The 72,089-nt window shown below is 31.7% G+C and overlaps 2 protein-coding genes and 2 long non-coding RNA genes across 7 annotated transcripts; 1 reads left to right on the top strand and 3 right to left on the bottom strand.

Moving 5' to 3' along the window:
• Positions 1 to 34,075: 34,075 nt before the first annotated feature.
• On the bottom strand, positions 34,076 to 34,900 carry LOC128292886 (uncharacterized). The gene is made up of 2 exons (XR_008282856.1): positions 34,649 to 34,900; positions 34,076 to 34,334 (listed from the first exon to the last, which is right to left on the bottom strand). It is a non-coding gene; the product is annotated as an uncharacterized LOC128292886 (long non-coding RNA).
• Positions 34,901 to 42,640: 7,740 nt separating this feature from the next.
• LOC108450451 (protein LNK3) lies at positions 42,641 to 45,978 on the bottom strand. 3 transcript variants are annotated; one of them, XM_017748081.2, is made up of 6 exons: positions 45,730 to 45,978; positions 44,848 to 45,191; positions 44,373 to 44,481; positions 43,645 to 43,761; positions 43,405 to 43,553; positions 42,641 to 43,206 (listed from the first exon to the last, which is right to left on the bottom strand). In XM_017748081.2, exons 2-6 carry the CDS (start codon positions 45,180 to 45,182, stop codon positions 43,080 to 43,082), a joined length of 837 nt encoding a protein of 278 aa, XP_017603570.1. In that variant the 5' UTR covers positions 45,183 to 45,191; positions 45,730 to 45,978; the 3' UTR covers positions 42,641 to 43,079. The 3 variants fall into 3 exon arrangements, with proteins under 3 accessions (XP_017603570.1, XP_017603571.1, XP_052883853.1); XM_017748082.2 differs by having other exon boundaries at positions 43,645 to 43,725; XM_053027893.1 differs by having other exon boundaries at positions 44,743 to 45,191; positions 45,730 to 45,974.
• A 6,301-nt stretch (positions 45,979 to 52,279) lies between these two features.
• Positions 52,280 to 59,516, top strand: LOC108453842 (retinoblastoma-related protein). 2 transcript variants are annotated; one of them, XM_017752178.2, is made up of 19 exons: positions 52,282 to 52,711; positions 52,967 to 53,072; positions 53,153 to 53,254; positions 53,347 to 53,489; positions 53,587 to 53,683; positions 53,809 to 53,855; positions 54,550 to 54,748; positions 55,257 to 55,323; positions 55,535 to 55,714; positions 55,801 to 55,994; positions 56,090 to 56,984; positions 57,175 to 57,325; positions 57,419 to 57,491; positions 57,742 to 57,918; positions 58,006 to 58,125; positions 58,203 to 58,347; positions 58,460 to 58,572; positions 58,834 to 58,949; positions 59,035 to 59,516. In XM_017752178.2, exons 2-19 carry the CDS (start codon positions 52,989 to 52,991, stop codon positions 59,189 to 59,191), a joined length of 3,060 nt encoding a protein of 1,019 aa, XP_017607667.1. In that variant the 5' UTR covers positions 52,282 to 52,711; positions 52,967 to 52,988; the 3' UTR covers positions 59,192 to 59,516. The 2 variants fall into 2 exon arrangements, 1 of the variants encoding a protein (XP_017607667.1); XR_001866647.2 differs by lacking the exon at positions 59,035 to 59,516 and having other exon boundaries at positions 52,280 to 52,711; positions 58,456 to 58,572.
• A 5,367-nt stretch (positions 59,517 to 64,883) lies between these two features.
• On the bottom strand, positions 64,884 to 67,091 carry LOC128293334 (uncharacterized). The gene is made up of 3 exons (XR_008283510.1): positions 66,961 to 67,091; positions 66,443 to 66,521; positions 64,884 to 65,058 (listed from the first exon to the last, which is right to left on the bottom strand). It is a non-coding gene; the product is annotated as an uncharacterized LOC128293334 (long non-coding RNA).
• Positions 67,092 to 72,089: the final 4,998 nt, after the last annotated feature.

Raw genomic sequence — 72,089 nt, 5'->3', positions numbered from 1 at the left:
CCAATGGGAAAATCCTTCAAAAGCCGACCAGAATATGAGGGGCAAAATTCACTTCCTTTGATATTTGTTTAATTTCCACGTTCTATTCCTTTTTTCAAAGTTCTTGCATTCTTAAAATCAAATCTATGTTTGATTTTCCTTTGACGCCTTCTTTAATCTTTTTAATTGCTAGAGCACAATCAGTCTCAATTAGAACTTTATTCCATTTAGCATCCCAAGCCTCTCGAAGTTCATCATAGATAACTCATAATTCTGCTTGCTCTAAACTACATCTTCCAATGTTATGTCCCATCCCCCACAACTATTTGCCATGCTCGTCTCTTGCTACTGTTGCCAAAAAAGTTAAACTAGAATTCAGATTGCGAGCTCCATTAGTATTCAACTTAAAAGAACCAGAAGGTGTTGGACTCCATGTTTGAACTTCATACTCATCTCTTGTTACTTTTTCCTCAACCGCATCTTCTTCCTCATCTGCGCCTTCATTGTCACATCCACCCTAGTGTTTGATGTACCCTCACCGAACCCGATCCAAAGAAGTAAGTCATTGGTTCTTCTATAACCCATGTGCCCACCAAAATTTGCATCGGATTGGTGGCCAGTATAAGTCAATGCCCCCTGGTATAAGTGCTTTCGCCCCAGGATATTGATCTACCAAAGTTGAAAACGAACGCACTGATTGAATATCAAGCCTGAGTGTTGAGGTTCAAGTTATGCTCAAACTCCAGTTGGTAGTGGCCACTGAAGTTTAAATCCGTGCTAAAAACTAATGAATGTCTACCCATAGATGTTTCAAGGATAATGTAGTAGAAGCTTTGTAACAAGCCAGTGAACCCACAGCACAATCATGTAGTGGGATTTTCTGCTTCAGTTTTAGCTCCAACATTAGCCGCAATAGTGGCCAAAGATGGGCCAGATCCATTAACCTCGGCAAACTCGACATATAATTCCATTACATCATTTTCGCTTGAGCAGCGTAATGATATGATCACCTCAAACTCGAGCTCGTCTTTCACATAAAATAGCTCATACCTATAAGGGTTAACAGAAGCAAGATATCTACATTGCAATCTCGAAATTCTTCCCCGGGTCGAACCCCCAACTTTTCCTCCTAATTCTAGTCCATAGCTTACGCAATTGAATGGCACAATTGAACATCAATTCCGTGGATTAGACTCCTACAAATACCACCCAGACTTTTGTATTACAGATTTGACCATCGTAGTAAATAACAAATTTCACTCATCAACTCATTTCAATATCGGTTACGAATTGAATGAACAGAAGCAAAAAAAATAGTAGACGGTTGTCCAAAGAAATGCACATGATGTTGGCAACTCAATTGTTTGATGTTTGATATGAATTTGTTGCGTGCCTAAGTTATGAAAATTATGTTACTTTAATAGGAAAATAGAACAAGGAGAGAGGGAATGCGTGCTTCAAAATCCATTTCTAAATATGCACTTTCGTCGAACAATGAAGATGAAATACAAAGAATTACTCGAAAACGCATTTCAAAATTCATATATAATTTTATCATAAACATGCTTATCGGGGTATTCATTGCCTCATAACATGCTTCAAATATGCAGAAAGATTCTTGGGATTTTAAATATATTCGTCAAAGACACTAGTCTTGCGGCATGTTTTCGACCACTAGAATTTTCTATTTTGCAATCCCACCATTCCCCAATGCCTATAAAAAGGATTTCCCACTCCATACTTCATCATCCCCCAAACATCTTCTCCCCCAACCTCTCCATCCCTCCACTATACAACATTTTTTAGTGTTAAAAAATTTGGTTGCTAATAAATTTTGGATCATTCGAAGTATTCTTGAGTCATCGGCAGTGCAATATCGCTTCGAGACGCACACATTTCATATATCATACCGAGATGGGACCATTACCTCTGAAACCTATCCTGGGACAATTAGGTTTGGGGCTGATTTTACTTTGTATGCTCACGGATGGAAGTCTACGTAGAGGTCTCAATCAACGACCGTTATGCGGTGGATCAAAGTATAACAGGAGAGCCAGTTGACGGTCGTTACACGCCACGAGCTCAAACTTTTTGAATACCCGAAAATGTTGTCTTATAAATATCATACAAAAGTTTGAGGGCTTAATCATATGGAAAAATTGTGGGGCTTCTCATTATAATCGGCATAATTTTTTTCTCCATTTCCAGGCAATCAATACCTTTAACCTTCCTTCTTATCCAAAGGTCAACACCGTCGTGGACGCAGGAAGACTCTCAGGTGGGGAGCGACTGTTGTGGTGTAATAAAGGTGATGCTCCTTTTAGGGAGACAGCGATTGTCGTTATTAAACAACTCATTAATAATTACAACCGTTGTCGTGCTAACCTGAGTTTGACCTCTACTGTGCAGGAACATCTGCTCTCTACCTGAAAGCCCTCTTGTGTCCACCTTGGTGTCACCCTTCAGATAAGAATGAAAGGTTAAAGATACCAGTTGCTTTGAAACCTAAGCAAATATTTGAAATTTCATGAATAGTAAGTGTTATGGACAATTCTACATGTATGTGTATTTCTGGTTCCTATTCTTTATAATGTTCTTATGAACTTTCTTTAAAAGGCTAAGTAAATATATAAATATATATTAGATTTATTTTAGAAAACATAAAAGTGCATCATAATATTATTAAAATAATACAGGGAAGAAAGGTAGGTGATAACGTGCTTAATTTACATGTTTTTATGATTTATTTTAGTTAATTTTGTTATTTCAATGGCAAAGCCTGAACAATAAACGCGATTAATGCGGCTCGAACCAAGGACACACCTGGGGTGGTAATCACCCTTGACCATCAAACCATCACATGGGGCTCATTAGTTTTTAGTTTTAAGTTATATATATAAATAGAGTTAATATAATTTTTTGCCTTGAATTTGGTAATTAGATTTATTTTGGTATTATATTTTTTTTTGTCTACTTTAGCACTTGAACTTAACAATTAGGTTCATTTTAATCCGTGAGCTTGAAAAATATAAAAGTTTGATAATGTAATATACTATGCAACATCATCACTTGAAAATAAAAAATTAATATAATTTTTTCAAGGGATGAAGTGGCACAATCTAATAGTGTGACATTCAGTATTTTAATAATCGGATTGGTCGTTAACTAAGTCAGACCATTAGTTCTCAATTCAACCAGTTTGATTGGTTTGAATATAGGACCAACAATAATTAAATAAATAATTAAAAATCTTCAAAGTCTAAAAATATTTAAAAATAAAAAAACTTATTAAATTGATTCAACCTATTTAACTATCAACTTTTATTTCGATTTTTATTTTTGATCAATTTCAAGTAGGTTCTAAGTCAATCCATTCAACCCTTTTGTTCAGACCATTATGTTGATCAGTTCTTAGCCCGTCCGAACCGGTCCTATTCCATTAACAATGGTCACATTGTCAAACCTTGATAGAATTCAAGTTTAGAGACCAAAGTGGATCTAACTGCCAAGTTCAAGAACCAAGGTAGATCAGAAAAAATAAATACCAAAATAAACCTATTTGCTAAGCTTAGGGACAAAAAATTATATTATTCTATATAGATATTACGGGAAGGGAGGGGGTCAGCCATTGTTAGAGAATTTTAAAGTTTTAACATGTTTATTTCTTTTATTTTCAATAAAATTTCCTTCCAATAATTGCTTTCATTTGATTATAAGTAGCTAAATTCTAATTTAGCCAAAAGTAGATAAAAGTTAGATATTGAATTGTGAGATCTGAAACAACACTTTATTTCTTTTTCACTTTAATATTCGTTTATTCTCCAATTTCAAGATAAATAGGATTGTCTTATAGTATGATTCTTGTCATCATTTCGAGAAGGATCCTTTGTTTGATATTTAGAATAATCAAGGTTGGTAAAAAGAATTCAATTCGTAGTTATCATCTTAGTTACGAAAGAACATGTTGAAAACTAAAAAAACTGGCAATTTGGTACCAGAGGGAGTGTCCACTTCCTTGCCCACCAAACTATGTGGAGACAATTTCCATATTTAGGAATCAACAATTTATTTAACCTCATATTTGAGGTTTGTTGATTACATGGTGAATATCTAGCCTATTATAGAATATCATTCTTCTTGGGAATACAAATATTAATAATTAATTTGGATCGAAATTTTCCAAAAGCAGCCCCTTGGATTATGGACTTTAGATTGGATCGTGATTTTGTTGGTGAGCTATCATAGAGTCCATATTTACTTCATATGTTATTATTATATTGTATTATTCTTATGTTATTACTATTTTATTGGGATTGTGTTAGATCTTCTTTTGTAAACAAGTCTCGAAATTAATGTTTAAAGACTTGCCTAGGAAAATGTATTGAGTGTTGGGCACTTAATTTGTTCTTAAAAGAATACTTTTGTAAAAGTGTTATTTTTATAGTGAAACCTATTGTTGTGTTTTTACTTGCTATAACCACATGGGTGATCATAGTGGTGAGAATGTTGGATCTTTGAAGTACAAGAACGAGGGAAACGATCACAGTGTGTTGGATTAAGTATGTTCACTTTGTAATTGTTGAAAAGAGTGCATATTTCTCACTAGCTAGGCTCCACAGACGTAAGGACACCGAACTGCGTAATTATCTCCTTGAGTCTTGTGTGTTTATTGTTCTTCATTTAGTGCTTGAAGGAGTGCCCACCAACTCAGGTACAAATCTAGTTGTACAGTTTCTGCTCTTAGCAATGCCCTTTTTGCTCACAAAACAAATTAGTATGGTACGATTGGGTGACGTCATGAGATTAAGCAATCTAATTTAAATGGTCCACAGGTTGAGATCATTAATTAGAATTGGGTTCTTCTCGTTCGCAAGGTTATCAAGAACTTAAGTCGTAAGAGCTACTATTAAGGTTGTTCAATTGACAAGGGTTATTTGTTAGGTTGTTCCCATAGTTAATTTACAACTAAAGAATGATTCATGGTTTAAGGTTATTCATCGATCACTTTAACCAACTTATAATTGACTGAGAAAGTATCCATAGTCTTTGATCAATTCTAAAACCAAAACTAACATCATATCTGAGGCTGGAGGTTTTATTAATTTGATTTATTCTACTTAATTTTAAAATTACTGTTTATAATGTGTTTCATTGTTGTTTCAATTTTATATATTTATTTTTGTTATATTTCAAACTCCATATTGTTTATTCTTACAGGTTCGAACAAGTATTGGGCAAGACTTTGTCCATGATAAATTTTGGTTGCAAGATATTTTAAAATTAATTAGACAAATTTTCGTGTGATCGACCCTACTTCCTTATCTACTCATTTTTATCTACTTTTAGGGGTAAGAAATTTAATTTTGGTGAATTAAGCACACATCAGTAGGAATGAGAGGCAAAAAAGGTTTAATTATGTTCTTAGTCACTATCTTCTTCACCCAATTGAAATTTAGTATCTCTGCTTTTAATTTTAGAAATTTAGTCACTCTACTTTTAATTCCAAAAATTTTATCTTATACTCTTTTAAGTTTATAATTAAAATCCAATAGATAACTTTATCAAAAGACTTCTGTTAAATTGGATTGTATTGCATTTTAAAAAATGATGCTTACGAGTTTAAATTAAAGTTGTGTAGAATCCATGTAAATAAAAAAAAATGGTGACTTTTTCTTTTGTTTCTTTGAATAGTACTAAGAACCTTATCACTCCAAAATTAGAATTGAAAACCTTATAACCCTAGATTCAACATTTTTATTTGCTTATTTGACCTTCAATGTATGTAATATTGACCACATGTGTAAAAAATTTATTTTAAAATAGTACATAATCCAATTTATTAAATGTCTTCTAGAAGTGTTATAAATTGAATTTTAATTATTAAATCAAAAGAGCAGAGGGACGAAATTATTGGGATTAAAAGTAAGGGGACTAAATTTAAAAGTTTAAAGAGTTAGGGATTGAGAGCAGAATTACACAAAAAAAGAGAGGGAAATGGGAAAAAAAATTAAAAGTTAAAATTTTTTGTATACTTTGGTTTTTATGTTTAATTTTTGTAGGTGTACTTTTTTTCCTCATTCAAAGGAAAAAGAACATAAAAGAGTCTAACACTATAAGAACAATAAAAGAACCAAAATGGGAACCCAAATTACACCCAAGCAACAAAAAATTCCTCATCAGTTGAGTTGACATATACTCAAGTGGTTTTGATTTTTTTTTTGTCAGCCAAAATAATTTTATTATTATAGCCTTTCAAGGGTGAAGCTAACAAAGAGGTTAGGGGAAAACAATCCATAACACACAGCAAATCTAAGAACACACCTACCCAAAAAGTATAACAAATAGTCACCAAAAAACACAAACCCCTACAAATGCCTTGAAAGAAAATAAGCACAGCAACAATAGAATACTTTAGAATCATCATTGGAGAACCCAAGTAATGGAAATCTAATCTCCAGTAAAGCTTCAATCTCACAAAATCACCATCCTCTTAAAAAATCATATTTAACAAAGAGAAATTTGATGGACCATAAGAACTTTGTAAAGTCTTCTTCATCAAAGCAAATACAATTTAAAACCACTTCCAAGAATAAAATAAATAAGCAACAAAGCCCACCCTTTCAACGCAAAAAAAAATCAGAAACCATGAAATAAATCAATAAACTTGGGTAAAAAATCATTTATAAACAATAAGCATAAAGAGAAATCCAAAGACAATCTATGTTATTTTCTAATTATTTTTTTCAAGGATTAAATATAAAATTAGTATCAAACTTGTCCACTTCTCCTAAATTGGTATTTATGATTTTTTTTGTCCCAAATTGGTAACCGAACTTTTTTTTCGTTAACTAAATCGGTACTTGAGTCTAATGCCGTTAAATTTAGGACACGTGGCATATATGATTTCATGGTGACATCATAATTTTAAAAAAAAAAAGACTTTTTTTTCTTTTGATTTTTGCCTATTTTTCTATCGTTTCTTCTTATTCTTCTCAAAGAGCAACATATAGAAGCGCTAAAAGCAACATATGGAGACGATGACTCATCGAACTTCAACTCCAACCACTCCCCCGTAATGTCTCTTTCTGCCAATTTCAAACCCTAAATGGAGGAGATGTTGTCGTCCCCTCTCCCTCCGCCTCTTGTTTCTCTCCTTCACCCTCCCAGTTCCCTTAGTAATTCAAACTACAACAAATTTCCCATAATTTTCTTTTACTAAAATATTTTACTTTTTTTCCTCGTCAACTATTTCTTTTTCTTGATAATGAAAAAGGGATATTTGGATTACTTACAAACTAGTTAGCCCAATAGAGTGAGAAGCTTCCCTCACATCGAAGGCAACTATGCTTTGCACGTTTTCATTCCAGGTATGTTTCTTGAATGGCCACATTTCTTTATCGATAATATTGAATTGAATGAATGCCTTTTTTTATTTACTTTGTTGATTATTTCAATTTTTATACCGTCTATATCAAAGAAAGAGATAAGTCAGTTTTTGAAGAGAGTTTCATCCTTGGTTACCAATCTCCATGTTGTGGATATTGTAACAATGCTTCACTAGAAACTTCAATTTCAAAAGCGATTTGATGTTATTCTTTACTATTATTATGCTTAGTTCCATTGTTAAAAAAAGAATCGAATCTTTGGGTCTTCTTTCTTATGATTTAAGGATATGGTTTTGATATTTGTTCTTATAACACAGTACCTTCATTAATATACTTATAATAACTACAAATCATAAACATTTTAACATTAGGAAAAGAGAAAAATTCCAACCACAACGATTTGTACATTGTTCTGGGTTTTTTATTACATTAAAAAAATATTGAAACTCAATCTATCCACCAAAAAATACTAAAAAATCAAGAAGAAACTTGGGTTGAAGGAAGAAGAAACCATAGAAAAATGAGAGGGAAGTCAAAAGAATTTTTTTTTTAGATTATGATGTTACCATGATGTCATTTATGCCACGTTTCACAATCTTATTCTGTCACGTGCCCTAACGGTGTTAGATTCAGGTACCAATTTAGTTGACAGAAAAAAGTTTGAGTACCAATCTCAAACAAAAAAAACCATAAGTACCAATCTGGGAGAAGTGGACAAGTTTGGGTACGAATTTTATATTTAACCCTTTTTTCAATTATATCATATTGCTCATATATAATTTATCATTTCATTCAATCTATAAAATGAATGACCATGTCATGTTGTGTTGGTATTGTGTATTAATTCATAACATATTTTTATTATACAAATTTAATTTAATAAATATTTATATATTTGTACCCATGTTCAAGTTGTGCTTGTGCTTTTTAATATTAATTTTAGCACTTAACAATTCTTATAGTCTTCACTATAACAGTTTACAAGATAACATTTGAAGTGCCATTGGAAACTAGAGCTTTGTTTTTCATCTTGTTCTTTCGAATAATAAAATTGATCAAGACATATTAGAAATCTTGCAAAGTTTGTTTAGATGTTGTTTAGATTGCTTAAAGTCGATGACTATATAGATAATCAACTTTCTGGTCATTTACAATAAACTAAAAGTCTTATCACATCGGGAAAATGGTCCCGATAACAATCTTCGTTCATAATATTCCAGAGACTATGCACTAGAAGGGTCTTTGGGCATTGTTTCAGTATAATGGAGATGTTAATAACGCGTTCATTCTGATGAAAAAAAGCAAGAGTGGAAAAAGATTTGGCTTTGTGAGATATAGCAATATGATGGATTTTAGAATGACCATAAGTCGATTAAATGACTACGTGATTTTAGGGAATAGATTATTGGTAGACTTCGCCAAGTTTAAGGGGAGAAGACAGATATGGAAAAAAGTTTTAGTGGAAGGAAATTCGGAACAAAGAAAGACTGAAAAAAATGAAAAGGATGAGTATGAAAAGTTGCAAAAAAATAGCAGAATGGATGCAAGAGAAAACTCTTTGAGATATAGCAACAACCTAGATAAGACTGAAAAGGGGGATTGTAAAATGAAGAATATCAGCATAAGGGTTCAGGGCATGTTGAAGAAAAGCAACTTTGGAAACTTCAAATATGTAACACCCCAAACTTGGCCTAGACGTTATGACCGAATCTGGTGAAGTCACATGATAACATTTTTTTGAAAACACGTTGATACCTTAAAAACCGTTCCAGTTAATATCTAGCTTTCAGTTTGAGGAACAAGTACAAATTGATTTACTTAAACCCATATCTTATACACGGAAGCTTTCTAAACCAAATTATTTTTTAAACCGTTCTCTTTTACAAAAAATCTTAGTTTATTTTAGAAAACTGTACTTTGTTGTGTTGCCGTTTATGAATCCATTAAAGCAATTCAAAAATCCCAAATTAAATAAAAAATCTATAATGGCCTTAATACATCAAAACCTTTCCAAATAAAAATTAAAACCATGATAAGTCCTAAAATTGTAAATTAACGTAAACAGAAATAGTGGTCACCGTCGAGTCCTCCTCTGCACCGATCCGGCTACTGCTGGGAATTACCTGAACAGATAAACAAATAAAGGGTGAGTTTTCGCAAAATCAGTGTGTACATCCCCACAGTTCAGCATGCATATAATCAGATAACAGGATACAATCATAATTTGGGCCTGAACCCTTTACAGAATCGGTGTGGGCCTTAGCCCATTCAGAAACAGAATCAAATACAACTTAGGGTCTTAGCCCATCTCAGATATAACATGCATAACAGATTAGAATAATAGAGCATGCCCACCAACCCTGCACACCAACTCCGTCCAACCCAACATACCATGTGGGGATAAAATCGACCCACCCATCCCTGTACACCAAATATGGGGATCAAATCGACCCATCTAACCCTACACACCATAAAGTACCGTAATGTAGCACATGTCATAAATATACAGCTTAGCTGCTAGATAATAGGCTTTAAAGGCCTTTTAGATACTTTTTTCAACTTCATCAAACTCACCCCAATGCAATGCATCATACAAGAATGGCATGCTATAAAGCAGATTAACAGACATATTTTCATATCCAGAACAGACAGATATACATGCTAAGTGTAACATGGAAGTACATACATCGCAATATCAGATCACAGAATCAAGGGTCTAAGTAACGCTTACCGACCCTACGACAGGTTACAGTCGACTTGGGCGACCCGTGCAACCTTACGGAGCATTTCAGAAAAATGGGCTCACTCGCCCATGTGGTCTGCCCATACACGACCCAAATTAGCCTTGGCCGTGTGATGGCCCAGAATTCCACACGCTCGTGTGGCCCACACAGCCTAATTGGCCGAGCCCGTGTCTTGTACACAGCCTCGCAATTATCACACGACCGTGTCCATCACGCCCGTGTCACGGGCGCACATCCTGATTAGTCGACCACACACCTGTGTACTGCCACACGGCCTACCATACGGGCGACCATACGCCCGTGTGGCGCCGACAGAATATTTTTCAGCTTTCGCCGACCATCGTTTTCTGTGCAATCAGAGTACACACCTGGTTTCATTTAAAACTAAACTAAACCCTGAGCCCTCCAGAACCTAAAAAATCCATAATCCAAACCCACTTTAGTGATCCCAACGACAGTTAAACAAACTTATTACGAGGTATTCAACTTTTCCAACAAAACCTTACCCTTGAGCGAGAACAAGAAATCCATACACTTAAAACGTCGTTGAATAATCTTCAACCCTATTATCTCCTAACACCAATCGAAACTCAGTAAACAATGATTCATCATTCCAAACGAAATATATAATACTCTAACGTACTTACCAAATCGCATAAAGAATATCGAAACTATGGACTGTCGAAACTTCCAGTAAAACAACGACGATAGCAAGGAAGGGAAGGAGGAAGAGAAACGGCAGCAAAAAAGGTAGGAAATTTTGGCAAAAGCTAAAAAGAACGAAAGGGGAAAACGGAGGAGAGATGAACAGTTTTTTCTACAGAGAGAATTTGGGAAACTGATCACCCAAATCCCACTACCTACTCTATCTCAACCACCCACGACTCAGATTTCCAGTACAACTCAAACTCTAAGCCACATCATTGAGCAAAATATTCCTACGCTCATCCAGAGATTTGAACCCAGAACTTCTAGCAGACTGACACTCTGCTTAACCACTAGACTAGCAGGCCCATTCTAGTATGGTTTTACCACAATTAAACATAAGCCTATTGAACCAGATTAAGGCTTTATTCGGAAAAACATCAAAATTAGCAGAATGTAAGGCTTGAACTTGGGACCTCTCACACACACCCAGAATACTTAACCACTAAAGTAGATATACAATTATGTCATATTCCAACAGAATTAGAAATATAAATTTTGGGGCATTACAAAATATGCTTGGTGGGTACAACAGCAACATGTTGTGATTCAAAGAGTTTATTTAAAATAATAGTTAGGAATGGATTAAGGGAAATTAAAATTAAAATAATCCAAGGAAGGCACTTTTTTATTGAAATACCATAAGTGGAACTGTTCAATGTATTGAAACAGAATGATTGGGCATACTTGAGAGAATTCTTTATCAAAATTGAGCCTTGGTTAAAGAAAACAATGGTGGAGGAAAAAGTGCCGTGGATTAGAGCGTGTGCATCCCCCTGCACTATTGGAACTATACTTCCTTCAAAAGGATAGTTGGTGTATGGGGAGAGTTAATATCTCTTGTGAGAATTCAACATTGGTTAAAATTTGCGATAAAATGTCAATGTCGGTATCTATCAATCAGTCGGAAAGAACTATACTTCCTTCAAAAGGATAGTTGGTGTATAGGCAGAGTTAATCTCTCTTGGTAAGAATTCAACATTGGTTAAAAGTTACGATAAAATGTCAATGTTGGTATCTATCAATCAGCTGGAAAGAATAGACGAGGTAACCTATTTAGAGGAGGGGAAGATAAAATTTCCTATAAGAGTTGTTGAAATGGGTTTATGGAAACAATAAAATATACACTTTTTTTTTGCCCTTTTTAACTCAAATTCATGCAGTTTTGGTAAAATTCTTGTCGAAAATAAATAATAATTATAAAATAAATTTATTGTACTTAAATTATTAACATGTTGAATTTTAATTAATTTTATAATAAATTTTGATTATTTTTTATTATTTTGGACATATTTGCACAAAGAACGAAAAACGGCTTGCAGACATTGCTAGAAGCACAAAACCAAGAAGCAATTTTGAAGCATCAAGTTGAAATAAATTTTAAGCCTAAGATGGTCCAAATTATGTTTACTAATTTTAATTTTAATCCAATTTTATTTGGGTTAAATAATTATTATTAATTAATTATAAAAAGGGGCCCAGTTAAGTTGAACTAAGAAAATCGATCCAACCGAGCACTGGGTGTAATGGCCTAAATTCAAAGTTATCGGAACAGTGGTTTCGTAACCAAAAATCCGATTTAAAGAGAAATTTATTTCAATATTTTTGCATGAAAATTGATATGATAGGAAAATCGTATGAAAATATTGATAGAAAAATTTTACCGATTTAGTGGTTAGTTAGAAAAAGAAATTATTGAAGAAATTGGGTAAAAACAAGGTATCGAGACTTCTATCTCATAAAACCGAGTCAAAAATAATTTTATAAATATTTATGAAATGTTATTAATGTGGTATTAAAATTTTGTTAGAAAATTTTAATGTTTGGGTAGTCAATTAAATGAAAAGGACTAAATTGTAATAGGTGTAAAAGTTGCCAGAATGATTAAATAGCTTAAGAGTCTAATGAGAAAGGATTTATAAGGCAATTAGACCCAAAAGGTATTTGAGCTGGACGGAAAGGGTATGAAATCAGCAGAAAAATTAATAAATTAAGGGTAAAATTGGAATATTGTAAAATTAACTAAATAAAGCTAGGACTAAATAGGAAATATCTAGATTTCTCTTCATTTCTCTTCAATTCCAGCAGCTAAAAACGCCATAGGAGGGTTCTCTAAGCTGGTATTTCATACTTTTTGCACCAAGTGAGTTAATCCTTTCCTTTTTCTTGTAATTTTTGTGTTTCTAAGACTTTTACAACTAGGTCCTACTACTAAATTCATTAGTTTTTGATTTCATGGATGAAATTGAAAGTCACCATGGTTTAGTGCTGTAATTTTATGATGAAATAGAATGAAATTAAAGCTTTAATTTGTTTATGAGATGATTTTATTAGGTAATTTCAATAGAAATTGATTTTTAGGACCTAATTGTGAAAATGCTTGGAATTAAAGTCTATTGCTGAAATTATGATTCCTAAAGGTTGTAAACTAGTTTAAAGTGATAGAATAAAATGTTAATTGAGAAAAATCAGCTCAATTGAGAGGCTAGTTGAGTAGGGACGAAATTATCATTTATTAAAAGCTTAGGGGAAAAATGGTAATAAACAGCTTGCACAAAAACAGTTTGGACAGCAGCAATAGACTAACTTTGAAAAAATCACCATAAATTGTATAAATCGAATTAGAAGATGAAAAAAATATGGAATTAAAGCTTATTGAGTCTAGTTTCTCATATAAGAAATAGTGTAAGCAATAGATTTGTAAATTTTGAGATATAATGAATTTTGTGAGATAATATCAGAATGAATTCGGGTTCCCCTATTCTGACTTTGAAAATCATAAAAAATTGAATAAAAACAATTAGGGGCTTAAATTTATATGTATAGAATACTTAATGAGTCTATTTTTAATAGAAATAAACGATAACATCATTTGAATTCTGTATGAATATATAATTAATTTTAAGTGAGGAAGGGTCAGAACTGTCGATAACAGAACAGGGGTGACTTTAAAGAATAAACTGTACTGATTGGCTAAACCAAAAATTCTGAAAATTTTGTGATAACAAGATATATGAGTCTAGTTTCAGGGAAAATTATCAGATCCTAATTTGGAGTTCTGTAGCTCAAGATAAGAATAATTTAGTGACTATGACTCAAGTAGACAGTTTTGAATGAACTATAAATAATAGCTGAATTATAGAGAATGTTGCATATGAACATGAAATGTATTAAATTGATAATTAAATTTATTTATTTAGATCCAGAAGATTCAAATACGAAGCTAGATCGAGGAAAGGAAAAGGTTCAGGATTAGTATATTTTTTTTACAAACAAGTATCAAGGTAAGTTCGTGTAACTTGAATTATATTCTAAAATTGCTTGAGATTGTATGTTATTGATGTGAATATGATTTGAATGTTCATTGTATGAAAATTAATGAAACATTGATATATTTGATAAAATGGGAAGAAATCCCGTTTGAATGAAAGGAAAATTCGATGGATCTCTGAAAAGGAATTGACGGTAAAAAGGATCTAGCCCGGATGGGTGATCCTATCCTGATATAGCCCTCCCGAAGAATATGTGTAAAATGGATTTAGCCCGAACGGGTAATTCGAATTAGGGTTTGAATTTAGCCTGGACTGGTAATTCAGATCCAAGCTCATTAGAGTAATTGTCGTTGCAGGGGATTTAGCCTGGACTGGTAATCCTGCTGTAAGGATGAGGTTCGCGGGAGTGTGCTCTCTAAAATGGAAATGTGCGCACATGAATATGAATTGATGGACCCGGAATTGTACACTAAAAGTGTACATCTGAAAATCCATCGAAATTCCGATAAATTCAACGGGATAAATATGGAAAATAATAAGGGAATGAAAATCATGGTATTGATGAGTATATCAATCATGGTATATAATATTGGTACATGGAAATTATTGTACTAACTTGAATGTTGATTTTGTGCATATTAGGGTAATAATGCATTGAATGGATATAGGAATGTTTATTGTATTGTATTGAAAATATTAGGTAAGTACAATTCTTGTTACATGAGCTTACGAAGCACAAAGTGCTTACCCCGTTTCTTTTTCCTCTGTTTTGTAGTGTTAAGAGCTCGGAGGTCGGATTTGGTCGGAGACACATCACACTATCAACCTCAGGACTTCGGTATATAAAGAAACTTTATTTTGGAAATTAATGGCATATATAAGCTAATAAAGTAAATGATTCTATGAAATGGATGTAAGGTCAGCCAATGGTATGGCTAACAAATCTTGGTTTTGTTATGTGATGAGGTTATCTTATAAAGATGCATGAATCTATCTTGAAAATATATTGAATTGGATTGGTTGATTTGGATTGGTCTCGATATAATATTGCAGGGAAGGTTAGATATCTGTAAAGGGATTATATTGAGTTTTCCTAAAAAAAAAATTAATTCGTAAACTCCGGTAATACCTCGTACCTTATTCCGGCAATGAATACGGGTAGGGGATATTACATTTATTGGTATCAGAGCTACAATTTAGCCGGTTCTAGGACCGATGTAGCACATACGGGATTAGTTATACATGCCATTTAAATTATTATTGATAGTGTGATATCTCCTGACCATTTAAAATGTGTTTTTCTTATAGTAAATGTCTACAGACCGAGCTCAATCTGATGAAGCTGGGAGTCATGCTCTGGCTTCAGCACAAAGAGAAGAAACTAGCAGTAGAAGGCCCGAGACAGAAGGTCGAGGGGAGGAGGCAAAAACAACCTTCTTTCAAATGATGAATGAATGGTTTAGTCAATACTTAAGAACTAACCTTGTAGTGCAGCAAGTTCAAGCTCCCCCTCCTGCTCCTCCACCGGTTCCCGAAATCCCATAGGAATGTGTAATCTTGAATCTGTCAGAAAAGGGAAAGCTCCAGTAGATAAAATTCGAAAATATAAGGCCGAAGAATTTCGAGCAGCAGTTGATGATGATTCTGAACGGGCTGAATTTGGTTAGAAAACACTACTCGGGTTTTGGAGGAATTATCTTGTACACCAGAAGAATGTTTGAAATGTACCGTCTCACTGCTAAAAGACACAGCTTATCATTGGTGGAATACTAAAAGCTTCAGTTCTTCCGAAATAAGAAATTACATGGGAATTCTTTCAGACCAAGTTCAGAAAGAAATATATCAGTCAGAGTTTTCTCGATCAAAAGAGAAAAGAATTTCTTGAGCTGAAACAGGGTAACAAATCAGTATCTGAGTATGAAAGAGAATTTGTTCGATTGAGTAAATATGCTCGAGAATGGGTACAGTCAGAAGCTGAAATGTGCAAACGATTCGAAGAAGGGTTGAATGAAGACATTAAGCTACTGATCGGAATTCTTGAAATTTGAGAGTTTGCTACATTGGCAGAGAGAGCTTATAAAGCAGAAGAATTGAGCAAAGAAAAGAAACAGGCTGAGAGGGAAGCTCAAATTTTTAGTAAAAGACTGATGGGAAAATCCCAGTTTTCTGCTTCAAAGAAATTGAAGAAGTATCAGGATCGTTCTACCTCAGCCATTGGGTATTCGGGTAGAGAGCGAGGTTCTCAACGCACTAATCCAAGGCCTTCTACTCTATCAGTGACCAGTGTTGGCACTCCTAAACCGAGATGCCAGTACTGTAATAAAGCTCATTTTGGTGAATGTCGATTAAAAAGTGGGGCTTGTTACCGATGTGGTTCTTTTGACCATTTCCTCAGAGATTGTCCAGAAAGGGGTGAAAAAGAAGCTGAACAGATATCGAAGCTGAGTAATCCAGTTTCGAGAGGTAGACCACCTCGACCATCCAGTAATGTCAGTGGTAGTCGAGGAGATACAAAAGATACTGCAAATAGGCCTGAGGCACGAGCACCTGCTAGGATATATGCCATTCATGCCAGAGAAGATGCCTCAGCACCCGATGTTATTACTGGTGCATTTTCTTTACTTAATACTAATATTACTGCATTGATTGATCCTGGTTCTACGCATTCATATGTATGTGTTAAACTTGCAATTATTAAAAATTTATCTATTGAACCTACTGAATTTGTGGTTAAAGTCTCGAACCCCCTAGGCCAGTCTGTGTTGGTGGATAAAATTTGTAAAAATTGTCCACTGATGGTAAGAGGTTATTGTTTCCCGGCTGATTTGATGTTACTACCATTTGATGAATTTGACGTGATATTGGGCATGGATTGGTTAACCCAGCATGATGCGGTAGTAAATTGTAGACAAAAATATATTGTACTAAAATGTCAGAATGATGAGTTGCTCCGGGTTAAATCGATCGAGACGGAGGGTTATCGATATGATTTCGATAATGGCGACAGCAGGTATGTCAAAAAAGGGTATGATGCTTACTTGGCTTATGTACTTGACACCAAAGTATCTGAGTCAAAAATGCACGCAGTTCCAGTGGTATGTGAATCTTCCGATGTGTTTTCAAAGGAATTATCAGGATTGCCACCAGAAAGAGAAGTGGAATTTTCTATAGATTTGATTCCGGGAATTACTCCGATCTCCATAGCTCCGTACTGGATGGCTTCTACAGAATTAAAGGAGTTAAAGACACAATTGCAAGAGCTTGTTGATAGGGTTTTATTCGACCGAGTCATTCACCTTAGGGTGCTCCAGTTCTGTTTATGAAAAAGAAAGACGGGTCCTTGATATTATGTATCGACTACCAGCAGCTTAATAAAGTAACCATAAAGAATAAGTACACGTTACCCCGGATTGATGATTTATTTGATCAGCTGAAAGGTGCTAATGTGTTTTCAAAGATTGATCTTCGATCAGGTTATTATCAGTTATGGGTAAAAGAGTCAGACGTACTAAAAACAGCCTTTAAAACGAGTATTATGAGTTTCTATTATGCCGTTTGGGTTAACTAATGCACCTGCAGTATTCATGGATTTAATGAATCGGATATTCAGACCGTACTTAGACAGATTTGTGGTAGTATTCATTGATGATATTTTGGTTTATTCTCAGGATAAAGAAGAACATGTAGAACATTTGAGAATTGTGTTGCAAATTCTGTGAGAGAAGCAGTTATATGCTAAATTCAGTAAATGTGAATTTTGGCTTCGAGAAGTGGGTTTTCTAAGACATATTGTATCTGCTGAAGGCATCAGGGTAGATCCAAATAAAATCTCAGCTATTGTTAATTGGAATCCACCGAAGAATGTATCTGAAGTTAGAAGTTTTTTGGGTTTAGCTGGTTATTATCGGATATTTGTACAGGGATTCTCTATGATAGCTTCTCCAATGACTCGATTATTGCAGAAAGATGTAAAGTTCGAGTGGACTGATGAATGTCAACAAAGTTTCAACCGATTGAAAGACCTATTAACGAAAACACCTGTATGAGTGCAACTGAACCGGTAAGGAATTTGTTATTTACTGATGATGCCTCATTAAATGGTTTAGGTTGTGTTTTGATGCAAGAAGGTAAAGTAATAGCCTATGCTTCAAGACAACTTAAACCACATGAAAGAAATTACCCAGTAAATGATCTTGAATTAGCTGCTATTGTATTTGCACTGAAGATATGGCGGCATTACTTGTATGGTGAGTAATGTCATATTTATACTGATCATAAAAGCTTAAAATATTTGATAACACAGAAAGATTTAAATTTGAGACATCGTAGGTGGCTTGAACTGATAAAGGACTATGATTTGATTATTGATTACCATCCGGGTAAAGCTAATGTTGTAGCTGATGCTTTGAGCCGGAAATCTCTGTTTGCTTTACGAGCTATGAATACCCGATTATCATTGACTAATGATGGTTCAATCCTAGCAGAATTAAGAGCTAAACCGACATTTTTACAGAAAATATGTGAAGTTCAAAAGAATGATGATAAGTTACAAGTTAAACGGGCAAAGTGTGAGTCAGGTAATGATTCTGAATTTCAGATTGGTTCTGATGGTTGTTTATTATTCAGAGGTAGGGTATGTGTACCTCGAATTGAGCTCATCTGAAGATTCTACGCGAGGCTCACGGCGGTATTATGTCGTACATCCGGGAGTAATAAAATGTATCATGATCTGAAAAAGATGTCTTGGTGGTCGGGAATGAAACGTGATATCTACGAGTTTGTATCAAGGTGTTTAATATGTCGACAAGTTAAAGTGAACATCGGTACCTTCGGGTTACTTGACCAATTACTATACCGGAATGGAAATGGGAAAGAATCACTATGGATTTTGTATCGGGGTTACCTTTGTCTCCGAGGAAAAAAGATTCTATTTGGGTGATTGTTGACCGATTGACAAAGTCAGCTCACTTTATTCCGATACGTATGGATTATTCTTTAGATAAACTAGTTGAACTGTACATATCTGAGATTGTCAGGCAACATGGAGTGCCTGTCTCTATTATATCAAATAGAGATCCCCGATTTACGTCTCGTTTCTGGGACAAATTGCAAGAAGCCTTGGGTACTCAGTTGTATTTCAGCACTGCATTTCATCCTCAGACAGATGGTCAATCTGACCGTGTAATTCAAGTATTGGAAGATATGCTCCGATGTTGTATACTAGAGTTTGAAGGTAACTGGAGAGGTATCTACCTTTGATTGAATTTGCTTACAACAATAGTTATCAGGCGAGTATTAAAATGGCTCCGTATGAAGCTTTGTATGGTAGAAAATGTAGAACACCGTTATATGGGACAGAGCTCAGTGAAAGGAGGATGCATGGGGTTGATTTGATCCGGGAAACAGAAGAAAAAGTAAAGGTTATTCAAGATAGTTTAAAAGCAGCTTCCGATCGTCAAAAATCATATGCCGACCTTAAACGAAAAGAGATTGAATTTCAAGTCGGTGACAAGGTATTCCTGAAAGTGTCTCCTTGGAAGAAAGTCCTCCGATTTGGTCGAAAGGGTAAACCGAGTCCAAGATTTATCAGCCATATGAAATCATAGAAAGAATTGGACCGATCGCTTTGTCGATTGGCATTACCACCGGAACTTGATAGAATCCATAATGTTTTTCATGTATCTATGTTACGACGATATCGATCAGATCCTTCACATGTTATTTCTCCGACAGAAGTGGAGATTCAGCCGGATATGACTTACAGTGAAGAACCGGTCAAGATATTGGCACGGGAGACAAAAGAGCTTAGAAATAAAAAGATAAATTTGGTGAAAGTATTGTGGCAAAAGCACGGGATTGAGGAAGCGACATGGGAACCGGAGGAGGCAATGAGGAAACAATATCCAAACCTCTTTACTGGTAAGATTTTCGAAGACGAAAATACTAAAAGAGGGGGGGAGAGTTGTAATGGCCTAAATTCAAAGTTATTGGAACAATGGTTTCGTAACCACAAATCCGATTTAAATAGAAATTTATTTCAATATTTTTGCATAAAAATTGATATGATAGGAAAATCGTATGAAAATATTGATAGAAAAATTTTACCGATTTAGTGGTTAGTTAGAAAAAGAAATTATTGAAGAAATTGGGTAAAAACAAGGTATCGAGACTTCTATCTCGTAAAACCGAGTTGAAAATAATTTTATAAATATTTATGAAATGTTTTTAATGTTGTATTAAAATTTCGTTAGGAAATTTTAATGTTTGGGTAGTCAATTAAATGAAAAGGACTAAATTATAATAGGTGTAAAAGTTGCTAGAATGATTAAATAGCTTGAGAGTCTAATGAGAAAGGATTTAAAAGGAAATTAGACCCAAAAGTTATTTGGGCTGGACGGCAAGGGTATGAAATCAGCAGAAAAATTAATAAATTAAGGGTAAAATTGGAATATTGCAAAATTAACTAAATAAAGCTAGGACTAAATAGGAAATATCTAGATTTCTCTTCATTTCTCTTCAATTCCAGCAGCTAAAAACGCCATAGGAGGGTTCTCTAAGCTGGTATTTCATAATTTTTGTACCAAGTGAGTTAATCCTTGCCTTTTTCTTGTAATTTTTGTGTTTCTAAGACTTTTACAACTAGGTCCTACTACTAAATTCATTAGTTTTTGATTTCATGGATGAAATTGAAAGTCACCATGGTTGAGTGCTGTAATTTTATGATGAAATAGAATGAAATTAAAGCTTTAATTTGTTTATGAGATGATTTTATTAGGTAATTTTAATAGAAATTGATTTTTAGGACCTAATTGTAAAAATGCTTGGAATTAAAGTCTATTGCTGAAATTATGATTCCTAAAGGTTGTAAACTAGTTTAAGGTGATAGAATAAAATGTTAATTGAGAAAAATCATCTCAATTGAGAGGCTAATTGAGTAGGGACGAAATTATCATTTATTAAAAGCTTAAGGGAAAAATGGTAATAAACAGCTTGCACAAAAATAACTTTGAAAAAATCACCATAAATTTTATAAGTCGAATTATAAGATGAAAAAAATATGAAATTAAAGCTTATTGAGTCTAGTTTCTCATATAAGAAATAGTGTAAGCAATGGATTTGTAAATTTTGAGATATAATGAATTTTGTGAGACAATGTCAGAATGAATTAGGGTTCCCCTATTCTGACTTTGAAAAATCATAAAATATTGAAGAAACACAATTAGGGGCTTAAATTTATATGTATAGAATCCTTAATGAGTCTATTTTTAATATAAATAAACTAGAACATCATTTGAATTCTTTATGAAGAGATAATTAATTTTTAGTGAAGAAGGGTCAGAACTGTCGACAGCAGAACAGGGGTGAATTTAAAGAATAAACTGTACTGATTGGATAAACAAAAAATTGTGAAAATTTTATGGTAAGAAGATATGTGAGTCTAGTCTCAGGGAAAATTATCGGATTCTAATTTGGAGTTCTGTAGCTCAAGATAAAAATAATTTAGTGACTATGACTCAAGTAGACAACTTTGAATGAACTATAAATAATAGTTGAATTATAGAGAATGTTGCATATGAACATGAAATGTATTAAATTGATAATTAAATTTATTTATTTAGATCCACAAGATTCAAATACGAAGCTAGATCGAGGAAAGGAAAAAGTTTGGGATTAGTAGATTTTTTTTACAAACAAGTATCAAGGTAAGTTCGTGTAACTTGAATTATATTATTAAATTGCTTGAGATTGTATCTTATTGATGTGAATATGATTTGAATGTTCATTGTATGAAAATTAATGAAACATTGATATATTTGATAAAATGGGAAGAAATCTTGTTTGAATGAAAGGAAAATTCGATGGATCTCTGAAAATGAATTGACGGTAAAAAGGATCTAGCCCGGACGGGTGATCCTATCCTGATATAGCCCTCCCGAAGAATATGTGTAAAATGGATTTAGCCCGAACGGGTAATCCAAATTAGGGTCTAAATTTAGCCTGGACTGGTAATTCAGATCCAAGCTCATTAGAGTAATTGTCGTTGCAGGGGAGTTAGCCTGGACTGGTAATCCCGCTGTAAGAATGAGGTTCACGGGAGTGTGCTCTCTGAAATGGAAATGTGCGCACATGAATATGAATTGACGGACCCAAAATTGTACACTAAAAGTGTACCTCTGAAAATCCATCGAAATTCTGATAAATTCAACGAGATAAATATGGAAAATAATAAGGGAATGAAAATCATGGTATTGATGAGTACATCAATCATGGTATATAATATTGGTACATGGAAATTATTGTACTAACTTGAATGTTGAGTTTGTGCACATTAATAATACATTGAATGGATATAGGAATGTTTATTGTATTGTATTGAAAATATTAGGTAAGTATAATTCTTGTTACATAAGCTTACTAAGCACAAAGTGCTTACCCCGTTTCCTTTTCCTCTGTTTTGTAGTGTTAAGAGCTCGGAGGTCGGATTTGGTCGGAGACACATCACACTATCAACCTCAGGACTTTGGTATATAAAGAAACTTTATTTTGGAAATTAATGGCATGTATAAGCTAATAAAGTAATTGATTCTATGAAATGGATGTAAGGTCAGCCAATGGTATGGCTAACAAATCTTGGTTTTGTTATGTGATGAGGTTATCTTATAAAAATGCATGAATCTATCTTGAAAATATGTTGAATTGGATTGGTTGATTTGGATTGGTCTCGATATAATATTGCAGGGAAGGTTAGATATCTGTAAAGGGATTATATTGAGTTTTCCTAAAAAAAAAATTAATTCGTAAACTCCGGTAATACCTCATACCCTATTCCGGCAATGAATACGGGTAGAGGGTATTACACTGGGCAGCCCAAAACTGACCCACATGCTGACCCAATCAGCTTGTTTGGCTAATTATTTTTCTTGCAAAATGGCCCTGAGGACACCTTCAATTTGCATTCAAACCCCTTCACTATTCATGCATTTCAATATTTTCTTCTACCTAAAAATAGCATGTTTGAAATCTTCAAACATGCCACATGTGTGGCCGGCCATGGGGGGAGTCTTTGGCTGCTAATTTTAGCTACTGTTAGCAGCCTTCTCAACCTATAAATACTCTATTGGCTTCTTACTTCAAACACATCTCAAACCCATTCATTTCTTCACTTCTCTCACTTTTCTCTCTTCATTCCCTTCCATTGTTCTTCATTTTCTTCCCCCATTCCCTTGTCGATTTCACCTCTTGAAAAAGAGTCCTTCAACCATCTTTTGGAGTAGCATTCAAGTGTTCATAGAGGCCTCGGTTCAACAAGAACAAGCGTAGAAGAAAGAGCAGAGCAAACTAGTCAAGCCTTGGAGGATCGCCAGATTTGATTCTTGTTCCCTATACTTTTAAATTTTGTTGTTATGATGGACATGTCTATGAATATTTTTGATGTTGATATGTTTAATTTAATTAATATGGCTTAAATTTAATTCGTGCTAGGTTGATTGCATTTCGTCTACTTGAGTTATTAAAATTGTGTTTGTGTTGTTATAGGCCTCGGTAAGATGTCTAATTAAGTAAAACCATGACTAAGTTATTCTTGCATTACAATTGTAAAGTAACTAATGAATTAATTATTTAATCGGATTGAAATTGTAATTAATTGACACAATACTTAATCAGTGCATGTTTAGTCATCTAAGGTAGCTGAGGATTAAACTAGCAACAGTATCTAACGATACATTAGCCTTGCATAACTTGCAAGATTATTGTGATTAAATTGTTTCAAGGTAGAAATACATTGTTACCTCATGTAATCTTTTATGTGCTTATGAGATTGATTTAATTGTTTGAATTAGCATAGAGATATGTACAAGAGATTATTTTAATTTCATAAGTATGTATGTACATTAACGCATTTTTTTATTAAAATTTGTTTAATTGGTTGAATTGACATAGGGATATAGTCAAGAGATAAATGGATTTTGGTAGGTAAGTATGTTCATAAGTTAGAAACTTACCGAGTTGCCGTGAATTTATTCATAACAACATGAACATGAGTTTAATAATTCTAAGTTAAGAAGTGGAATTAATCTAACAAAATTATGTCATCTTGATTAAAATCATCTTTTGAAATCATGCATTGGAACTTTTATTTTCTATTTATTTTACTCAGTTAAAAATCATAGTTTTTAATCACCTCCTCAAATCAAAATATTTTTCTTCACCAAAGTGTTTTAAATTGCATTCATAAATAATTCTTTTCACAGTTTCTGTGGCTACGATAACTCGACATTTACTTGTCATTTTATTACTTATTGTGATTATGTACACTTGCACATTTCCATCGTTTCAGTTTATTAGAATCTTTAGGTGATAACAATAGGGACCATGGAGTGAAGGGCAGAGAAGACAGGGAATCAGTATAAGATAGGGAAGACACATTCGTATTAGAAACTGAATTGGCAATGAGACTTGGATCAGAAAAAGTTTCAGAGGAGAGACAAGGTTGGGAAGACAAAGCAATTAATATGTTTATCCTTAAAAAATCAAATGATAATAGCAGATGTCATAATACATTACAAAATACGTTAAGGTTGGAAGAGAAACAGTTGAGTGGAATGAGGGTCGAACCTAGTTTGGGAGAGAAGGATAAAAGTAGGTATAGCAATCAGGCCATGGAAAATGTGAGTAACATGGGCATTTCAGTAGCTAAATGAGGACTGGAAAATATGGAATGAATTCAAGATGAGAAAAGAGAAATTGAGGAGGGTCTAGACCAGGTGGTAGATTTGGGCTTACAGATGAGCATCTCCAAAAAGTCAGGGGGGAACTAGATTGCAGTACCCTTATTGAAAGATCGGGAGTTTTGTTAGGGGAAGAAATAGATAGAGAAAAAAAGGGTTTCATAGGGGGAATCTTCAATTTTTCTTAAATAGAAGAAACAAAAAAACTATGGTCGAAAGATTATATTGATGTATGAAATTCAAGATAGAATCATTCCTATAACGGAGAAGAAAAAGAGAGATCGAGCATTGAGAAAACAAAAAGGTAAAGGAATCATGTGCAAAGAGGAGGCTATTTTAATGCCTCTCTCTCGGACTCTGACATCAGCAATAGAAAGTTCTTAGGGAGGCTAGGAACACATGGGAAATGGGGAAAAAAACTTAGGTTTGGTGTTAGAAGCGACGAAAGAGAAGTTATGGATGAGATTTTGAGACTGGAAGAGAGGCAGATTGGAGCAACAGAGGAAAGAGCGGGGGTCTGTAGGCCATTATGCAGGTTAGTACCGATTGTGGTTGTAATTTTATACTGTGTATGGGAGTTTTTTGAGGGGAAGAATAAGGTTTTGTCGTGGAACATTAGGGGCATGTCTTTGGCTATAAAAAAAAGTTGTGTTAAAAGAGTAATTTGTAAAGGTAGAGTGGATTTGTGTTTCATTCAAGAATCACAGTTAGTAATGCGTACTGAGGACATACTTAAGAAGGTGTGGTGTGACGATATTTTTGAATTTTGATTTTTGGCTGTTGTAAGAAATTCTAGAGGGGTAATAACAATATGGGACATGTTTAGGTTTCAAGCAGGTTGTTATCTTTGTTCTAAAATTTTGTTGTTGGGGAAGTAAAATAGATTGAAGAATATTTGGATGGAACATTGATTAATGTTTATGCACCTTATGGGATTTTGGATAAAAAATCTTTACGATAGGAATTTTGTTTTGAAAGGGTTTCAAAAATTTTATGGTTGATTGCGATTTCGGCATCATGTTGGACAGTGTGGTTAGCTCAGAATGATAAAGTTTTCAATAGAACATTGATGAATGTAGTTTCAATATTGTACCATTCTAAAATAAGGCCTTTAATATGGGTAAGGGCAATGCATGAAGACTGCCTATTTTTGGAAGGCTATTAGTGGTTTTGGCCTACGAAATGTAGCTCTTGCTTTGGAGGATGAAGCTGTTGTGGTGGGGTTTTAAGAGATGATAAAGAAGTGGCTTGTGTGTTATTATCGAGGAGGACTAAATATAGGGAATCAAAAATGACAGAGATATTGGGTCGTGTCTGAAGGTGCATGTACCTTTAGTCATCAAATTTTGCTCGAGTGTAACTTTGGAAAGGCTGATGAATAGGAATTATAGACCGTGGTCGTTACGGAAATTGTTTGGGGATATCGACTGTGGCACTAACTAGTTGGCTCAATTTCAGTTCGAAGATATTCACATGCAAAGTAATGGTATGGAGAATGCTTTGGTGAAAGCTGGTATATCGAGATTTTTTTTAAAATTTGGTGGTGAATTTTGTTTAATGCATTATAGCTCTAGTTGTCAGGAGGATTTTGTCTTTGGTTGTCAGTAGTAATATTCTCGTATTCATGTTGTCCTTGAAAGATGTTGGTGGTTCCAACGTCTTTCTCGATTTTACTTTATTTTTCTCGACTAAGCAAAAAAAAAACAATTCTTATAAATAGATTTTTACAAATTCATAAATTCATGTCATGTTTTTGTTATTTTTATGTCATGTTATATTTTGGTTTTGTCATATTATATTTTATTATATCAATTTATTTCATGCTATGAATAATGTATAACAATTGTTAAAGTTTATTTTTAAATTTAGTTTCTTAAAATATTTTTAAATTACTTAATATAATAAAATGAGATTTTTACAATTAATTATGTTAATTCTTAAAATAATATAATTATTTTAATCCTTTGTCTAGTGGATACAAAATCATGTAAGGGATTTTAGTTTTTCTTTATTTTTATATGAATAATAAATTTCAAATTTTTTGAAATTATTAAATAATATTATTTTTCTTAGAAATCAAAGATATTATATTTTAAAAAAAGAACATTAGTCAAAACTCTAAAAAAAAATTATATAAGTTGTTTATTTTTATCTTTTTGTTTTTGCCTAGTGGCGGTATTAGCCTGTAGGCTAGCTACGGCCCACCTTTTTTTCCAGGCCATCAATCCTCTTTTTCTTTCTTCTTCTCATTTACTCAATGCATCTTCTCTCTTTTTTGTTTACAGATCTATTTTGTGGGAATATTTGTTGTCTTCACAAATTGTAATGGACAGATGATGGTGTCTATCATCATTGAAATACTACCGACCACCGATAGTTTCTTTTAGAAAGTGGGTAGCTTTTGATTGACTTATTAATATGTTTCTGCTTTGAGAGTATTTTAGAATAATAAATGATTTCATGAGTCGGTTTGGACTCGTGTTATCTTAAGTTTTATATTTTTTTTGTTTGTTTTTCCATTATTTAATAAGTTTTCACTTTTAGAAGTTTTTGTCTACTCTTATAATACGTTTTTTTCGTCGTTCTTATGCACATAGTCTTACTTTTGCGAGTGATTTTAGTGTTGGTTTTGTCGTCGTCCTCTCTAGTTTGATGGATGCTTAGTTCTTTTACCGATTTATGCCCACCGCTTTAGACTATTCAGAGCTGATTTCTTTATTGTATCAATATTGCCGGTACACAATGGTAGGATTAATACCGATCGAGATCTACAATTTTTTCAATTTACTATCAATAGGAAATATTTCGACCAATACGAATGATATCAAAACAGAATTAATTACCTTGATAAAAGATAGTTGGAACTCCCCCACATCTCTAATGATAGAAATTGAAAGAGAAAAAAACCCCAAAACCACTTAAAATAAAATAAGATCCGAACCATTGCCTTCACAATTACAAATTAGATTCTAAAGGAAACTAAAATACCTTGATAAAAGTACCGAGAGTTTTATTGCAACTCAAATTTTAAGGAAATTATTCTACACATATCCAACTCATCATATTTTACAAATGCAATCTAATTTGGCAAAATCTAAACTCCATCCAAATCTGAATATAGAATTAACTAATATATGAGATGATAACGCATTTGTAGGATTTCCCTATTTTGGAGAATCTAATATGATAATGGATTAGTTGGCTAAACTACATCACAGTTGATCTAATTATGGTTTTTTTTAATCACCCAATTATCATTATTTTTTAATTTCCAATTAATCAAAACTATTTTCTTTTTGCCCATTTCCGTCAAATCTCTAACAGGTCAATGACATGACAGTTAAAAAAATTGGTATAATAACAAATTTGGCCCTCAACTTTTACATATTATATCAATTTAGTTATAATTTTAAAAAAAATTAATCCTCAAAATTTACAAAAAATCTCTATTTGATCCTTAAAATTTACCTTTTCCTCCCACTTCCTCTACCTCCGCTACCATCATTGCCTCACCACCACCTCTTACTTCCCTTTCCTCAAAAAAAAAAACTTCCTTTTTTCTTTCTATTTGAACCTAATTTATTGTTAAATAATCATCCATCATTGCATCCTTACCAAAATCACCAGCACCAAGTTTCAGCATTGATTCCAATCCCTTTACAGTTTCTTTGATCTGTTCTTTGAGTTTATCAAGAGCCTCAATGAAATGGGATAACTTTAAAAACTTTTCCTTTCCCTTTTTCTTTAAAACAGAGAAGGTAGATGAAGAATTGCTAGTCACTCATTGACAACCTGTTTTAACCAAGAAATAGTCTTCTCCTTTCATAGATTGAGCAGCATGCTTGTAACAGCTTAATTTTCAGTGGTGTCGGAACAGTGATTCGAGATCACTAAATCCGACAAATGAGTAGAAATATTATTAATTTAGTGAGCATAATTTAAATGTGAAGTTAGGAAAAATTTTGAAATAGTGAACAGTGTACTAAAAATAAATATTAAAATAATTAGAATCGAAAACGAGGTATTGAGACCTCGGGAATTTTAAAACGAGCCATAAATATTTTTATAAATATTTATGGAGTGTTAATAAGTTAGTATTAAAGTTTTGTCAAGAAATTTTAAAGTTTCGATAATTAATTGAACAAAAAGGACTAAATTATATCAAATGCAAAATTATGGAAAATGATTAAATAACTTAAATAATAAAAGAAAGAGGGTTTAAAAGGCAAATAGACCCAAGGTCTCTTTGGGCTGGACGGAAAGGGCATGAAATCAGCAAGAAAATAAGGAGAATTAAGGGTAAAATTGGAAAATTGCAAAATTTACTTAATATAGCTAAGACTAAAGTGGAATTATCTAGATTTCTCTTTATTTTTCTACATTCTCATCAGCAAAAATGCCATGGAAGAGTTCCCTTAAGCTTTTTTTTTTCATATTTTTACTTCAAGTAAGTTCAATTCTTGATTGTTTCTTGAAATTTTTGTGTTTTGTGACTTTTACAACTAGGTCCACTTGTTGAATTCATTAGTTTTTGATTCTATGAAAGAAATTGAAAGTTGATATGAATATGTGCTGGAAGTATATGATGATTTGACATGGAATTAGAGCTTTAAATTGTTTATATGCTGATTTTATTGAAAGAATTGAATAGAAAGTGAATGTTTGGGACCTAATTGTAAAAGAGTTTGAAGTTAGAGTTTTATGTGAAAATTATGAATTTCAATAATTATGAAAAAAACTTATAATGTCTAGGAAAAGTATTAATTGAGAAAATTATCTTAATTTAGGGGTTAATTGAGTAAGGACTGAATTGTATGAATTGTGAAATTTGGGGCAAAATGGAAATCAACATTTTGCACTAAAACTGTTTTGGACAGCAGCAGTAGTCTAAATTTGAAAAATCACCAAAAATTTTAGAAATGGAATTAGAGGATGAATAAAATATGAAATTAAATCTTATTGAGCCTGGTTTCTTATAGAAGAAATGATGTAAGCAATGGAATTGTAAATCATGAGATATGATAAATTTTGTGAGACAAGGTCAGAATGATTTCTGGTTCCCCTGTTCTGAATTTGTAAAATCATTAAAAATTGGAAAAAAAATAATCAGGGGCTTAAATTTATATGTTTAGAATCCTGAATGAGTCTATTTTCAAGAGAAACAAACAAGAACATCATCCGAATCCTGTATGAGGAGATAATTAATTTTTAGTGAAGAAGGGTCGGAACTGTCAGACAACAGAACAGGGGAGACTTCAATGAATAAACTGTATTAATTGGCTCAACCAAAATTATGAAATTTTTATGGTAAGAAGATATGTGAGTCTAGTTTCAGGGAAAATTAGTGGAGCTTTATTTGGAGTTCCGTAGCTCCAGATATAAATAATTTAGTGACTATGACACGGGTGGATAGCTTGAATATTCACATAAGTAATTAGTGAAAATTATGGATAAAGTTACTTACAAGTGTGTTATTTATACCAAGGATGAGGATGGAGAGGAGGAGGAGGAAAAATATATGAATGACTCGTGTATAAATTGATCACATGCCCGATTATAATCGATAAGTGTTGGATTAGAAATGATATAATGTTTTATTTGGAATATTTATTATGAAATTATGATTATCGTTATAATACAAAAATTGAACTTGTGAGTTTATATGGTTAAATTTTACTGATTATTTGTTAATTTTATGAATTTCATGATGCGTTATTTCATATATATTGATGATAAAATCGTGAATAATGTAAAAGCTTTAAAATTGAATAAATGATCAAATTGAGCATTTCAGTTCAGTGACAAGATGAATTGAAGGAAAAGACCATGATTGGACTATGGCAACAAGAGATAAGTGACCATGATTGGACTATGGTAACAAGAGATAAGTGATAGCTTCGGCTACACTTATCTGATTAAGGATAAGTGAAAGTGATAAGTGATAGCTTCGGCTACACTTATCTGATCAAGGACAAATGACAAGTGAAAAGTGGTAGCTTCGGCTACCTAATCAGTGAAAAGTGATAGTTTCTGCTACTTGATCAGTGAAAAGTGGTAGCTCCGGCTACCTGATCAATGAAAAATGGTAGCTCTGGCTACCTAATCAGTGAATAGTGGTAGCTTCGGCTACAAGTGACAAATGATTTTCGTATAAAACCATATCTGGGCTATGGCATCGATATGTGATATGTGATTATGTGTAAGACCATAGCTAGGCTATGGCATCGATATATGAATATGTGTAAGACCATAGCTGGGCTATGGCATCATTATGTGAAGAGGTGTAAAACCATAGTTGAACTATGGCATCGAGAAAACGAAGTACTCAATTCCGTAAGACATTCACTAATTTGACAAAGTTTGGTAAGTGTTACATGGAATTATGTGATACAAGGAAGTACAAGTTGATAAGATATGAGTATAGAACTTGGTTGATAAATGAATTCATTTGTGATTATATAATTGTTCATCTTGAATGTACTGTCCATATGTATTGATAATTCAAATGTTTTAATGAATAAAGTTCCGACATGGAATAAATTGAACACGAGACAAATACTTATGAAATTGAACTTGGAATTCATGAAAATGATGGTTATTGATATATAGAGACATAAGACATTGATATATGAATATGGAAAATATTTGATAAATGTGTTTATTCATAATTACGAATTATATACCTCATGTGTACTATTTGCATAAATATGATATTTCAAATACTTTGGTTATTTAAGCTTAAATATGAAATAATATGAAATCAAGATAAGTTGTTACGAAAATATATTTAGATTACAGAGATATGGCTGATATATGTTGTATGATTACATAACATGAAATTGTGTATATATATGAGAAATTTAATGAGAATTGAGCCCATACACGTTTCTTGTTATTGATATGAAGTGTATGACTGACAAGGGTGACGAAGTTATAAACAGAGAGTTACACGGATTGAAAACATGGGCATGTGACTCTCCAAAGTGTGAAAATTTTCTAAGAGTTGCAAAAGTTTCATATGTTTACGGTTTGGTCCCGAACCACCTTGAATGTATGTTTTGGGCTCCGTAGGCCCATATAAGGGACGTTAAACATATGTATGAAAGTTTTTAATTTAGAAGAAATTTTATGGCCGATTTTTACATGATTGATCATATTAAGTTCGGTAATGCCTTGTGCCCTATTCTAGGCTCGGAATACGGGTAGGGGGTGTTACAATGCTCATATCTCACACTTGGCTTATTCATCTCTCTGCTTATAAATGCTACCAGAGGCATCAACTCATGACCATGACTCCTGCCTTTTCCAGATGCCATATTCTACCACCCCTAAGGTTAATTAATGGCCCCAAACTCAACAACCCATTGTTGCCTTCTCAATCACAATCTCAAAACTACAAGCATCTTCTTCCAATTCACTTAATTATTAAATATGAAATTCACTCCCTTTAATATGCACTTGCAATGAAAACTCAAATTGTCAATGTTAGAAACAAAGATACTTAATTTTCCAAATACAAAATTAAGTTTAAAAAGATGACAACAAACAAGGAAGAGAAGGAAGGTAAAGTTACCAGCAAACAATGTTTGGTTTAACGTTTCGTGCAAGTTGAGTTTTTTTTTTTTTAAAGATGGAGGAGGTGAAGTTAGAGGTGGTTGTAGTGGTGGAGCTAACGAAGGTAGTGGCGGTGGGGAAGAAGAAGAGGAGGTAAATTTTGAGGATTAATTTTTTTAAAATTATAATTAAATCGATATAATATGTAAAAGTTGATGACTAAATTCATTATTATATCAATTTTTAATTGCCACATCATTCTTTGTTAGAGATTTAACGATACTTAATAGAAATGAACAAAAAATAATCTAGATTAGTTGGGTGAACAAATTAAAAAATTTAATAGTTGGGTGACAAAAAAAGACAATAATTAAGTAACCAAAATAAAAAATTTATAATTGAGTGAAAAAAACAATAATTGAGTGGTTTGCATTGTAGTTTACTCTATATATATATAACATTGTTATTGTTAGAACATAATAATTTTTTTTCTATGAAAAATGATAAAGCAACAGTAGGAGAAGTCAAATCATATGATTGCGCGTGTTAATGTATTGTTTTAAAATAATAAAAAAATAATACAAGGTTAGACCTGTTTATGGGTTGGGCCACCAGGTCCGAAAGATTGCCTAATAAGTGAGAGGATTTTGGTAAAAATATAACAATATCAGATCATATCATATAATAACTTATTTAATCATATCATATCATATAGCAATATAATAATTGTTAGGAAACAATCTAGTGTGTCATAATTTATATATCGACATTTGGCACTCTAATAAGTTGACGTGTATATATTTCAGTTCTAAAACCTAGTTTTTATAATTTTGATAAGTGTCAAGTTTTATTTACTTTTCTTGTCATCTAACTTTCTTTCGGGGAGTTACTTTTCCTTGATAGTTAATTTCCCATGAACATATGAAAAGTTAAAAAAATATTAAGACAAAATTAACCTTATTTTATATTGATTTAAGGTATTAGTCTATTAATAAACGCAAAAACAAAATAAAAAATTATTGCCTTCTTTCTCCTACTTGATTTTTTCAATTACTTTAATAGATTTTTCGCAAGTTTTTTATTCCTAATTTTATTTTTCATATGCATATTTAATTATCTATGTAGTATACTATTTACATATTATCTTTATTTTTATTGTTTTTCACTCTTATCTTTTTCAGCATATTAACTGAAATTTTAATTTTATTATAGTCTTTATGATTTTTACGAGCAAAATGGAAAAAAATTAAAGTTTAGGTTAAACTCACTTATTTAATCATAACTTCTTCTTCTTCTTTTGCATGTTTTACCTTTAAATTATTTATAGTTTTGCTCGAAGGATTCCCCGGAATCAACATTTTTTATATTCTTACGAGTCAACCTTTAGCTAAAATAAAATGTGATTTCAAGAATTTTTAAATTTATTCCAAAACAAGTTTATATATACTTAATTTTATAAATTCATTATTATATTTAGAAATATATATATATATATATGCAAGACAAATTTGAAATAATTTTGCTTTCAATTAAAATTATAAATTAAAAATAATTTTAAAATTAACAATTAATATTTATTATTAAATATTAATCTAAATATTTGTTAATAATAAAGTTTATTATGAAAATTAAATACATGAATATTATTTTTTATTTAATAAGGGTAAATTCATAAATTATCGTTACATTTCTAAGAAAGTGCTTAATGAACCAAACGTGATGATGCAACTTTCATGAGATTTTAATCAATACTGTACAAGCCCATTTTGCCCGGGCCCAAATAACCCACTAAACCCATTAAATTACAGCCCAAATACCCCAAGCCCAAAAGAGCCCTAGCCCAATAAAAAAATCAGAAAAAAGGAAACCCTAGCCGTTCGGCCAACTCCCCTTTGCCCCCCATTTGCCTCTGACGACTCTGCAGCACCAGCCACTAACTCGGGTCACATCCACCGCCACTGGTACCTACAAACATTAACGAGACAAGACAGAAAGCAAGTAGCATGCAAACGGCTATTTAAAGCCAAATCCAAAACTATTATTTTTCGGACTTTTTTTTCAAATACGAAAAAAAATAGATTCAAGCATACAAAAAAAAAAATCAATAGTGAACAACAGGCAGACAAAAAAGAAACAAAAGGAAGAAATCGGAAATTTCAAAAAAAAAAAGGTTGATTCTACGTTCTTTTAATTGATTATTTTCATCTCACGAGTGCTTTCAACACACCCACACGCACAATACATATGCATATATAAAAAAAAGGAAGGGATATCAGTACCTTCTCAAGGTTCAGAGAAGCCAGAAGCCGAATGGTTTCCGTGGCTCGATTCGACCACCGAAGGGGCTTTTTGCTTGTGTAAAACACGAATCCGGAGAGAGAAGTACCAGGGGAATCGATTTAGCATCACTTTTGCACCTTCGACCGCCGTGCACGGCGGACGCCGGCTACGGATGGGCATCAATCTGGCGACCGGAAATCGTCCAGGCCGGAGGGATTTATTCCTCTCCCCTTTTTTTTCTCTGCACTGATGGAATGAAGTTTTTACAAAAAAAAATTTGCTTTTATAGCCTCCATGGTACGACGTCGTTTTGGGGCAAACGTTCAATACCAAAACGGCGTCGTTTCACGTCGAACCCGAAGACCCGACCCGCGAGCATCAGGATCCGCGCATTTCTGCTAAGAGGGATAATTGCTTGCGCTGTCCTTCCGCATTTCTGTTATGTTTAATCCAATCTTTTTTCTATTTATTAATTTAGTCTTGTAATTTTAACCTTTTTTTAATTTGATCCTCTGACCATTTGAGGGATAGATGTTGGAACGGTATCGTTTTGCGGATAGGGTATAATAGCGGAATCGGTCCCTTTATTTATTTCGCGTGTTTCATTAAGTTTTTCCCTTTATTTTTATTTTAAATCAGCCCTGAACTTTCATTCTACATTCAATTTACCCCCTTTTTAGTTATTTTTATTATTTTGTCATTGAAATTACTTGGTTGTTATCATTATCGTCATTACTATTATATTTTTATTATTTTCATCACTATTACTTATACATTATCATTACCTATTTCATTATTATTATACCACCATTATCGTCATTACTATTATTATTACCCTTTTTATACTATTGCTGCTATTATTATGATTCCTGATTTTACTATTATTAATGTATTCTTTACTTTATTATTATTATTATTTCTATTATTATTACTATTAATATTATTATTATTATTATATTTTAATCCATATTTATTTTATCTAGTTCTACTTACTTATTTATGTTTATGTTATTATTATAGTTCATGTGTTACCCATATTTATATTTACGTATGAATGCTAGTATTTTACTATTGCTTTTCTTATATTATTTTCATTGACATTTTACTTTTCATCATTTTGTATTTTTATTAACATTATTATTACTATTATTTATATTATTATCACCGTTAGTATTATATTTTAGCTATGTTACTATTATTTTTATATTTATTCTTACTATTATCATTATTACCACCACTATTATTTTTATTATCATATTATTGTCATTTTTTATCATATTATTATTTCCTATCCTTTATATATTATTATTGTTATTAACATACATTATTATTATTATCAATTTACTATTTCACTTTTATTATTATTACTATATTATTATTGTTATTATTATTTTCCATTATTATTAATACTAATATTAATTTTCTTATTATTACTATTATTAGTATCATCGGTATTATATTATTATTATTATTATTATTATTATTATTATTATTATTGTCTTTTATGTTATTCTTTTATCACTATTTTTATATTACTAATATTATCGTTTTCATTATTATTGCCATTTTATTTTGTCATGTTTTATATTTATTCGCTTATTTATTTATGTATTTGCTTATTTCATTTTCCCTACGCGTTTGTTTTATATTGTACTAGCCTTGTTTTTATTTCATCTTTTTTGCTCATACTATTGTCGCACCTATCATTATGTTGTTATACGTGTTAATATCGTAATTTACTTTTATATTTTACTATAAATTGCGTTATATTTTTTGCTCGATACCTCGAAATAATCCTTTCATAAAAGTAATATTCCGTATTTGGTAACTCGAGAAAACGTACCCTAACTTACTAGGTTTCGATTTTTTTCTCGTTTAACCTAAACAGCGGCATATTCTTTTAAATCACAATACGAGTCTTGAAATAAATGCTTACTCTCGAAGATACGAGGTGTTGTGTCCTAACTTACTGAATATGACATCTTGTTATCTTGAGATAAGAGCTTTTGCAAATAAAGGCAATATTCGGTATTAAGAAATTCGAGAAAACGTGCCCTAACTTACTGGGTTTCGACTTTTCTCGTTTACCCTAAATAACCGAACATCCTTTTTAAAAAAGTTAAAATACACAAATTTTACATAAAAGGCAAACTCACTCTCAAAAGCTCGAGATGTCGTGTCCTAACTTACTGGATGTGACATTTTATCACTTCGAGACGAGAAGGTCTTTAATATTCGAGTTTTTTACGAAGAGAGGGATCGTATTTCAATGTCTTTCAAGTTTTCAATCTTCGACACTAAGACACTATTTAATCAATTAGGTACCAATTTTAGGGTATATCGAGGGTGCTAATCCTTCCTCGTGTGTAACCGACTCCCGAACTCATTTTATGATTTTCGTAGACCAAAAAATTATCGTTTTAGTAAATCTTAACTTTTATTAAAATGATTAATTTGAGGTGACCCGATCACACCTCATCAAAAAAGGATTGGTGGCGACTCTCTCTATTCATTTTCATTTTCAAAATTTAAGTCGATTCTCGTTTTTTCAGAAAATGGTTACGACAAATACCTTCCAATGTATATCAAATGTTGTAAAGTCACATTCCTAGTTAGGGTATGCAATACAAACAAGAAGTAAGTTGAACTTGAATAATAATAGTAAGAAATCAGGAAATTACCGGGTAATGCTGTTTTTTGTAATTATTAATTATATATTATGCAATACATGCCTATTACCATTTTTTTTTTTGCAGAGAAGTTGAATGTGAATCTTCAAAAAGAAATATATATGTAATCTACTTTGATTCAGTATCATAAGATTATTACATCTCAAATTTCTTTAACAATGTTACGAAAAAAAATCTTCCATACCCAACTAAAACATCGATAAAACTTAAGTTTGTAGCAGTTTGTCCATAAATGCCGCAAATTTCTACCACCATAGATCTTTTTAATAATAAATATACTACTATTTAATTTTATACATTTTCCAATTACATATAATCACTAAATAATATCAAAGAATATAAAATTTTAACTGTATAAGATATGGCAAGATCAATTTTCTTTAAAAACATCAAGATGTCTTTATAAACATCATTTGATTATGTTGATACCAATATTATTGATTATAAAAATCAATTTGAAATTAACTAATCACAAATATTTAACATTAGTAATTATAACTAAATTATTTTTAATTTCAACATACATTGATTTGAACTCGTGTCAAACGATATATGATAAAAACTTTAATTACCTCTCCATATAAATCATGATAATAATATTTTTTATTTTTATTTTACCATTTTTTAATTTCATTACCCTCCATTATATTAATTTCAAATTTCAAGAATATTAATTGTGAATTTGTACAATTATCGCCCATAACATTTATATTTCTATAATTAAATGTTTAATTAAAATCACTAAAACAAATTAACATTTATATTAATATTATATCCAAACTATCTTAGGGTTCCAGGGGACATGGGTCGTATGGACCACACATGTGGCAAGCCGCATGGCCCTATCCTAGGCACGGTTTTACCTCGATTCACTTGTAAAAAAACACACACCTGACACCGGGATCTCGATCGACATTTCTTGCGCTCAAATCTAGGTTGATGCACCTAAAATAAGTCCTTCAAATGACATTTACACAAGAATTAATAATTGATTAAAGATTCATCAAGATTATTGAAAATTTCGATGAAAAATCAAGAAAAATCATTTAATCGATCGCAAGATTATCGTTAGAAAGAAAATTTATAAAGATTCAAGATCAAACTTCAGGATTTAATTGGGGGTTTCTAACGACGAGTATGATTCCAGTAGAAAAACAAGTTAATGGAGATTGGCATTGATTCAGAATAAGCAATAACAATTCACAGTAATGAAGAGAAAATATTTGCAAAGAAGATGGACAGGAAAAGGTAGAAGAAATAGGGAGGAGAAAATCAAAATTTTAGTTTGATTTGGAAAAGAAAGCAATAACTCATTTGTAATTAGGAAAAAGGACTATATATCTAAGGTTTTCAAACTTTAAGTGGTTGGATGAGAATTAACCCCTACTGCCGAAAATAAAATAAAATAAAATAAAATAAAGGAGAAAAGGGTATTTAGGGGGAGTTGGACATGTCTAACCATTGGCTACTGCCCTCCTCTTATTTCATTTTAACTTCAAATAATATCTATTTTAAGGAACCTCTTATATTGTGGGTTGTTACAAAAATCGATATGTATTTTGAAATGGCAACATTATTAATCAATTAATTCAACATGAATTCAATAATTGAGGGTACTAAATCATGTAAATCTCCTTATCCATTTCCTGCATTAATTCTTTAAATATTAATAGTTCCACAACAATTAAAACATTAAATTATTACTTGTATATCATAATATTTAAACTGATTTCAATAATTAAAATGTCAAATAAATTTTCTGCATTGGTTGGTTGTGTGTGTAATAATTAAGATATATTATAATTATTTACTAAAAATTAGTACAAAATTTATGCTATATTAATTAAAATATTTTAAATGTTTAAATGTTTCACAAATAATATGCATTTAATCATTATAGTGTTTAGATAAAATAAAATAAAAAGGAAGAGAATTTTATTCCTATAATAACTGTGATTAATTAATATATAATATTTTTAAAAGTTACTAAATAAATTGACTTCAATAAATTTAAAAGAGAAATTAAATTGTGGAAGTATTAATATTTAAAAGAATTTATGAAGCAAATAAATTATGGATTTGAATAATTAAATATTAATTCAGAAATTATTAATATACAATCAACTCAATGCAATGGATTTGAATATTTAAATATTATTTGCATCGTAAATTCTTTAAATATTAATAGTTCCACAATTTAATTCTCTTTTAAATTTATTGAAATCAATTTATTTAATAATTTTTAAAATTATGATATGAATCCTATTAACTTTTAATTGTTACATTTAGTTCCAAAACAACCTCTTATAGTAATTATGGATTTGAATAAAATCTTTAAAATATTTATTAAATTCAATATGGCACAAATACTTATTTTTAATCATTTAATTTAACAAACATTACGAATTTTAAAATTAATAAAATTTAATAGATATATATATATATATATATATATATATATATAATAAATACTTACATCTCACAGGATAAGAAACTAGTCATCAGCTATTTTAATTCATTCCAACTTGTTCTGAAAAATAAAGCTTTTTCTCTATTTTTATCTTTGATCCCTCCACTTTCTTCGTTGCTTTAACAGTTTACTCACCGGCACAGGAAAACTCAAAGTTTTCAATTTCCGGCACCGAAAACTTCATATGTTGCCAAAATATACTTTTTTTAAAGATGATACATTTCTTTTTTATTTCATTAAAAAAGGGTTTCATAAAATAGAAGACATGCAAGCAAAAGAAAAGAAGAAATTTTTTTCTAAAATATATCTTAAAAAGAAGGTTTCTGACTTGCAGAAGCAGAAGTTCTGCAATCCTCTGCTCCTTTATTTATTTTTTTCCTTCTTGTTTCTGGGTATTTTTCTTTTACGTGTTGTCGTTGTGCTAGTTTCCTTCCTTTTCCCATGAATCACAGATTTTTTGGGAATGATTTTTGGAGGTAAAAAGAAATGTGTATGTATCAAGGAATAATGAAAGATTTTTCTAAGATCACTCCAAAATTTTCTCTTAAACGTCTGATGTTATTTTTTTACATATTTTCGAAAGGAAAGTTTTTTATTGATTTTTTGAAAGTTTTTTATTTATTTTTTCGAAAAATCTTTTTCTTTTCTTTGATTCTTGAACAGTTTCCAGATTTTTTTAATTTTATCTGAAATTCGAAAATGAAAATATATATATATATATATATATATATACTGCAGGGGTATCTTAAAATGAAAGAAAAATCATTTATATCTTTTAAAATTTTAAAATTTTAAATTAGTAAAAGGTAAAATTACACTTTGCATCTTAAAAATAATAAAATTTTAATTTAATTATTTAAAATTATAAAAATAAAGGCTACTCAAATGTTGAAATTATATTTTACTATCGTAAAAATCACAATTTAATTTCAGTCTCCTCTAACAAAGTTTTTCGACTTCGTCCCCGATATACTGTATTTAAGATACAAAATACAGTACATATAATATAAAATTTACTACAAATATTTGATATGTAATATATTAATGGGTATAATAAACGAAAATATTGAATATAAATATAACATAATATAATGATTCCAGAAAATCAAAAGAAAATATGAACTATTTTGGGGTCATACTTGGACCATTGAAAATCGTATTTTCGACTTTAGAATTGAGGTATGAAAAAAAGGGGTTTTAATTTCAATAATTAATTCTAATTTTATTCAAAAATCAATTGTTGTTGTTCATGAATTAAATCGAAATGGAATAAGACGTGTTTAAAGTTTTTAGGAGATTCCTTTAATCCAAAATTGAAACCCAAGGTGAGAATCTGGGATTGAGCAGCAAATGGAGGGGAAAACTAGCCAAACCTCAATTTTGAACTGCTAAAACCCAATCTTCTTTTGAGGTCACAATTCTATCGAAGCCCATCTTAATATCCCAATTTCATTTTCCATGTTTGAGGTTAGGGTTGAAATCCTAACAGCATGATAGGAAAAGCAATTTTTTTTCCAACTAATCCAAAAATTTTAATTAATTACGAAAATGACTCAATTTAAAAATCATGACTTAAATAATCTGATTTCTACAATGCTTGCCGCTGTCACTAGACACATTGATAGCACCAGCCCCATCATTGGCCAATGATTACATTTTAAAAAAAATAATAATTTCTAGTGATGACACCGGATTAAAGTGTGATTATATAAAATATTCAGAAACATGATGAAGTAATTACCCTTTAGATTGATTGAAAAAAAAGGGTGCCATTAATCGTACCTTTCAACTTTTAATCTATTTGCATGTTAAGTCTGTCCCCTTTTGAAATTAAATTTAAATAGCCCTCAAAAAATATAAAAATAACAAAAATAAACCATTGTCATTTCTTTGTAAAAACAATAAACTTAAAACTATATAAAATCTTTATTTAAATTACCCAAATATATCCTCAAAAATTTCCCCAAATTTATATTGGTTTTACAAATTTAAAAAAAATTAGAAGGGTATATTTTTGTTATTCTTATATTTTTAAGGGTTATTTAAATTTAATTTCAAAAGGGCAAATTCTAACACAACCCTTTTTCAGTCAATCTAAAAAGGGTTATTGCTTCATCATGTCCCTAAAAAAGTGAGATTGTGGTTGATTTATTGTTGGTAGATTTGTATTCTATTTTAGATATTTTATTTAAGATTGTATATGTTTTACATTCAATTCAAGTTTTGCTAAATTTTAAGTACACCTTACATTCATTGGATAATAAGTTTTAAATTTTATGTTTAAATTAGATATTTAGAACTTTTAGCTGAATTAGGTTTTAGTTTTAAGTTGTATGTTTGAAATTGAAAGGTTTCTTAGTTCAATTAGACTTTAAGCAAGTTTCAAATCTAGATTAGATTTTAGATTTATTTAGCATTTTAGGTCTTAAATTTTAGTTCTAGAATTACAAAAATATAGGATTAGATGAGTTTAATTAGATTTCAAGTTAAGATACATTCTTTAGAATTTCAAATTAGGTTAAATTAGACTTTAGTTCTAATTTAGAATTTAGATTTCAATACTACTTTTGGTTTTATAGTTTAATTATGGAATTCTTAGATTTTAAATTTTTATTAATTAAATTCTTGGTAGGCGTGAATATAAATTAATCTAATTTTTAATATGTATTTTTAAATAACTAATATAATAAATAAAATAATTTTTATAATTTTACTTCTAAATATAAAAATGAAAAAATATTTTTATCGCATTTTTAACTTTAAAAATAAAATATTTTTCATATTCAACAATGGAAAATCGCATGCATTCAGGTGTAATGAAGAACACACCGTTTATTGATGTTAAACAACGGTCTTGGTAACTTCAGCATGTTGGCATTAAAGCGTTGCCAATTATGGTATGGCCACACTAATTGAATACATACTTATGTAACATTCATGGTGAGTCAAAATTAACACATGGTACTATGAAATTCGAAGCAATTTCTACAAATGCTTATATCAAAACTGAGCCGAGCAGAGAGCAGCAGCAACATATACACATATTCAATGATTGAAACACACCCAAACGAATTTAATCTAAATCTTTTCCTTTCAGCATCCCTTTCAATCATTCTTTCTAAGTCATGGTATTTCTTGTCGGTTGCATCAGTCTCGAGGCATATCCATGTCTGCAACTCCGGCATCACTTCGTGCTTAGCGTAATGGATCTCTGAGCGACTGACTTGAAACTCGTGTTTGCTTTTCCAGTCACTTCGATGACAATTTTGCTTAGAGTTGTTGGGTGTGGCAAACCGGAAAGTCTCGAACGTTCATATCCATCTTATCGAAGGTGAGGTTCGCGATAGTTCGATCGATGGTGTTGGTCTCTGATTCAGTTGTTTCCTTTTTCCCAGACCTGAAAAAATATATCAAAATTATCTTCCGACCAAGAACATGCTTAAAATGTCTAAACAAGCACATAGCAGGATGGAAAAAGAAGAAAAAAAAAAAAAAAGGGCCAAGAGTACCATGTTCATGCAACTCGGGACCGGAAGAAGGAAGTTTAACATAAGAAAAAAACATAAAATTACTCCAAATCGTAGTAAAAGTTTGCCTTATTTTCTCCTCTGAGATTGTCCACTTCGGAGAATGAGTTCGAACATGGAGGTTTCCTTGTTGGTTTAATGCTACAGGATTCTGTTTCGAGTTCTTGGCAAGACGGTAAAATGCATCTCGGAAGCAAATTCGAGTCTTATCAGACAGCTGAACAAATCAAAATATGAAAATTTTTATAAGCAGTTGTTTTTATAAAAATCGTTGATGAGTAGATGTATGCATTTGTTTAGTCTTTTACCTGAGCCGTCACCTTTTCAAGCTCCTTCAAAACCGATTCTTCAAGTGACATTCCTTTTGAGACAAGTCCGTTTGCAGTTATCTGTTCAGGAGGAACCAAGATTTTGGCAAAAGATGCCTTGTACAGAAGTTACATTCATTAGTTAATCTCATAAACTCCAAAACTACATTAAATTTCATAATATAAGCATAGGATGATGCAATGTATGTATGGCAGATTGCCCTGGATATTTCTAGAGGTTCTTTGAAGCTGCTGCATCGGATTCACCAAGGGAGTTTATTTTGACAAAAGTAATTTCAAGAACACGGAATCCATTTTTCAACTGAACTAAAAACATATAGCCATAAAAGCCTGCAAAATATCTTTTGCGGCCTAGGCTAGTTTAGAGAAAAAAATCTTATGAAACGAATAAAAGGCTCGGATTACTCCTCTATTACTAAGGGTTGATGCTCTTTCTCTTACGCAAGACCAGAGTAGATGCAGGGCATTTAGGTTATATATACAATAAACATCTGCAACATACATGTATTAATAACAGACAGAAGGCTAGCCTAGTATTCAATATATATTTGGTTCATTGGTGAAAAGATGGACGGAAAAATCTCAGCTTTACCATCAGCCAATTCAAGCTCAGAACTTGCACGGTACGAAACGTACAAGTTTTGAGATACTATGCTTGTTTCCATGCTATGTTCATTGCTTCAAATACTTTGAAAATCCAAACTTACATCTTCCAGAACATGATCAGTTGCCATCATCTCGCACTCGTACTCAGGAGAAAAGCAAAACGATTTTTGAAGATCTTCACTCCAAGTAGGATCTTCCAGTAAGGAACCCCTGCAATATGGAGAAATCCAAAGAGAGTGATGATTTGAAAAGACAAGAACCATATGATCTCAAAGGTAAAACATCGAAACCGAAAGTAAATCCGAACATCCCATGGAATATTGAACGGCTAACCTATGTTATAAAACACTTCTAACCATAGCATAAAAGAGAACATATTAAGAAGAACAGCCAACTTCTAACCAGTTGCAATGGTGGCTATTTATTTCAATGAAGAACAAATAGTTTTTAACAGAATTATATAGACCGGACCTTCCAAACCCTTCAATTATCATGGGATGTCCGAGCATCTGTTATTCATAACTATATGATTTTCCCACAGGCAAGAAAGGTAATTCCAGGAGTTAAGCTTAGTACAAGAATATGTCATCGAGCTGCTCGAATCTGCCGAAATCGTGGAGCTGGTAATCCGTCTGCTGTTGAGAAATGTGACCCTGATTCAAGAAACCTCCATATACACTCGAACAGGTCGATGGATCCTTAACACCAGCTACATCGGGGCATAATTTGCCGCTAAACTTGGGTTTACCACCACTTAAATTCGTATCCACGCCAAAGCATTCATCGTTAAAATTTTCAGGAGGGCTGAATTCCCATTTTGACCAACTTTCTGGGGAAGGGATATTATCTTCTAATTCTTGATTTCTGGGGACAACAAGATCCTCCATACCATTACAGAGATACCAATCCATGTGATTTTACTGAAAAAAACAAAGATAACAACATATTACAAAAGAAAATCATAGAAACCCCTCACAAATTAAAAGAAACTCTCTAAACCCCCCATCAAGCTTTTATACTCTCCAAGACCAAATAATTCATGGGCAAATATAAAGAATAAAAATTGATGATGTAATCATACTTCCCTTACTTTTTAATCACTAAACAAGCAATATCATGAATCAAAATAAACTTTCAGTCCATACGGATATGAAGAATCAAGATGAATTTAAGTTCTTATTTTGTAATATATTCTAAAATTTTTCAAAATTTTCCAGAAGAAAAAGAACTAAACCCCTTATTTTCTATACATACAAACCAACCCAAGTTCTTACCGTTTTTTTTAAAAAATAAATAAATAAACTTACCAAGTTCAAAAGTTTTGAATTAGGATTAACTAAAGTTCTTACGCAAATTATATGAACTAAAAAAAAAATTCAGATATTTTCCAACAAACATACATAAAGAAAGCTAAAAAACAGAACAACCAACCAAACAGAAGAAGAGGAAGAATCAAACCTTGTAGTGAATTAGCTGAGGAAATGAAGACAACCTAGTTCTCTAGTTGGATTTAGAAGCTATAAACCAAAGGAGGCAGTGGTATTTGCAGGCTGTTTTTTTTTTTTTTTTTGCCCCTTAGTAAACAAACAAGTTGCAAATGAAAGAGAAACGTCGATTCATAGGAAGAAATGAAAAGATTTTGAGTGTGGTGCACACTTCTGCTTTTAAAAAACAGGAAGGGGCAAGAGGAAAAGAATTTGTGGCTGAGAAATAATATGGAATTCATTAGTGGTTGAGAATCCTCCATCAAAAACTGCATTCTCATTGCTCCACTTGTAATCATTTTATTCCACCTCTTAATCTTCCAACCATTACTTTGAGATTTTGGTAACCCATGTTGTTGACACGTGGCTGTTGTGGTCCTTTTGCTGCATTCCACGTTGTTAGCGAAAAATAGCTTCACTTATCGGCAAGTTGCACAGATTCTGATAGTCCTAGGTACTAGGTAACTATACGTATATCACTCCGACTAAAAGGTTTACATTATCCACTTTCTTTTTATATTAAAATATAATTCTTCAATAAGATAACAAATTAATCATCAAGCTCGGTCTAGTGAATATTTTAAAAAAAATTTATGCTAACGTAGTGAGATTTTTGGACATGCAAGATAGATGTAAAATTATTAGTATATCTGTCAAGGCCAATAAGTCATAGTATTTATAATGGTAGAGTGCTAAAAAATAAAAAGTAAATTATACCAATAGTTACTTAATCTTGAGATAGTTAACAAAACAATCATTTAGGTTTCAATTTAGTCATTCAACTTTCGAAAAATAACAAAACAGTCACCACTAACTATTTTCCGTTATAGTTTCGTTACAAACTTAACCAAACTACCGTTTTCCATCCCCCTCCCATCCCTCTCCCTCTTCCCCACCATCCCCCCTACTCTGATTCTCTCTCCCTCTCCTTGTCTTCCCCACCATCCCTTCTCCTACTCTGATTCTTTCCCTCTCCCCTGTCGTCCTTTTACTAACCCTGTCCCTTTGTCCCTTTGCCTTCCCACAAAGAAAAACAGAGCTACACCTAAACTAGTTGTTGCAGCCATTGCTAACGTAAAAAGCATGATTGTGGACACAAAAACTTTGCGGTAACTACCCTTCCAGTCATTCAATTCGTTGTCATTATCCTTTAAAGTTATGACTTTCTCTATACCAATATCATCTATAACTGTATCCCCAACATTTTTATAGATAGCTCTAATGCTTAGTGAAATTACATTTTGACCATCTATTGTAATGCAATAAAGGAGAGAAATGGCGACCAATAAACATAAAAGCAAATGCTTGAGTCTGAATCGCACTGCTGCTTATTATGACCACAAATCTATCACAGATAACGAAGGTTATGGATCAAATAGGATTCATGTAGGTAGGGATCAAGAAAAGTTGAAAACAAAATCAGTCTAACATGTTTGGAAACGCACCTGAGCAATATGAGTTGCAATGAAAAAGCACAATTTTTGTGAAAACGAAGCTTTTGTCAACCAAATGACTAAAACATATTGAGCATTCAACAATGACAATGATCAAAATAAAAGGCCAAAATCAATTGAAACAACCCCCAAAGAGCTATAGTCCAATAAATTTGAGATGATCATAAAGAAACAACAAATACAATCAAAAGGATAATCATTTCAAACAAACCAAAAATAAAATCTAAAACCCTAATTGATAATATAAACAATTACTGTAGGCATTAGCCTCATTTGCACAAAAAATAACCAACCTTAATAAGAAGCAAGAAGCTTAAGAATTCACAGTTCCCGAACGGTAAGAAAAAAAATAAGGAAAAGATTGGTTTTATTTTGGTTTCAAATTAAAAGCTATGTAAACTCTAAAATAGAATATGAAAAAGAGTGAAACAAATTCAATCGTGGAAAAGGGGAAGGAAAGCCCTAATTTTTGAAGTAAAAGAAAACAAAAAGTTAATAAATTTGATTAAATTAAAAATAAATTAGAAGAACAAATAAAATTGATGGAGAATTGAAATAATATAAAAACACATCAAAAGGGAAACTTGAATTGACCTGCAGGTGTAGGGTTCCAAACAAAAACGACGTTAAAGAATTTGTTGTTAAATTAGTTTAAAATTGGTAGCAATAGGCAGAAAGATAGAAAATGGAAAGGGAAAGGAACGCTGAGGGAGAGTGAAACGGTTAGCAAAAGGATGGTAGGGGAAAGGGAAAGAATTAGAGTAGGAGGAAGGATAGTGAGGAAGATGCGGAGAGGGAGAGAGAATCAAAGTAGGGGGATGGTGGAGAAGAGGGAGAGGGATGGGAGGGGGATGGAAAATGGTAATTTGGTTAAGTCAGTAGTGAAACTGTAATGAAAAATGGTAGCTCCATTACGTTTGTAACAAAAAATGGTAGCTTTGTTATGTTTGTAATGAAAAATGGTTAGTGGTGACTGTTTTGTTATTTTTCGAAAGTTGAGTGATTGTTTTGTCAGTTACTCCAAAGTTGAGTGATTGTTGGTGTAATTTACCCAAAAATTATTAACACTATTAAATTTATTTTGTTAAATTCAAATTCATTACAAAAGCCATTTCTTTTAATTATACTGTCAAGTGAGTTTTTTTTTTAATTTCAAAATGTCACATTAATAAATTTAACCAAAAAAATAAACAACGGTAACAATTGAATCTAAACTTTGAAATTTGAAAGTAGAGGAGCTAAATTTCTAAAAATAAAATTATATAAACTAAATTCCATGTTTATGAAAAGTATAATAACCTATTACATATATTAACCAAAATTTAATAAATGATAAATGATGTAAACGACAAGTAGTTAATATCAATAATGAAACATGAATACTTTTCATTCAAACACACTTTTTATTACATGACACACACACACACATATATATATATATATATATATATATATATATATTAATTTTAGTAAATATTAGTTTGTTATCTCCCATTCATTTTCCACAAATATATAACCACCTATACCAAATAAATTAAATAAAATTTTTTTTATAAAATTATTGACAAGACATGTGGTAAAATCTCAATCCCCTTGTAGACAGGAGCGAAGTTAGAACAAATTTTTAGAGAGTCGAATGAAATTTTAATTTTTATAATTTATATCTTTATAATTTTTAAAGGATTAAATCAATTTTTTTATAATTTTAGGGGCCAAAGTACAATTTTACCTTTACTAATTTAAAAATTTTTAAAAATTTTAAGGGCCTAAATAACAACCCAACCCCCTAAATTTGCCTATGCTTGTAGAGTTAAAATTTTCCACCGCCCTTGTACCAAATAATTACCATTTTATTAAATAAAAATATCAATAATTATATTCGCATAGATTGTTTTAGATCAAATTATGGTAATCGCTCTCTATTATGTTTAAATTTAGAACGTAGTATCTATTTATAATTTTATATAAATTGGTTTCTCTATACAATATGATTAATTAGTTGAAGTTAAGAACGTTGAGGTCAAATTTTTCTTATTCCCACTTCATGTAGAAATTTATATATATAGTGTTAGAAAGGTGTTTTAAAGAAAATTCACCTAATCATATAGTTAAGTAGATTAATTATTTGGGTTAACTAATGTTATTATAAAAGTAGAAGATAAAATTATGTTAAATTAAAATATAAATAATAAATCTCAAATGTGAGCGTAATAGAGAGATCAAAATTACAAATTTATCATTATCTTATAATGACTAAAAAAAAAGAAGACTTGTGCCATTAATTAGTCCAAATAATTAACACTGGATATTTTTAGTAGTCGATGTGAAGTTTTTTCATAACATTGTTTCAATCTATTATGCCAAGCTATTATTGAAAAGTACTTTCTTTTAAAAATAGATTAAAAAATTAATTAGAATAACTAAAAATTTTAATTATTTGGACTACCTAATATTATTATAAAAGTAAATAATTAAATTATATCAAATAAAAATATAAAGATTAAATATTAAATTTGAGTATAATAAAGGGATCAAAACTGATATTTTACCATTATAATTGAAATGGCAAAAAATAAAAAGGGTGGACGAGTGTTGGAGCCTTCCTTTTAGTTATAATTTGAGTTATAATATTTATAGGTGTTAAAATATAAATTATAAATTAATTAATACTTATAAAAAAACTCAAAACTTTTTTAAGTATTTTAATTAATTTATAAGCTTATTTTACCAACATATTTTATCTTTGTTGTTTACTTAATAAATATTAAAAAACCCAATATTTTCAATGAAAATTTTGTTAAATAATTTTAAATTATAAATTAATTGAATATAAAATTTGTAAATTTTATAAAAATATTTATACATGTGAAAAAATGTAATTTTAATTATTTAACTAATTTATAAAAAATATTTTACATTTCATATTTCAATTTAAAATAATATAATAATTAATTATTTTATGAAAAAATTAATATTGAACTATTTAAATAGGTTTTCCTAAAGTTTGAAGTTTTTCTTTTTAAGAAAGGTGGATGGTAGTCGGTAAGGTATAGGAATTGATTTTTATAAATAATTGTTGAGCGCAATAATAATAAGATATGTCAGGATAAAATTCATACATTATTAGAAGTAGTAATTTTAAATGTTGAACTAATTAATTTTCATGAACCATAAAATCAATATAAATGATACATTGATAGTAAATAAATAATTATTTTTAAAATTATGTAAAATTTGCAAAATACTTTTATTATATTAATATTTAGGGTACTGTTTAATGAATATTACATGTTTTTTCTCTTTTATAAAATTAATCATATTTTAAAATATTTTTATATGAATTTAATTATAAAATATTTTAAAACTGATGTATAAATAAATTTATATAGGTTTAAAAAAGAAGCGAACATGTGAGGAAGTAAGCACATGAAGTTGCATGGCGCAAAAAAGAGTGAAAGGACAAATGATCCTTGTTAGAGGCGAGAACGCAAATGTGCATCCAAAAATGAATTTTGATCTTTTCCATGTCAATTTCTTCTTCTTAAGGCATCAATTAAATTAACTTTTGTGCCTATTGATAGTAAAGGATAAGTTTGCTTGGTTCTAGTTCTACACCTCCACTACATGTCCATGAGATGAGAGCCACGTGATTCTTGCACGTGGGTGCCTGAATTTATTGTTAAAAAACAATTTAATTAATATTTATATTTGTTTATAATTCAATTTAAATAAAAATTATTTAAGTTTATCAACAAATTCCTTTATGAATAAAGGTTTTTATGGGTCCGAATCGGTTTGAGGCTGGATTTCAAAATAATTTTCAAGTCCAGATTTGTTTTTAGGTCGACTTAGCTTACCATTAAAGTCTGTTTTACTACTAAAAACATAAAATATTATTTAAATTAAATTTGGGCCGAATCGAGCTGGCTCAAAGTGAAAAAAATTATTGTCCAAACCCGACCCGACGGGTGGGCTACCTAGCCCTAGAACAAGTCTACTTGTGAACTTGTTTGTTTAATGCCTATGAAAAAATTCATTAAATATTCATCAAGAAAAAATTATCTATAGTATTCACCCTTTCAATTCGGTTATGAATTACATAAATAACTATAATTTTAAATTATAGTTAATATTATTATGATGGAATTTTTGTTTTTCATACTTTTATATTATCCTTAAATAAACGAATTAAAAATTATAAATATAATGATAGTATACATGTTCAATAGTAATAAAATACAAATTTATTAATACTCTACGATATTTATTAGTCAATAATTTTAAAAAATATTTTAACATAAAATATTTTATTTGAGTCATCATAAAATCTAGTTTAATTTAAGCGAAAAAAAATTTAAAATTCAGATATAAAACACACACACAAAAAAAGTTATAAACAAAAGAATATCCAACAAAAATATTTGGCTTAATGATAAATTTGGCCATTCTTGTTTGTATGTTTTGTCAAAATAACCCTAACTGTATTTTTGAGCATTTTTTTATCATTAACCTTTGTTATTTTCTCCAATATGCTTTTTCTAATATATTTAATGAGTAAATTCAAGGTTTCAAATTTTCTTTTCTTTCCAAAGATTTTAATTTTTCATATGTTTGTTTATTGAGAAGTTTTTCATAGAGTTAATTTGTTTTAGATAATTATGTTTATTTTCTTTAAATTAAGTGTTATTTTTAATTTAATATATTACATATTTATTTTATTATTTTCCACATGTAATTATCTTATTGGGTTATCTAAGTAATAAATTACATCTCATTAAAAAATCCAACATCATACCCGTTAACTTTTTTAACCCTACTTTCGTTAAATTTGTTAGAAAAAGTAAATTGAGAAAAAGAGCAAAGGTTGATGGCCAAAAAAAAGCTCAAAAACACAATTAAAGCCATTTTGACAAAACATGCAAATATTAGTGGCCAAATTTGTGATTAAGCCAAAATATTTTCGTTCAAAGTAATGACTTAAATCAAAGAGCCCAATTGCAAGACCGGTGAACGGCTGGGCGGAACCCAACCCAAAAACTATTCCATTAAACATCATCGTAACGGAAACCGCTTCCCTAACTTTGCAAAGCGGGAAACCTCGTCACGGCGTGGCGTTAAGCAATTTTGGCGCCAAAAGGCCAGTCCTACATCATGAGGTGTCAAAATATAACTGGATAGTCACGCATGTCATGTGCATGTGAATGCTATCATGATGTTATGTTGGTTAATTTTCCCGCGCTAAAGAGAAAAAGATCCTTCCTTGATTAGGGTTTCCACAAAAAGAGGCCCAAAATCAGAGAGATAAAATTACATATAAGAAAGAAAGAGGGAAGATTTTTGGGTTCTTTGACTTGTTCTTAACGAGAATATAAAAAAATAAAGAAGGAATTTTTTTCTGTTGCTTTCTCACTGTTTTTTTTTCTTGTTCTCGATCCGTTAAAAGGTTTTTTTCTTCACTGGATCTGTAGATACGATCCTAACCGAATTTCAAGCCCTGAATTTGTAAGCTTCCTTGCATTCTTGAATGATAATTCTCCATTTTCAGAAGCACAAAAGAAATTTTTTTTTTGGTTCTGAATTTTACTTCTCTTTTTGTAATAATAGCTTTTTTTTCCTAGTTCTTTTGCTGTTTTTTTTTTGGGCTTAGCAACTCTAGCGGCTAGCGTAATCTTTAATATACTGGTTATGAGTTTATTGATAAAACTTTTCGAGGAATCATAATCTTTAATTTTCGAAATTTGTGAAATTTGAAATCAGCTGCTAGGATTATTTCAAAGAGATGGGAGACGTTAAGCCTTTAGTTTCAACTTCCAACAGCATGGATGGCGATGCTTTTGAAGCTAGATTCACTGATTTGTGCAAGGTAGTAATATGTTCTTTTTAGTAATATTATTTCAGATATGCTCCCTTTTTTTGGTAATGATGTTTTTTCATGATTTGCAGAAAGGGTTATCTTTGGATGAGAAAACTTGCTTAGGAGCTATGAAGCTATTTAAAGAAACCAAACATCTTGTTTCATCTAATGTTTCATCAGCTGAGAGGACGGTAGTTATTTTTGAACTTTCTTTTTACAATGAAATTATTAATGTAATTGCGTTCTGGTTAACTAAACTCAGTTGCGTTTACTCTGGATTTAGGTTGAAGAAGCAGAGCGGTTTTGGTTTTCATTTGTCTTGTATTCGCTGAACCGCCTAAGTGAAAAAGATGGAGACAGTGCACAACAAAAATCTGATGAAAATAGGTTTACGTTATGCCAGATATTGAGAGCTACAAAGCTAAAGTATGATGCTGTTAATTTTGTATACATATGGGTGTTCTTTTTTATCTACACCTGTTTTAACGACACCAAGCTTCCTTTTCTTTTTCCTGTCTTGCAGTATAGTGTATTTCTTTGAAGAGTTGCCTCAATTTGTAGTAAAAGCTGGTCTTGTATTGACTAACATGTATGGTGAAGATTGGGAGAGTAGACTTGAGGTGGTGAAAGAATATAGATCTATGGTTTAATTTGTTCTTTTTTTTTTCTTTTTTTTTTGGCTAAAAAGGACTTCTTTATGGTGTGACATATTTAATTATTGATCTATGACACTTTAATCAATTAGGCAAAGGAGATGCAGGCCAATTTTGAGCACTTGACCCTTATAAGCAAGTAGGTGCCCTTTTGATTTATATTCTGTTCAGATTAAAATATGCTATGTGCGTATAACTTTGTAATGGCACTAGTATTTCTCTCTTTTCCTCAATATAACTATGATTTACTAAAGTTGATGATTACTTTTAAATGCATGGTGAAAAGATATATTGCCTCAGTCATCAATTTATGTTCTATAGTTGTGTAGATTCTGCAGTGTGCTTCCTTATATTGCTTTGAACCTTTGAAATTGACAAGAACAGGTGTATATGTTGGTGTTTTCCTTAAGTGGTTATTACCCACACAGTGGGAGGTGGTGCGGTGTACAAGATGGGCAAATCAAAGATGTTTGCAAGTTAAAAATTCATTCAATACATACATGCATACATGCAGGCACCATACTCACACCACAGACACATCCTATTTAAGCCAACTGCTGGTCATGCAGTGTGTTTATGGCCTGGTTTGATTGCAATCTTGTCAGATAGATAACAGGGTCAAATTTATGATCCTGATATGCGCATGGCATTCTCATTTAGACAGATCGCTGTTTTATATTTCAATCATATATTACATGGAATTTGTACTGTGTATGATGTTATTTTTCTCTGAGCAACTATATCCTAAAAACCTGATTTTCTGGGTACTTTGTATAGCTCTCCATTTTGTAAAGTAAATAATATGTGCATCTTTCTATTTAATGGTACAAAAGGTCATACAAGCGTGCATTTTGGGAACTCTTCTTGTCAAGTGATGCAAATATTGGAAAACAGGAAAGTGCTACTAGTGCTCCTGATTATTTGTCGAAGTACCATCGTTTTGGGTGGTTACTGTTTTTGGCACTCCGTGTACATGCATTCAGCCGTTTTGCAGACCTAGTGACTTGCGCAAATGGTTTTGTTTCTGTACTGGTCAGTTACACTTTTCTGTGGCTTTTTGTTTTGTTTTTTTTTTTTTTTTCCAACTTCTGTGTCTTTCTTAATAGTTTATTATAGGAAGGCAGACCTGGTTTTCCTAAGTAATAACATGTCATCCATTTCTTCTAAAGGAACGTGTTGTTCTTATTATAATATTACAAATCTGTGTAGCATGGACACTTCTGTTAGTGGAATGTCTAAGTGCTGGACACATTCTATTGTATGTTATTGTGTAAAAAAGTTTCTATTGCCCTATAATATCGTGTCCTAAAAATTCACGTGTCACTGCATTCATATCATGTTGCACTGTGTATTGCATGTCTGTTTTCATCCCAATCTAACTAGTAGTTATTAAAAAGACAGAAAGCAAAGGTTGAAAACTACATTTAAGTGTGCTTCAAAAGATTCAACTCCAATATGCTGTTAGACATTTACTATAGCATGTAGCAATTATGGAGGTTAATTGTTTCTTCTTACTTCTTTTTTTTGTGATTTCTTGCAGGCTATTCTCATTTTACATGTTCCTATTTGCTACAGAAACTTCAAGATCAATGACTCTCCACGCTTTGGTAATTATCTGCTCTTTTGTGGCAGTCAAAATTATAGATCTATCCTTCTTATTGATGAAGAAAGCATTTTTTATTCTTCACTGGTGTTCCTTTTGGCCAGTATTCTACACTGGTGTTTTGTCCTTATCCTTTTACATATTTCTATTTTCTTTTCCTGGTGGAGATAAATTTGTCGTTCCTATTGTGATTTCTTTGTTGTTTGATCTTTTAGTTAAGAAAGGTGAAAAAGGTGTTGACTTGCTTGCATCACTTTGCAACATGTATGATGCTTCAGAAGCTGAGTTGAGGAGAACACTGAAGATGACCAATAAGTTGATGGAAGATATATTGAAAAAAAAGCCATGTCCAGCATTCGAGTGCAAAACTGAAACACTGGAACATATTGATACAGGTTTGTTACAAAAGTCATGGATGTATTTTGGACAGCATGCTTTCATTTGCTTATGCTTCTAATTATCTGATCTTCTTTGATGCCAGATGGCTTGGTCTATTTTGAAGGTTTACTGGAGGAACAATCTTTTTTATCCAATTTGAGTATTTTAGAAAATAATTACAATAATGCAACTCGTAATAGAGGTGATCTGGACGAGAGGCTGTTCATAAATGAAGAAGATAGTTTACTTGTTTTTGGGAGCTTGTCTGGAGAGGATGTGAATATTTCTGGCATTAAGGTGCGTTTCATATTTGTGAAAGCATGTTATCCCTTGTTCGGTTTATATGCTTCATGGAGCAGTCACTTTATCTAAGGTTTTTATTTGTTGAGTAGAGGAAGTTTGATTCAATAGCTTCACCATCAAAGACAATCACAAGCCCACTGTCTCCTCATTGTCATCGTGCATCTCATGTAAATGGTGTCCTTGGGCCACTTAACGGAAAGGTGGCCTCTACTCCTGTCAGCACTGCAATGACAACTGCAAAGTGGCTTCGTACTTTTATTTGTCCGCTTCCTTCAAGACCTTCAGCAGAGTTACAGCATTTTTTATCATCCTGTGATAAAGATGTTACCAATGATGTGATACGTAGGGCTCATATAATATTGGAGGCCATATTTCCCTGTAGTCATGATTGTAGTCTAACTGGAAGCCTTCGAAGTGCAAACCTAATGGATGATACATGGATGGAACAACGAAGACTGGAAACACTTAAGTTATACTATAGGGTTCTGGAAGCTATGTGTACGGCAGAGGCTCAAATATTACGTGCACCTAACTTGACCCCTTTGTTAACTAATGAGAGATTTCACAGATGTATGCTTGCTTGTTCTGCTGAACTAGTGCTAGCAACACATAAGACTGCTACAATGCTGTTTCCTACAGTTCTAGGCAGAACTGGCATCACGGCCTTTGATCTAAGCAAGGTGATAGAAAGTTTCATTAGACATGAAAAGTCTTTACCAAGAGAACTGAAGCGGCATCTAAACTCTCTGGAGGAGAGGCTTTTGGAAAGCATGGTGTGGGATAAAGGCTCCTCATTGTACAATACCTTGATAGTTGCAAGGCCTGCACTCTCTTCCGAAATAAATCGTCTTGGCTTATTGGCAGAACCAATGCCATCTTTGGATGCAATTGCAATGCATATAAACTTTTCCGGAGGTATTCCAACAGTGCCTTCTTTGCAGAAGCATGAAACATCACCAAGTAATTTTGGTAGCTTGATCTTAGGTATGAATCATTAGTAGCTTAGCTTTACCACTAGTTATATTCAGATATTGAATACTTTGTAACTGGTGCCCATTTGCTTGCCTACTGTAGTGGCTTGTGTTATAGGATTGAATTACAGTTATTCCCACTTGAAAGTGTTAAACTCGACTCTATCCTGAACTTAATTTACATGGTCATGTTCCTTTTTCAGGTCAAAATGGGGATGTCAGGTCTCCGAAGAGACAATGCACTGACTACAGGAGTGTATTGGTTGAACGGAATTCTTTTACATCACCAGCGAAGGACCGTCTATTAGCTTTCAGCAACCTTCGGAAGGCTCCTTTGCAATCTGTGTTTGCCAGGTATCTTGTATGGTGCAAGTTCAAAGGGAAGTAGAAAAACCTACACTATTAGCACTTGCTTATGGGTTTTATTTTCGTGTACTTGTTTTGCAGTCCAACACGCCCTAACCCTGTTGGTGGAGGAGAAACATGTGCCGAAACAGGAATTAATATATTCTTTAGTAAGGTATCAAAATATAGATGAATTAGGCTTTCAAGTTTCATCTATTTGTTTAAGTCCTGCATCACTATGTTGTGCCTTACGGTTACGTGTATCATCACAAAAAGTTGGCCTATTAGCACCCATTGCAAATGTAAATATCCCTTGATATATTTTGGTGCCAGATTGCCAATATGCACCAACTTTTGCTATTGATTTAGATTCAGTTATCACTCTGCTCCGTCACTAACATGTCAGTTGCTTTTGCACTGTCTAGATTAATAAGTTGGCTGCTGTCAGGATTAATGGTATGGTTGAGAGGCTACAACTGTCTCAAGAGATTAGGGAGAGTGTATATTTTCTTTTTCAACAAATACTTAGCCAGCGGACTTCTCTGTTTTTTAACCATCATATTGACCAGATCATCCTTTGTTGTCTCTATGTAGTTGCAAAGGTCAGTTCTTATGATATCTTTTAGATGCTGGCGTTGTTAGATTTGTCTACACTTTTTACCCTTACTTTCTGAATGAATGGCCTACAGCTTTCTCAGTTGGAACTACCGTTTAAAGAAATTACTAGAAACTATAGGAAGCAACTGCAAGGTAGACCCGAAGTTTACTGCAGTGTATTTGTTGACAGATCATCAACACAACAGAACGGGGTATAATATCTCATCTCTATTTTCTATGGTGCTTGCTTTCGAGTGAGTTTTTAACCATTTTAATGATCTGAAAACAGAGAACCAGGCAGGATCATGTTGGTATTATCGCATTTTACAATACAAAATTCATTCCTGCCATAAAATATTTGCTTGAAGAACTTGATCTTTCCAGAACGACTACAAGAACAACCCAGGTTCCTGAATCCAACAATAGTAATGATGGTAAACCTTTCAATTTTTTCCATTATTTGGGGTGGGGGTGTTAATGTAATATTCTGTCCTTGCTGCTTATGCAAACCATTCTAATTCGCTTCTCTCTTCATTGACTAGTTAGGTCCATGCCCTGGATCACCTAAAGTTGCCTCTTTTCCGAGTCTCCCTGATATGTCCCCAATGAAAGTATCTGCAAAGCACAATGTATACGTGTCCCCATTGCGAGCATCCAAGGTTCTTATTATATATAATTTTTGGTTCTTCATAGAGTGATCAAATTTCGATTTACTAGAAAACCAGAAAAAAATGGAAAGAGTGTATTTGATAACTACTGCAACTCAACTGTTTGTTTAAAAATGCAAGCACTCTTAAAAGGGCCGATACAGAAAAAAGGAATTAAAAAAAAAAGATCTTTTAATTTGCAAATATTTAAGTTTTTATGAATCTTGTAAAAAGAAAGTCGATCCTGTTTCTTAAATTTGTTTTCATCTACAGATGGATGCTCTAATCTCGCATAGCGCGAGAAGCTACTATGCTTGTGTCGGAGAGAGTACCCGTGCCTTTCAGAGTCCTTCAAAAGACCTAACCGCCATCAACAATCAGTTGAACAGGTATTTTTCTTTTTTTGTTTTCAAGTATGGAAATTCTTGCCGTGTACTACATTAATGATGCTGCCATTTGCTTTGCTGTTTTTAGTACTCGGAATATCAGAATTAAACTCAAGTTCGATGATCTTGAGGGTGGCTTGGTTAGTGATTCCATGGTTGCAAATAGCCTTTACCTTCAGAGCTGGAGCCACACATTGGCATCCTCACCAGGTGCAGCTTTAAAATCTGAGCAACCGGAATCTTAGTGCAGCATAGGACATGCGTTCCTTGTAAATTCTGCCTTTATTTCCCTATTCTTGTTATACACTGCAGCAGGTTTAAGTTTATAAGAAGGGGTATTGTAGAATAGCCGCCACCGCTCCTACGAGCTTAAGGATGTTAGATTCAGTACTTGGAAGTTGGGCTAACAAATTGGTATAAAATGTGCCTCTTTTGATTGTAGCAAATAGTAGCAATGTTGGTTCCAGTCCATTTTTAAGGTGTCATATGGTATGATGACGCGTGGGATCATGTTTTGTATTTTAATCATTTTTATATATATTTGGAAGGCGATCATATCTGAAAAATAAATCATATAGTATTGATTTCATTTTTAAGCTCGGGAAGGCCTTCAATGGTGTCATTTTAAAGCTGCCTCGCACTTCGGAATAAGCCAAAACATTGATGATTGCTATGCATCACCAATTTATGTTCTCTAATGCCTATGTTTTTTTATTTTCCGGGTGTTCTTTGTGGGCGCCTTGGCACAATTTTTACTAATAAACCAATTTCATGATTGTGAAAGAAATATCCATATTACATCCTCTCGTCTTGTTGTAATTGTAGTTTCAGACCTTTAAAAAATTGGATAAATTTCTTCTTTGGTTATTTAATTTTGATCACACAATTATAAAAAAATTACAATTTGTCCACCAAACTATTTGAGATGGTGTTTTAGTTATCTAACCATTAAATGACATATTATGTTAATTTGGTCTTAAATTTAAATAAATTTGATCTCAATAATAAAAATTTAAAAAATTATAAATGTAAAAATTATATGTATATTTTAAATATTTATATGAAATTGAAAAATATATTTAAAATTTATGTCACTATATGAAATTAACTTTGTATTACTTCTTTTCAATTGCAAATGTTGTCTAATGGCAAGCACAACTTTCAGAGCATCCCTCCAAGAAAAAAATATAATATCTATCCTAATTCTTAAGGAATCTATATTTTATTATACTTATACGTATAAATTACCCAAAATGATAGTTGTACTTGGCTTATACGTTGTTGCACAAGACAACTGATTTCTTGTAATAAAATAAAACAGAAATCCACCTAACAACATTGTAAAAGTATAACACATAATATCTAGATACCTTTAGATACACAAACACAAATTGATATATGGCATAATGTAAGACATACAATACAATCTCAAAACATAACACATAACACTATACGTTATGCTCATTATTTAACCATATTTATAATTATACATATATTACTATACATATACTCTTGAAATAATACTACACTAATATATATATATATATATATATATATAGTATTAAAGAAGAAGCATGAAACAGATTTAATTAAATCAAGATTAAAATCCAAAATGAAGTAGCAAAGAATCCGAACAAATTTCCAGAATTGGATTATAAAGCTGGTTTCAAAAGGAGACTATCTATATCAATTTGGACCAGTCTACTCCGGATAAAAAATGGTTACTAAAATTTTAAAACAAAATTTCTTAAAAATAAAATTTGAAACTTTAAATATAATAAATTTAAAATAAAAACAAAAAAAAAATAACTAAAAAGTTCTAAAATAAAAAATCTCAATTAGGCATTTAAAATGCCTACATATGATCTCATATATAATTTTCCCTATATTCTTCATCTTCACAGATTAAGTTGAAGGTAAGTGCATCTTTTTCATCCAAATTTTTTAAAATCTTAACTCCTTCATTAAACTTCATTTTGATTGGATTCGGAGCACCGGTTTCAATTGTTCCCAATCTTCTGTTCTTTTAAGGCTACCCAAAATTCACCATTTTTATTCCTCTTTATATTATTTGGAACCCTGGGCAATTCAACTACTACTTTGAGAGCTACTTTCAAATAGTGCATACTAAACTTTAAAATTAATTTTTTATTGATCCCCTCATTAGAATAAACGAATTGTTTATATTCAAAGCAACTCCATTAGGAAAAGTTAAACCATCGTATAATTTGATCTTCTCCTGAATGAGGATTATATTTCAACAGCCGACTAGTTCTATCACCGAAGCTTACAAGAAAATCAACATCCCTACCTAATTAAAAAATAAATAACTCTTTTGATATAAAAAAAATCTCTCTATATAAGTATGAAGATATTAAATACGAATATATTAATTCACCTAAATAGATGAAATTAGTAAGGATAAAAAAGAAAAAGAAAAAGAACCTCTTTGGAAAACAATAATGCTACTATCAGTGAAATAAACCATGTCAATGATTGTATCAATATCTAAGCTCGTAGATTTGAATGGCACTCCTTTGATTGAAAAAACTAGTCGTATAGTTATACCACCATTTGGTTCAACAATTAAAAGGCTAAAATAGGCATATGCAATATATAGATGGCATGTTTGAGTATTGAACTTCAAACTCAATGGTCTTTCGCATATTAATTCTGTCACATCCAAAAAATCAGACTAGTAAAATCGAGATAGTAAATCAGGAGCTAGTGAATCGAAAATAGTAATTGGGTTAGATAATTAAGATAATTAGGAATTAATTAAATAAAATATTAAAATAAATAGAATTAATAATTTTAGGTTAGAAATTAAAACTAAGTGTTCGGAATTTAATTTGGTTAAAATAAATTTTAAAAATGAGATTAGATTTAAAAATAATTTTGAAATTGGCTTTAATTGAAAAACAAGGACCAATTTGGAAAGAGAGAAACTTGGAGGTAGTTAAATGGGAAATGGCCCAATTTTTAAAAAAATGGTTGCCTATTTAACAACCCCACGTCTCCTTCCCTCTCATTTCATCTTCTTCCAAAATTTGCCAAACACTAAACCAAAGTTTTTTTTTCTTTTGAAATTAGTTCATCCTCTTTGTTTTTCAAGCTCTCCAAACACAAAATCTCTCTTCAATTTTGAAGAATACTCATGTTTTCAACTTCAATTTCTCTAAAGTTCTTCATAGGTTCAAAACTCGAATTAGCTTTATAGCTCGTCGATTTTGTAAAATTGAGGTAAGATTTTTACTTTTAATGATTAAACTAAGTGAGTTGTTATTTCAATTTGAGATTTAAATGATTTAATCAATATCTCAATATATCACTTGATTTTAAGTTGATTTTTGGTTTGAAAATGGTAGATCTCGTATTTCTTGGCTAAGCTTTGGTTTTAAAGTGATTTTAACTTATTTTTATCTAATTAAAATCTATTTGATCTTAATTTAACAAATCGTTAATGAATTTAAGCAAATTGAATATTTTCTCCTTTTAAAAGATCACATAAGCTTGATTTTTCTGGAAAAATTAGATTGGTGTAATTGGATAAAATTGAAGGTTTAGATATGTAATTAGATGATATTTAGGATGTTTGAAAACAAAATTAAGGTTTAGAAACTAGATTTGAGTGGTGAAATCTCATTTTCGACAAAACTAACTAGTTTCAGTAAGTATGATAAATGAGTTGTGGTCTACATTTTTATATTATTTAAATCTGTTTGAAGCTATTTATAATGTGTTTGTAATGTATTTATTGTGAATGCAAAGTGCTAGACTCATTGGAGGTTCTACAAGCAAGGACAAAGGCAAACAAGGGCTTATTTGAATTTTTGCCATTAAAGTCAAGGTTGCAAGGTGAGTGGCTTGGTGTGCTATAATTATGCACAAATCAAAGTGTTAAAGGGGAGCTTAGGTGGCCTAATCACCTATACTAAGTTCCATGAGTAAGTACTTTTACTTAAACTAATGATGATTTGCAAGTGATGCTTAAATGTGATATGTTATGTGATGTATATTGAGATGACAATGAAAATGTTTTGTGTTTATGACTGAATATGATATGAGTCTTGTTGATTTTATGTACACTATATGAGATCTATATGTTGCGGTTATTTGAGCATAATGTGAGCACTTGTAAGTGCATGATATCAGACTAGAATATGTGATATGAACATAAGTTGCGTGACATGTGAAAGTGTGTACAAAATAGTAAGTATACATGTTTAAGTGGATGCATTTGGGGGGTAAATTTGGTTGTGCTTGGAGGGTATGTTTGGTTCTGTTTGGAGGGTAAATTGGTTGTGTTTGGTAGGAGATAGCTTTAAGCTACACATTATATTGGTCATATTTGAAATCTGATTATCTAATGTAATATATTTTGTATATATGCTTCATGATCACATTGTGGCAACATATCAATGAGAACGCTATGAGTTGTGCTTGATTGCTTACCATGATTAACTGTGATGGTATGCTTCCTTTTATCTTTGGATATTTTGACTACTTGTGGCAATTGTCAAAACCATTTTTTTTTTTGAAAAAGGGGTCGACTTTTATTTTGAAAACGAAAATGAAAAATGGGAGTCACCACCAATCATTTTTTTATGAAGTGTGATCGGATCACCTTGCAGTTTGATCATTTTAATAAGAAGTTCGATTTATTAAAACGATGATTTTGGTCTACGAAATTCAAAAAAAGGGGTTTGGGAGTCGGTTACGTACGGGGAAAGATTAGCACCCTCGTAACGCCCAAAATTGGCACCTAGTTGATTAATTAATGTCTTAGTGTCGAGAATTGAGAATTTGAAAAGATTTTAAAAATACGATCCTTTGTTAAAATATTAATTTTTTTGAGAAAATGGCGTATTCCACGTTAATCGAGGAAAAGAATTATGTCCCGTAAGTTAGGACACAATATCTTAAATCCCTGAAATGAGAATAAACACAGAAAATTATTTATTTTGGAAGATGTTTAATTATCTCGGTTTTTAGAAAAAAACCATATTTCGTAAGTTAGAACACAACCTTTCCGTAATTCCCGAGATTATTTAAAAAAATTATGCTTTAAAAACGTTCGTTTATTCGAATTTCAAAATATGAAATATTGCTTATTTAAATAAAAACAAAATCACATATGTCGAGAAAAAACTAATGTAACATAAATTTGTAGTAAAGTGTAAAAATAAATCATGGTGCTAATATGTATAACAAAATAAATACAATAATGATAATAAAAGGACGAGAATAAGTAAATAAACGAAACTAATATACTGATTACAAATAAGAAAAGAATAATAAGCAAACTAAAAATAATAATAAACAAATACAAAAATAAATGGTATGTAAACGGCTAAAAAAATAATATTAATAATAAAAAAGGAAAAAAGAAAGAAAAAAAGAGTTTGTGTAACACCCCCTAACCCCAAACCGTCCCGGAAGAGAGTTATGGAGCATTACCGGAGTTTACAGAATAATTACACACAATTTCATTTACTTTCTTATGTTCATGTCAAAACTGTCTTCTTGAGTAACAGTCACTAAAATATTTATATCTAGAGTTATGAAACTCCAAATTAAGTTCCGTTAATTTTTCTTAAAACTAGACTCATATACCTTTCTACCATAAAATTTTCAGAATTTTTGGTTTAGCCAATTAGTACAGTTTATTCCTCAAAGTTACCCCTGATCTGCTGTTTGACAGTTTCGACCTTTCTTTACTAAAATTTAATTATCTCATAGCACAGGACTTGGATGATGTTCCCGTTTATTTCTCTTGAAAATAGACTCATTAAAGATTCTAAGAATATAAATTATAGCCTGTAATTATTTTTATAAAATTTTTAATGATTTTCCCAATTCAGAATAGGGAATTCCAAAATCAATCTGACATTGTCTCACAAAAATTCAAATTCATACCAAATTAGTCAAATCCTATTTTATACCATAGCCAAATCTAAATTTATTTATTTCATCCTTACATTTACAATTTCAAAATGACATACACATAAGACATCCTAGGTACATGCCATTACCAATAATTAACACACTTTACCTTAATGAATTCGGGATCGGACTGGGATGCTGATTCAACGTACTATCTTTACTTAACCTGCGCACGGAAACAAACCGTACGCTGAGTATGGTATCCTCAGTGGTATTTCTATAATCCGAACACTTGGTAATATAGCAATTAAACTTAAAATCACAATGATAAATATAACCATTCATTTATTTATTTTATAGATAAGTTTCATTTACTTACCATAAAAATTCTATACAAGCCATATAACAAACACAACAACATATTTGCTCAATTCTTTTCATTTGCTTACTGTATAAATTCTTTCAATATATTCACAATTCACTTGTATTCACACTTTACTTCTTAACAATATACCATTTTAATTCATTCTAACATCAATCATCATCCATTTGAACTTCACTCATTTCATGAACCTTTTGGTTCATGTTTTCAATCTCATATCTCAATTTCAATTCTCAATTCAATTTCTCATTTCATTCCAATAGTTCAATCAATCAAATTCACTCGATTTATCTTTTTACTTATTTACCCCTATTAACAAACCCGGACTTTGACGGATACACGGATTCCAACCCAAACACACCAGTACGCACATTGTGCCTAAACGGTACATAGTACCGATCAAGATATCGACACATAAAGTGCCTAAAACGACACACGAGGTGCCTGATACGACACACGAGGTGCCTGAAATACGACACATAAAGTGCCTAATCGGTAAAGCCGGCAAATCCCGTACACTTTCAGATCCTATGGCATGCCAATTATATCCGACTTAGCCCGACTAGTTAATAGGTATTTCATTCACTTTCTCAATTTAATAATTCTTTCATCAATATCTCATTCAGATAATTACATATATTTATCCATTTTCACAATTCATACAATTTCATTCAATTTAACAATATATTTCAATTATTCACATTAATTCATAATTCAGTACAATTCAATTCATTTTCAATATCAAATATTCAAATTTCTACATAAATCATATATATTATATAATTCAATCAATATAAATTCAATTAAAATAATTTCAATCAATAGAAATTCAATAAAACAAATATTCATAAATCAATTCAATATAAATTTATCATACACTAAATCAATTCATTTCAATTATAAAGACACAATACATATAATTCCCATCTTAATTATTTATCATAATATTTATCCAAAATTTAATTATCATAATTGCATAATATCTCATTCACACACACACACACACACACACACACACACACACACACACACACATATATATATATATATATATATTTATATATTTATAATATATAATTCAATTTAATTCGATCAATATAAATTCATCACATACCAAATTAATCCATTTCCATTATAAACACAATAATTCTCACTTCAACATTTATTAAATGCATTGAATAAAAAATATAACAATTAATAACTAGGTTCAGATTATAGAAATACAAACCGTATTTTCTCGAGCTAACTTCCTTTGTCTTTGCCATTTTTTTTCCTTGCTTAGCCGAGGTTTCCCGAGACAACATTAGCTACAGGAATTAAAACAATTCATAATCGTTAATTCACTACTAATATATATCTAATTAATACAATTTTATTCAATTTCTACTTTAATTTCAATTTAATCTTAACTAGATTCACTTACTTTTTCTATCTCAATTCATACTTCATTTCTATTCAAATTTTGTCCAAACTCATACTTAACTATTAAATTTCCAGCATATTTTCATAATTTCGAATTTATTTCCATTTAATCCCTAAAACAACTTATAGCTTAGTTTACGATTCAATCCTTTATTCAATTCCAATCAAAATTTCTATCAAATAAACCCCCAATTCCATCATTTTATTCAACATGAACCATACTTAGAAATCTAATGACTTTCAAAATATCTACTTAAAACAAGTAGTATTTATCTCTAGGATTCCAAAACTCAAAATCATAAGAAAAGGGCTAAATTGACTTACCAAATTAACTTGGAACCTTTAAAACCTTATTTTTCCCTTTTTCTTTTCTTCCTTTCTCCCTTCTCTGTTTCGTCCCTTGCTATTCTGTTTCTTTCCTCCTTTTATTCTTTTGTTTCTTTCTTTTGTTTCTTTTATATATATATATAATGACAATAAAACTATAATAAAAATCTATTTAATAACAAATATTTATTTAACACTTGTACCAATCATTTTTATACAGTTGTTTTTCTTCTTTTTTTATATATATACATATATATTTAATAATTTAATAATATACATAATTCAAGAAAAATCTTGATTTTTCTTCCATTCACCGCCTCATTTCATGGGTATGGCTTAATTGCCATTTTGATCCTTTTATTTTCTATTACTTTAAAACTAAACTTTCACATTATATTCAATTTAATCTTTTATCCAATTATCCCTAATTAAGCTAAATTTACTTAATTAAACTTTAATTAATCACTTACTTAACTTCATAAATATTTTTACTTTTTTTTAATAAATATTTTCTAATCCATTTTTCGAAACGATGACCAAAATAAACTTTTCTAAAACCTTAAAGTTCGGGTCATTACAGCTTTGAAATTGTAAAAGGATATAAATAACTAACTAATAATAATATTAGTAATAAGTAAATAATCTAAGTTTGAAATTATAAAAGAATATAAGTGAATAAATAATAAAATGATAAGATAAATATATTTAAAGAAAATATTGGGTAAGTAAACATAAAAAGAAATATAATAATAATAGTGATAATGTAAAATTAATTAATTTAACAATAAGATAATAATAAAAATAAGGAAATGCAAAAAGGAAAATAATAATGAGAATAATAATATTAAATTAATTAATTTAAAAATATAATAATAACAAAAGAGGACTAATTTGAAAATTTTAAACAGCGTTTTGGGTAAAATAAAAAATAAAAAAGGTAAAGGACCAAATTGAACGCGCGAATAACAAGGAGGAAACAAAATGGGAAATAATCCTCAACCCCCAAAACGCACAGCTTCAAGGTGGACCAAATTGGAAACGAAATAAATTAAAGGGCAAAAATTAAAATGAAAGAAACTTGATTGTAAAATAATTAAAAAGCGAAAGGGCTAAAAACGCAATTAGCCCTTTTGATTAAAAACATATGGATCTTAAGGGCAAATGGGTCGGGTCACGAGTTAGAGGCCAAAACGACGTCATTTTGGCTTTTGAACTCAACTTTCAAAACGGCGCCGTTTAATTGTTTCTATTTAAGATAAAATTTCAGTTTTTTTTTTAAATTTTTAACACTCTCCTAAAAAATAAACCAAAGAAAACCTTTCAACCCTCTCTCCCTCTTCAAAATCTGGCCAGGGGTCCGGCCACCAACCACCACGTCGGCCACCGGCGACGACGCGGCCGTCTACGACGGCGGAAGGCCAAAGTTGCCTTTTTTCTTGCGAAATCAACAAAAGGTAAGTTTCTTTTTTCTTTTTTTACTCTTTTTGATATAGATATATATATATGTGTGTGTGTAGTTTTAAAAAAAAGAGAAATAAATAAATATGTATGTGTATATAAACAATTTCGTAAAAAAAGAAAAAAATAAGGAAAAAAGAAGGAAAAAAGAAGGACCTTAGCATGCTTCTAACTTTGTTTATTCTTCTTCAAATACTTGCTGTTTTTCTTTGTTGGTGTGTTTGAATCTGTGTTTTTTTTTGGTCCCAAATCGAATCAAAATACATTGGGTTCATATGGCTTTATATCCATTTACAACTTGCTTTAACTAAAATGATTATTCTACTTTTTTTTTTGCAGGTAAACGGGCGGTGCTAACGGTGTTGCAGTGGTGGCATTAGAATGGTAGAGGGCGATGGCCAGTGGCGGCTGATCAGAAGACTCCAGGTGCGACTCACCTCGGGTTTAGTTTTTTTTGCTGATTTTGGGCTGCATTGTTGGGCTTGGTTTAGGAATTTGTTTTTGGGTTTAAAGTTTGGGTTTAAAGTTGTAAAAAAGACTGTTAATAACTGTTTTGTTTGGGACTGTTTAGCCCAAGCCAAAATTGGGCCTTACAACTGCCCCTCTTTGCTCTTTGTCGTGTAACAGGAACGAAACAAAGATTTTAAAAAGGCCTAATTTTGCCTGGTCTTGTCGGGTCTTGACTTCTTTCAATACTTCTCTTCTTCAAATAGCCTTATTCTAGCCCACTGCATCTTGTTGCTTCGATCCACTCCACCACAACTTTAGAGAAATAAGACTTGTAGTTTCAATCTACTCCGTTGCAACTTTAGGGAGACGAGACTTGTGGTTTTAGTCTACTCCACTACAACGTCAGGGATATAAGACTTGCTATGGTAGATTTAATCCGACCTACTGCAACTTCAGAGGTATTGGATTAGCTCGCTTTAATCTGCTCCACTGCAATTTCAGAGAGATAGGATTTGTTGCTTCAATCTGCTCCACTGTAACTTCAGGGAGATAAGATTTATAGCTTTAATCTGCTGTAAGGCCACTTCAGAGAGATGAGATTTGCTATAATAACTTCAATCTGTCCCACTATAACTTCAGGGGTATGAGATTTATGAATTTTAGCTTGAATCTGTTCCACTGCAACTTCAGGGAGATAAGACTAATGGCTTCAATCTGCTCCACTACAACTTTAGGGATATAAGTTTCGCCATGGTAGATTTAATCCGACTTACTGCAACTTCAAAGGTATAGGATTTATGACTTGTAGCTTGATCTATTCCACTACAACTTCAAGGAAATAAAATTTGCTATCTTCGTTCTGCTCCACTGTAACTTCAAGGAGATAAGATTCACCATAACAACTTCAATCTGTCCCACTGCAACTTCAGGGGTATAGGATTTGTGATCCGTCTGATCTGTCAACCATTTTTTGGGGAACATGACCAGTATAATTCATTTCATGGGCCTATTTATGCCAAGTGATTAGGATGTCATGATCAAAATGAATCAAATGCTCCTAACTAGATGTGTATGAATGATATTCGTATGAATACAGAATGTCATTTTTTCGAGAATGATTTATTTTGTAGTGCTTAGGTTGCCATTGCTTGTTGCTCATCGAGGTTCTATCACTGATGTGTTACCATGTATTCTTGTTCAACTAGTATCTTTGGTAGAAAATCTGAAGAAATAGTCACAATTTAGACTATTCTCTCTCAAATGTTTCCAATTTTTAGGTTTGGTTAGTTCTAACTAGTGGTCCAGTTTCAGGTCCCTTTACTATTTAGAAACTTTTTAGAGCAATATGCAAAACTGCTTTTACGTGGATATTATGAGTCCATTAATCGTTATTTCAATAAAAAATGCTTGAAAAAGATTGTAACAATGGACAAGACTAAAATTTATCAGAAGCAAAGCTCAAAATGAATGGAATTAATCAAAATAACAAATTTTGCTAAAGTACAAAGCGGGTAAAACGAAAGTCAGTGCCTTAGCTATCACAGCATGAGCTTCTCTGTACAAACTTCTTGAGGACCATTTTGAGATCAATTATATGTTTAGGGGATCTAAAGTACTTTGTCGGTGCCTCAAGATGTAACGTTCCTCTTCATTGTTATTTCTGAGAGGACAAGACTACCACATGCCTTATATTCAATCAAAACTTGAGTTGCCCTTTTCTGGGTTTTCAACTCAAAACCCATTTGGACTCAAGGCACCCTTTATGGGTTTTCAGCTTGGCCTCCTTTTTTTTTAAGCGAAGTATTTCTTTACCGAATCTGAATTCACTGGATTAGACAGGTTCTTACCATCCATCTCGATCAATATCAACGTTCCTCCAGAAAAGGCCTTCTTTACCATATAAGGTCCTTTCTAGTTTGACATCCATTTCCCTTTGAAATCCTTTTGTATGGGCAGGATCTTTTTCAATACTAGGTCCCCCTCATGGAATTCTCTGGGACGTACCTTTTTATTGTAAGTTTGCATCATTCGTTTTTGATACATCTGACCATGACAGATGGCTTTCAACCTTTTCTCTTCGATCAAGATTAGTTGATCATATCGGGATTGGATCCATTCTGCTTCATCCAACTTCAATTCTGACAAAACCTGGAGAGAAGGAATCTCGACTTCAATGGGCAAAACTGTCTCCATTCCATAAACTAACGAGAAAAATGTTGGCCCGGTGGAGGTTCTGATAGATGTTCGATAAGCATAGAGGGTAAATGGTAACTTCTTATGCCAATCTTTATAAGTCTCAGTCATTTTCCCCACGATCTTCTTAATGTTTTTATTGGCTGCCTCGACTACACCGTTCATTTTCAGGCGATACAGTAACAAGTTGTGGTGTCTGATCTTGAACTGACTAGAAACTTCCAATATCGTGCTATTGTTCAAATTCAATGCATTGTCAGATATGATTCTTTCTGGCATTCTATATCCACAATTGATTTCCTTCTTCAGGAATTTGCTAACTACCGACTTTCTAATATTGAAATATGAAGCGGCCTCTACCCACTTGGTGAAGTAGTCGATGACCACAAAGATGAATCGATGCCTATTTGAAGCTTTTGGCGAAATTGGCCCAATGACATCCATGCCCCACATAGAGAAAGGCCATGGAGAAGTCATAACATGTAGAGGCTAAGGAAGTAAATAAATTTTATCTCCATAAATTTGGCACTTATGGCATTTCTTGGCATAATTGATACAATCTCCTTCCATGGTGGACTAATAATACCCGAATCTCATGATTTTCCTGGCCATTGTGAAGCCATTAGCATGTGTTCCGCAGACACCCTCGTGGACTTCTTCCAAGATTTTCTTGGCCTCAATAGCGTCTACACATCTTAGTAGCACCTGATCCTTTCTTCTTTTATATAGGATCTCCCCATCCAAGACATAGTCACTGGTCAGTCTTCTCAACGTCCTTTTATCATTCTCAGTAGCTTGGTCAGGGTATTCATGATTATTCAAATATCGAAGTATATTGTGGTACCAAGGATGATCATCCTTTTCTTCTTCTTCTTCTTCGATGTTGTAACAATGAGTCAGAGCCTCATAAATACTCATCTAGATCGGTTTCACATCCTCTTATTTGTTGACCTTGACCATGGAAGCTAAAGTTGCTACAGCGTCATCCATTTGATTTTCTTCTCTCAAGTGGTAACAGAAGGTGA

Source organism: Gossypium arboreum, chromosome 5 (assembly GCF_025698485.1).
Source record: "Gossypium arboreum isolate Shixiya-1 chromosome 5, ASM2569848v2, whole genome shotgun sequence".
In the NCBI taxonomy this organism is placed as follows: Eukaryota; Viridiplantae; Streptophyta; class Magnoliopsida; order Malvales; family Malvaceae; genus Gossypium; species Gossypium arboreum.
This window is presented reverse-complemented; position numbering and strand designations above follow the sequence as displayed.

What these genes read in the sequence shown, in the direction of transcription:
- LOC108450451 (XM_017748081.2), bottom strand. Translation starts at nt 45,182, where the DNA reads ATGGATTGGTATCTCTGTAATGGTATGGAGGATCTTGTTGTCCCCAGA. An exon ending in CAGCTCGATGACATATTCTT is followed by an intron (nt 44,482 to 44,847) that starts GTACTAAGCTTA and finishes TCCATATTGCAG; the next exon opens with GGGTTCCTTACTGGAAGATC. An exon ending in TTGAAAAGGTGACGGCTCAG is followed by an intron (nt 43,554 to 43,644) that starts GTAAAAGACTAA and finishes TGATTTGTTCAG; the next exon opens with CTGTCTGATAAGACTCGAAT.
- LOC108453842 (XM_017752178.2), top strand. Translation starts at nt 52,989, where the DNA reads ATGGGAGACGTTAAGCCTTTAGTTTCAACTTCCAACAGCATGGATGGC. An exon ending in ATTGGGAGAGTAGACTTGAG is followed by an intron (nt 53,684 to 53,808) that starts GTGGTGAAAGAA and finishes TTAATCAATTAG; the next exon opens with GCAAAGGAGATGCAGGCCAA. An exon ending in TTTTGGTAGCTTGATCTTAG is followed by an intron (nt 56,985 to 57,174) that starts GTATGAATCATT and finishes TTCCTTTTTCAG; the next exon opens with GTCAAAATGGGGATGTCAGG.